This window comes from Chrysemys picta, chromosome 17 (genome assembly GCF_011386835.1).
Source record: "Chrysemys picta bellii isolate R12L10 chromosome 17, ASM1138683v2, whole genome shotgun sequence".
Classification (NCBI taxonomy): Eukaryota; Metazoa; Chordata; order Testudines; family Emydidae; genus Chrysemys; species Chrysemys picta.
The window spans coordinates 2,301,895-2,367,274 of record NC_088807.1 but is presented as its reverse complement, the minus strand read 5'-3'; the positions used below and the strand labels follow the sequence as shown (position 1 = coordinate 2,367,274).

Sequence of the window (65,380 nt, the reverse complement as noted above, 5' to 3'; positions counted from 1 at the left end):
CCTTAGGCTTCCATGAAGAGAAGGTCTTATAACAGTCCACATATAGATTCAGATATCCTTAGGTTTCTATGCAGAGAAACCCCTATAGAGGTCGCTCTAAAGAGCCTTAGATTCTCATGCAGAGGGAGGGAGGGACCCTTAAAGAGAGAAAGACACACATCTGAATACCTTTATTCCCTAGATAGATACATATAATTTGTATTTATGTGCAGGGGCATATATGGTTATGCAGATAACCTATATGAAACATATCTATATAGTGTGTGTGTGAGTGCCAGAAAGTGCCAAAGAGAGCAGGGAGGTGGGAGGGTTGGGACAAAAGGACTTCAGTGAATGGATTGTACTGCCTGATCACTTGTCAGTTTGTTGGATGTTTCCCCACTTTTTAAAATCTCCTTCTTACAATTTTTTTCAGGTCGGTAACCATGAAAATCTGGGGCCGATGCTTTGCAAATGGATAGGGTAGGACAGGATAGATTCTATTCAAGTTCCATGCTAGGGTTGCTCCTTTCCAAATAATATTCTGGGGTTACTCCTTTGCAAATGGAGACCTAAATATTTTTTTGCTTGAATTTATTCCAATGCCATCACTTCTATTACAAATATGTTAGGAAATTGAGAGAACTGTGCATCTCAATCCTCTGGTATGGCAAAGCTTTACGAGGCCAGACGCACTCCATGCCCACAGAGTTGCAAGTCACATGCTCATGTGAACGGCACTCCCCTAGGTCTAAAGCACTGGGCAGATTTATTTGCAGACCAGAAGAGCTCAGGGAAGCTCAAAAGTTTCTCTCTTTCATGAATAGAGGGTGAGCCGATAAAAGATTACCTCACCTATATGTCTCTCTCCTATCCTGGGACCAATAACACTGCAAACAACTGATTTATTTGCAAAGATTCATGTTAATGTTTCCAGTGTGTCAGGTGTTGTTTTGGTTTTGGTTTTGCTTATTTTAATGTCCTCTGCCATTCTTCAGCTGTACAGATTTCTCTGTGGCAGTGAAGACCCCATTTGCATGACTGAGTGCAGACATTCAGTCCCTCTGTTTAGCACTGTAGAGGTCAGAGAAACCTTGCCTTGGGAATACTGTAGTTAGGTAGGTCATCGTTTCTGACAAGGGGAAGAGTATAAAAGAAAAACAGTTATTAAAAAAATGTACTGACAGAAATCTACAATGAATATATGTTACTGTACAATGTCTGTGTGAATCTATTATGTACAAATGAATGCCGAATGAATCATTTAAGAATACATACTATTCATAAGCACTGTACAGCTGTAGAAAACAGAAACTGAGGATTCCTTTAATTCTTCACTTTCAGGCCTCAGCTGTTGTACTAAGTGTGTTGCCCAGCATTCCAGCCCAGAGGTGGCTGCATTCCAGCGATAAGTACTAATGATCATTATTATTTATTATTTGTATTAGGGTAGCACCGAAAGGTTTCAAAGGAGATCAGGTCCCCATGGTGCTAAGTGTTGTACAGACACAAAGTAAGAATCAGTCCCTGCCCCCAAAATTTATAATCCAAAGGCAGCTCTTATCTAGCACGCTTCTTCAGTAGATCTCAATGCACTTTACAAAGGAGTTTGGTATCGTTATCCCCATTTTACATATGGGATCCCTGAGGCTCAGAGAGGTGAAGTGACTTGCCCAAGGCCACCCAGCAACCAGCTGCAGAACCATGAACAGACTCCCAGTCTCCTGAGGGAAGAGCCCATACTCTAACCATTAGGCCACATTGGTTACCCCATTACTATAAGAAAGTCTTACAGACTTATTTTGCAGATGGGCAACTGAGGTCTAGAGAAATTAAGTGCAAAGTCACACAGTGCGTGTGTAGCAGAACCAGCTACTGAACCTAGATCTGAGTCCCAAGCCAGTGCCTTTCCCACAAGACCATCCATCTTCTTTGGGCTACAAGCAGATTGTATGTTGCTAGGCTGAACTCGTAAAGTAATTCAAAATCCTTTGGCCACTGGAGCTGTATGCAGAAAACGCATATTCTGATATTATGAGACCATATCTCCATCAACAACAATGCTGACTTCTGCTTAAAAAACATCATTCTTGATGTATATCATGAATATACAATGCACACTTTGCTCTGGTAGTATGTACCACCTGGACCCTTCTGATGGGATTGTAGCCTTTTTTTATGCATTGCTGCAGGAAAGATTATCCCTAAATATCCTGCAGAGAGCTTGGCACTATCAGTTCTCCCTGTCACTGTGAGTTGAGTTCACGTGGCAATTCCCAGGATTGGGCCTTCATTCGATATACTCTTTGACTGACATAATAGGTTGGACCCCGTGCCTGCAACTGGATTGACGGCATGAGAGCCTAAGGAATCATTGCACTTGAGGAGATTCGCCATGGATTTTGATGAGGCTTTGCGTGGTTTCAATGATCCTGCCTCCCAGTCCTGAGCCTTGCACAGTGGACCACAGCTATCACTTTTACTAAATAAAGGGGGGAAGGGATAGCTCAGTGGTTTGAGCATTGGCCTGCTAAACCTAGGGTTGTGAGTTCAATTCTTGAGGGGGCCACCTAGGGATCTGGGGCAAAATCAGTACTTAGTCCTGCTAGTGAAGGCAGGAGGTTGGACTCAATGACCTTTCAGGGTCCCTTTCAGTTCTATGAGATAAGTATATCTCCATATATATTGAGGGATATTTAATTAAAGCAACATGTCCTGTATTAATTAGTTAAAGCCAAATTCTGGGTTTCACAAACTCACAGATTTTTAAGGTAAGAAGGGACCTGTAGATCATCTAATCAGACCTCCCAAATAATACAGGCCATAGAATTTTATCCAGTTACTCCTGGATTGAGCCCCAAAATAAGTATTTGGCTAAAGCATCTCTTCCAGAAAGTCATCCAGTCTTGATGGGAAGACTTTACGAGATGGAGGTTACTTATCTGTAACAGGAGATTCTTTGAGATGTGTGGTCTCTATCTATAGTCCACATGAGGGTATGCATGCACTCCATGAGACAGATTTCTAATAATTAGTGTCCATTGGTCTGCGCCTGCACAGTTGTCCTCCTCATGCTCCAAACCGAAGGCATAAATGGTAGTGCGGACCGACACCTCTCCAACAAGGATGCAGTTGGAATAGACGTCTGTAATACTGCTATACCAACAGCTGAATCTGCAGAGGAGGCCTGGACTAATGCATAATGTTTCGTGAATGTATGGACGGAGCTCCAGGTAGCTGCCCTACAAACGTTTAATATGGGTATCTCTTGAAGGGATGCTCTTGAGGATGGTTGTACTTTAGTGGGGTGGGCTCCGACCCGGGGGAGGAATTGGAATATGTGCCAACTGATAACAAAGAATGATGCAGCCAGAAATCTACTTAGAGAGTTACTGCGCAGATAATGGTTGTCCTCGCAATTGCTTCACTATAGCGACAAATCACCTTGGTGATGTTCTAATCAATTTTGTTCTTTGCAGGTAAAATGCCGAAGCCCATCTGATATCAAGAAAGTGAAGTCTCCTCTCCTCTTTGGAATATGAGGTTTTGGAAAGAATACTGGTAAGTGAATAAGTTGATTCCTATAAAACTCAGAAATTACCTTGGGGGTGAATTTCGGATGTAGCTGAAGGGAAACCTTCTCCTTATGAAAAATCGTATATGGCAGGTCAGCCATGAGGGCTCCTAGGTCACTCACCCATCTGGCTGATGTGATGGCAACTAGGGAAGGCGATCTTCATGGAGAGGCGGGACACTGAATACATGGCCAACGGTTAAAGACTGGTCTGGTAAGTATTAATAGTACTAAGATGAGGTTCCATTTTGATGTAGGTTTCAGCATCACTGGGAAGGTCCTAACGAGACCTTTCAGGAATCCAGCGGTTGTTGGGTTAGTAAGAATGGAGTAGTCTTCTACCAGATTTCTGCTAGACGGACCCACAGTGAACGAACGGAAAGCCCTGATGTCTTCAGGGACAAGAGATTGTCTAAAATAGCAGGGATTCCTGTTAATGATTCCTTGACCTTAGTAGCTCTGGCCTTGGCTCCTGAGTTCATGCTCCAAGGGCTCTGTATGGGGGGAGGTCGGGGTGGGGGTGCTTGTCTCCCTGGCTGGGATCCAGCTGAGATCTCATGGCCTTTTCCAGAAGGTATTTCTTCAGTCGGAGCTCGTCCCTTGCAGGTTTGGGGGGTGGGAAGTGTCCGATGCTGTACTTAGCAGAGATGTGACCTCTCCAAGGCAACAGAGGCAGTGCTGGTGTCCATCTCTCCTGGAGAAGAAGGAGGGGCAGGAGATACAGTTCTTATACCCCAGGACTTGGGCATAGTCTTCGTCAGCGGGCAAAACTAAGCTATACTAACCATGCTATGATGCTAAAACTCTAACAACACTAAGAATATTAAAAACTATGTACAATTATATTTACAGGTTCAGAAGAAGAAGACGCAGAGGTAGTTATAGGCACAGGATTCCAACTCAGACCATGTGGTGTTGAGAAGGAACTGTAGAGGCGCTGATCCCCTAGTGACCTTAGTTCAGAGCACAAGGAGGGCAACTGCACAGGTGTGCACCAATGGACACTACTTGCTAGAAATCAGGGGCATGGTGTGCATGTGTACCCACATGTCGAATATACATAGGGACCAGCATTTGAAGAAGAATCACCACTCCCTTTGGGATTTTTTTCCAATGGCTAATTATCCACACTTAACATTTGTTTCTTATTAATTGGGTATCCAAGGGCAGAATTCATCCCTTGATGTTGAAATAGTTAATGATTAATTGGATTATTTTGCACAGTCCTTTGAAGATGCAGAGGTATTATTATAAATGTGAACCGTAAGTCCCCCCTGCCTCCCCCGTTTGTACACAAGCATAAGTTTGTATGCAGCATCTGTGCTCTGACGTGCCTGCAGCTTCGTTGGCACCCAAGAATACATCCATTTAAGTTCAGCTCACTTTTCATCCCAGTGTGAACTTTTGAGAGGAGCCCTAAATGAATTACTTCCAGATGAAAGGTTAGCTATCCCATTTCACTGCACAGAGCTCAGAGACTGCAAACAACCCACCAGCCTGTATTATGCCCATGGTAACAAAGCAGTGAGTATACACTGTCATATGCCTGCTTGTTTCTTCATTTGTCTAAGCCTTGCTTCAGTCTATGCACGATGTATATTTTTCTGTGCTGGACATAATATCGGTTTTAAAGCAGGGGCGATAAAATAGAGATTCTTATCGCAAATTAACCTTGAAATTATTTTCCAGGCAGAGCTTCTTTGACTACAGCCTCTGCATATGACCAGCTGGAGGTTTTTAAATGTGACGTCACCACTTCGGTTATTTCCACGGTCATCTTTAACAATACAAGGCAACTCTCGATGGCATTGTGCAGCCCTTTTCATGCAAACGGCATGTCCTCCCCTCCTCGGACGGTTTTGCAGAGTTAAATGATGCAGCTGCAGTAATAAATAGCAGCAGAGAGCAGGAAGAAATGAGGAGGCATTAGCAAATGAGATAAGCCTGGGTTGGACTTTAAAAAGACATGCTGAAACAGGTGCAAACCATGCCGAGACGGCAATTTTGGCTTGAAAATAGGTCTTGCTCTCTTTTCTTCTTGCTGTCAAAGATGACCTAGCTTAGGTTTTTATATAGCATCTATCACCATGGTATCTAATGATGTCATGAGATCTCGTGATTGTAAAATAACAAATAGGTATTCCGAGCCACCCATGAAATGCTACATAATTTGACATGCAGCTTTCCTCTAAAATCTTCTGCACTATATGGAGCGCATATGGGCAAGTGTTTTAAAGGTGACACAACAGATTCCTGATTGCAAAGCTCTCCGTCCAAATGATATTTACATTGATGATTTATGATGCCTTCAAGGCTTGTTGGTCTTTGCAGGTTGTTGCCAAATGGCCCCTCCTCCTTGCATGGAGTGCTGCAGTGCAGTTGTAGATATCAGCTGCTTAAAAGATCACCTGTTTAAATAAATGGCTGCTGTAAGCATCCCTTCTGATATTGACATAGATAGAATGCTGGTTTTTAGCTTTTGAATATGACTGAAGGTGGGAGGTAAGGGGGAATTTAGAAGTCAGTATTTCCTCAGTGCTAGGAAATCAGAACAGATATCCTTTGCCATTCAAGGAAACTCCACCCATCGGATCTCTTACAGAGGTTTTCCTTTGACTGACCTATGGCTAGCCCTGCTATGCATCTGTTTATACTACTCTTCTATTTGCTTGGGTTCTTATATGGCTGCCCATCACGGCAATATCTGAGGATCTAGACAGAACAGACTGCAGTCTTGTCTTCACAGGGAAGATCAGTTCCCTCCACTGCAGGAATTACTGGGTGAAATTCCACGCCCTGTGTTATATAGTAGCTCCAACTAGATGATTGCAGTGATCTTAAAATCTACAAATACAGTGGCACAAATGTGTGGGAGTAACAACACTGACTCGCTTTGCAAAGTGCTGTGAAATTCACGGATGACAGGCATTATGTTATTGCTAGTCATTACCGGGAGGTAATATCCATAGTAGAGGAGAACCATGGCCACATTCTGACCTTGTTACATCACTGTAAATCCTATGGAACCAAGGACAGACTCTGGCCCCCTATCCAGCTGTCCGCTGTTGAATCGCCTAAGTCAGAAGTGCAGGACCACGCTCCGCGTCGTCGTTCTAATGATCATTGTCTTTCCACCCTTCAGAGCGAAATGGCAGATGTAAACCCCAAGAGGGCATCTCAGTTCTTGCAAAAATGTATTAAGCCAGAGGACAACGGAGGGGACGCACAGCCCAAAGAGGAGGTACTAGAAGAGCCGTCTCTGCCTGTTATCACTCAGTCCTACCCTCAGACAGTGCAAGGTAGGTGCATTTCCCTGGCCTCTTTTTAATAATGCATTTTGCAACAATGCCATTATGCCATTGTTATGTTATCATCTGCCTCATGTATGGCTGTAAAGAGCCAGGCCCCTGTACGGCGCTGTATAAATAATGGTCACACTTCACATGAAGGGAACATTTATAAGTAGTTTACAAATAGATGAATAGATGTTCTAACAATTGATTAACCATTTGTTAGAGTCCCACAAGTCAACAGGTTGCTCGTAATCACCTATAATGCCTTCTACTGATATGCTTATAACCATCTATAGTACATGCCACTCATGTCAGTAGATGCTTATAACATCTATTAAACGTGTGTCAACTACTTATAAATGTATCCTCTTTATATAAAGTGTGACCTAAACGATAATATTAGACCTTCCCAACTAAAACTAAAAGTTTATACTTAATTTTTCATGCTGCTTTGTAGTATGATGAGTGGACCCGAGAAAGAGGGTCAGATTTCAGGAGGGACGTAGTTCAGTGTGGCACCAAGGCGCTCAGGAATGCTGGCTGAACCAGACGGCTTTCACACCAACTCTCGACCTTCCGCACATAATACTGGTCTCCCAGCAGGTTCAATAGAGATCTCTTTCCTACAGCTCTACCATCCATGTCCCTTATTCATGTTCCTCTGCAGCCTGAGGCATGGTTTGCCTGGTGGGATCATCTGGGCATATCTCACCTAATCAATCCCCTGCCATTGCAGGGGCCTCTGGCATTGGTGGCACCTCGGTCTCTCCTGTTCTCTGCCTGAGGCACAGAGTTTAGTCTCCTGAGGACTGAAATGCTTTGGGCTAACTGAAGTAATTGGGCTCAACACAGGGGTATTTGGGTGAAATGTATAGCCTGTGATATAAAGGAGATCAGACTAGATGATCTAATGGTGCCTTCAGGCCTGAAACTCTATGAAAATCTATAAAATAATGAAACTACTGTTCTTTGCGGGGGCTGGGAGGGAACTAATGCAATTTTTTTGCATGATATTAATAGCGAATTTCTCCTTCTCACAGAGGAAATATCGATGGTGTTCAACACCTACAACATGGCAGCCAACCTCGGCCCAGCCTCCAGGAGGAAGAGGGAGAAAGGTGCAAATCACGATGGCACAAGCACCTCCCTCTATGTTGACCGCCGCAAGTCCAAGGTGTGGAACTATTACACCAAGCTGGGAGATGCCTATGTCGAGTGCAACGTGTGCAAGAAGCAGCTCTCCTTTCACAACAGCACCACCACCATGCGGGAGCACCTGGTGAGGAAGCACAGCATTCGCGACACTTTGCTCTCGCAGCTGAAGGATGACCAGGCTTCCGAGTCTGACTGCATGGCTCAGGAGAACATGATAAAGAGGTCCCGGCAGATGACACCGGAAAACCACCTGTACCATGCCGCGTCCTGCTCGGAACCAAGGACTGATGTGATTCTGGAACTGGTGCTTGAGATGATATTTCGTGACCTCCATCCTCTTTCCGTGGTGAAAGACAAGGGTTTTGGCCTCCTCATCGGGTATCTAGAGCCCAATTTTACCCTCCCATCTCCGATTCAGCTCTCCAGCATGCTGTGGCATAGATACAATGTGGTGAAGCAGCACCTGGAGCGCTATTTGCAAACAGCCCAGTCCATAGTCATCTGCGTGGAGTTCTGGGTGTCCCAGCCCAACCAGACATACTTGACAATCACGGCCAACTTCATCGACGGGGAGTGGCGCCGGGCAAGATGTATCCTGGAAACCCAGCCAGTGCATGACACTAAAGGGGAGGGCGATTTAGGAGAGAAGCTCTACAGTATCCTGACAGAGTTTGGGTTGTCGAACAAGTCCATTTTCTGCGTGATGCACGACAGCCTGCAGAACACAGTGATGAATTCGCAGCCGCTCAAGAGGGCTTATGGCTGGACCAGCCTGTGCTGTGCTGCCCACACTCTGCACCTGTGTATCAAGGCAGGGCTGGAGGTCGAGCAGGTGCAAGAGGCTCTGACTGCTGCTCGGGGCATCGTGAGCTACTTCCAACAGGATGCGAAAGCCACCTGCTCGCTGAACAGCAAGCTGGAAGCCATCAACAAGACCAAGTTGAAGCTGGTGATGGATGTGGGTTCTCGCTGGATAACTACCATTGAGATGTGCGAGAGCCTCCTGGACCTCAAATGGGCGATCATGTCCCTGCTGGAAGAACATCCCAAAGGGACGTTGGCGGTGCAGAACTTAGCTGACCACCAGTGGAAGCTCTTGCAGGACCTGGTGCCGGTCATGAGGACGATTAAGATCGCCACATCATTCTTGCGTGAGGAGCAGAACATCTCCATCTCTTCTCTGATGCCTTGCATCCACGGAATCGTCGCTGCCATTGGGCAGCAGTTAGAAGAGTCCAGCGATGTCATCAAGATGGTGGTCGGCAATATAAGGTCAGAACTGATGCAGCGCTGGAGTATATCAGAGGATGAGAAGGCGCTGGAAAGCCCTGCGATTATTGCCTCATTTCTAGACCCTCGTTTCAAGGAGATGAGGTTCCTGAGTCCCAACCTGAGGAGCGAGCTGCATAAGAGAGTCAAAAATATGCTGTCGGAGGTCTTCAACCACCAGTCCCCGCCTTCTACCCAGTTCTGGGTGCCGAACTCAGATTACAAAGCAGAGGTAGGAGAAGCAGGGGGCCAGCTGTCTGCTCATAAAGACAGAGGCCCAAATGGCCAGTCCCAGAGCATGTATGACATCCTTTTGGGAAAAGATCCAACGGAGAGCATGCCTGAAATCCATCAGCAACTGGAGAACTACATCGTGGAACCTCTCTGCAAACGCAGCACCAACCCACTGGACTGGTGGAAAACCAATGAGCACCGCTTCCCCGCTGTGGCGAGATTAGGCAGGCAGTACCTTGCCATACCAGCCACTGTTGTGCTGCCAGACCAGGCTTTTGCTGCCAACGAGAGCACCCTGGAGCATCGGAGAGCAGTCCTCACTCCTGAAAATCTGGACCAAATTCTGTTCTTGCACCAAAATTTTGATTTTTTAGAATCAATGAGAAACAGTAATGAGATGCGGGGCAGAAATCTGCATGCCCAGTATTAAAATGCAGTGGGGTGGGGCTGAGTACAGAGGTGATGTGTAACAGTGTTTAACGCTTCCCTACCTTCTCGGTGGGATTTTGGAAAGGTGTCTGCCTAACTTCATTCCCATTGAAATTATCCTTTGATGTCAATAGAAGCAGAGTTAAGCCAATGCTGAGTGTTTTCAAAATCCTCCCTACATGTACAACACTGGTTTTGTAACCACTTTGTGATAGTTTCATCCAACTCAAATACAATATAATTCCAGAGCGGAAAGAAAATGTTAAGTTCTACCAATTTGGACTTCTTAGCATCACCTCTGAATTTGGCCCTAGGGCGTGCTCGTAAAATCCTAAAGGATATACAAATTCTCATTGTAGCAACCTTTTTACAAAACAAAGGTCAAATATATTAATATATGTAAATGTTAAGACTGTTCACTGCTGCATGGATCCTACTACTACATCGTCAAAAGCTGTGAGTTTTTATGAAACAGGCCACTGTCCACTATTTTGAGATGTTATTTAAGTTGCACTGATGTTAAAAGTTTCAGTCCTCAGAGCTACTCTCCTCTTCACCAACAGGTTGGTCCTGATAACAGAGAGAAGCAGATGGAATTTGTTCACTTAGGGCAGGCCTTAACACATCATCCATTGGGTCACTAGACTGGAAGACAGATCCTGGCTGTTGCCAGTTTTCAGAGGGGGCATGGCTTGGTTGAGAGGAGAGAGAGCAGAAAACCCCCCAGAAGTTCCAGAAGGGCCAGAGCCTCAGCGGGTACGACACATCAATGGAGCTTTGCCAATTTACATCAGCTGATGACCTGGCCCATAAACTTGATTCTTCACTCACACACCAGTTTTAAAGCCATGTAACTCTATCTTCGGTGGAAATACTCCTGACTTACACTGGTCTAAGCGGCTGAAGAATTGGATCATAGTAATTTTGCATCAGTTTAATTAAAGTCGGGTTTAAACTGCTTCAAGCCCCTGCGTGGACACTCTTAATTGAGTTTAAACTGGTTTATATCAATTTAACTTGCGTTGGTAAATTTACAGGCACAAGCTAAATCAATACAACCAGTTTTAAATCAGCGCAAGGGTATCCACAGGGTTTGCACCTGTTTAACTAAACTGGTTTTTAACCTTTTTTTAGTTAAACCAGTGACACTTCTGTGTGTAGACAAGGCTTGGGTGAGTGACAGGCTTCAAAGTGAAGAGCACCTTGAGATGAATGGAGGCAAGCCATGCCAATGCACTGTTCGAGGCCTTCTGTTTGCACGCTCAGAAGACAGCTGGTCATATTTTAAAGGTTTCCCTTGCAGTTGTAAGGCTAGAAAGCTTTCTTTCATTGTAGCAGGGTGGTCACCCTGCTCCTGACCTGAAGGGCTTAAAACAGCCCATGGAGAAGGCTGTAGCGGGGGAAAAGCTAGGCTGATTGGGGGAATAGCCGCAGCTGGGGCCACGCCCCAATCAGGCCACAGCTGGCCCTATAAGAGGGCTGAGGGCCAGCGAGTGAAATACAAACACTCTCTCAAGGACCTGGCTGCCTGGGAAGCTGAGGCGGGTACTTAGGGTGCAGCAGTGCTGGGGAAGGGCAGACGGAGCTGGGGAGCTCCAGCCTAGCAAAGCCCCAGGCTGCCGGCCGAGTTAAGGGCCCACAAGGGTACTAGGGCTGCAGAGGAGCGGCCCAGAGATAGGCAGAGGCAGCAGGTCCAACCCCCCTTTGCCGATGATGGTTTACAGACTGCAATCCACCCCAGTGAGCGGTGGCTAGATGGTGACTGGCAGTAGCCACTGAGGCAAGGTGGGGATAGGGGGTTGGGGGTCCCCCTAGGCAGACTGTGGGTTGCTGCAGTGGGCAGAACCCCAACAAAGAGCACTGGGCTCCAGGAGGGACACGGGGGCCAGCGGCAGGCGAGACATCAGCTGGCAGAGGGCGCTCCGGAGCTGGAAAAGAGCTAATTTCCTGGACAACCAGCAGGAGGTGCTGCGCTGGTGAGTCTTTGCCCCGCCACATTCATCTTTAACCTTTTTAAAAAAAATAACACCTTAAATTCTGCAGAAGCTAATGGGCAAACTTCCAGGGAAACTGTCCTACTTGCCAGGGGTGAGTCTGTTTGTCAAGCCCTTGACCTGAACATTGCTGCTTTAGTAAGAGGCTCTACAAGAGCATTTTGACTAGTGTGAGGAAGGATTTCATCATCCAGCCTCGCAAAACAGCCACCAACCCAACAACAAAATCTGTTTTCCAGTTCTCACATAATGATGGGGGGGGGAACCCAAGTTATATTTGACTTGCTGTCCAAGCAAAAGAAATCCAATAACAATTCAACTTTGCAGTTTTGCAAGACTGTATTGCTTCTGCAAACAAAGGGATAGACAAAACCGGTGCAATAATTTACGACCCGCTATGGTGCTTTAAAATATTCTGGGATATTAACAGTGTGACTGCTAGACAGCTGATAAGATTTATGACAGATCAAACAGACGGTTAGTTCCGTTGCCGGATCTTTTGCTGCTCTCATCACTGTAGTATCTGAGTGTCTTCCAGTGATAAAATAAACAAGGGACTGACATGTCATGATGTGTGGCTCTCATTCCATTACTCTCCCCTGGGGGAAAACTGCATGTGACTAAAAATAAAAGGAAGAAAGGCTGATGTGCTATATGTTATTATTTGTGATGGCCGGGTTGAAGAAGTGAGGTTTGCATTTGAATCTGAAAGTGGTGAGGTCTGAAGTAGCTCTGAATTCCTGTGGAGGCAAATTCCACAGCTTTGGATGAGCCCTGAGAACGTTCTGTCTCCTGCACAAATTAGCTTCATCGTTCCAATAGACAATTCCAGGGTTCCGAAGGAGCAGAGTGGTCAGCTGTATTGACCTTTTCTTCCATTTTAATAGCCTAAGCTGATAAAAAAAATTCCTTGGTATCACAGCCGATATGAAGATAACGAGTAAAAAACAAAATTCTGCTACGATTGGCTCTGTTGTGCAATTAAGAAAAACCCAGCTCCATAACTTGCAGTTTCCAATTAACTAATATGTTCAGTTTACCCTGGGGAATGTAAGACCTACAAATTTGTTATTCCCACAGAGGCTATTGGCTGCATGAAGCCCGTTTGTTTTAATTTAGCATTCGCTCTGCCTGAGAGAAGCCAGGCTTTTTATTAAACTCCAAACGGTGTTAGTTTGTCCTTTACCCAGCCTCAGCTCCCTGGGCCTGTGACAAGTCTGTAAGGCACTGTAAGATCCAAGCAGCTATCGTAATGATAATGACTTCCCTGTATATTTCACCCGCCAATGACTGTATGAAGCTGCCACAGCATATATTTAGGTACACAGATTCACAGACTCCAAGGCCAGAAAGGACCATTGTGATCATCTGGTCTGGCCTCCTGCATAACACAGGCCATAGAACTTCCCCAAAACAATTCCCAGAGCAGATCTTTTATAAAAACATCCCATCTTGATTTAAAAGTCATCAGTGATGGAGAATCCACCATGACCCCTTGGTAAGTTGTTCCACTGGTTAATTACTCTGACTGTTAAACATTTACACCTTATTTCCAGTCTGAGTTGTCTCGCTTTAACTAGCAGCCTCTGGATCGTGTTACGCCTTTCTCTGCTAGATTGAAGAGCCCATTATTAATTATTTGTTCCTCACCTAGGTACTCAGAGATTGTAATCCAGTCATCCCTTAACATTCTCTTTGTTAAGTTAAATAAGACTGATTCTTTCAAGTCTAATGTCCGTGTAGCATGCCCTGTTCTGCGCCACCAACATGGTATAACTAGTTTTGAAATAACCATTAAAAGCAGTATAACTTTTACAACTCGAGCTCAAGAGCCCAATTTAATAAGCTATGCAGAGAGCACATACAAAATAACAATGCACAGATCATCACAGGACTACATATTAAATCTGAAATGCTGGGCATGACCATCACGTTTCGGCAAAAAAGATATAAATACAATGGCAATTTCTCATTGATTTTCCTATTTTGACCTTTTCTAACAACAGCAACTCAACCCATAAACTGATGGTAAGAAACAAGGGCTATCCACATCCAACTTTTATTTTTAAATGGAGGCAAGAGGGCTTTTTTTTTTAATTAAACTAAAGCAAAGATACAGAGCCTCTCATATTTGTACAACAGCTATTTTACAGTCATTAACAACTATATATTTTTTTCAACCATGCATAATTGTAATTTAATGCCAGGCATGCATACTTAATTGAACACACACGTCCTTTCTCTGTTAATGTAAGTAAAGAGCATTTAATGCCTTAATGTTTCTTTATAGTTAAACTTGACGCCAACAATGTTATATTGGTGCTAAACACTAAAAACATCCAAATAGGCTTTGGCATCCTACCGTATACAAACAGTTACAACTCTCCTTTCAGTACCTTCAAGTGGAGGTTTCTTTCCAGCCTCACCAGGTGCTTCTGCACTAGGAAAAACAGTGAGTGTTTTTCTGCAGTGCCAACAATGGTATAAGCTGAAGTGTGGGCTGGGCACACTGTCATGTCGGCTAACCCTGCACAGAGCTGATCAGCAACTGATCAGATGCTAAAAAACATTTACATATTTTCCAAGCTTAGACAAGACTACCACCACTGATACCCTGCGTGGTTTCCCAGTTACCATTGGAGAAGGTCAACGTCTGAGTTAGTTTCGTTCATCTTTGGCTCATTTTTTAATGTTTTATGGGCCACTTAATATTTATCAGCGGCTCCATCTGCTCCTGCACGCGGTGGCATTTCATATGAGCATTCCGACTTTTTATCTTGTCGAACACCCTACAAGTTGACAGAAAACAAGGGCCAGTTATTAGTTTTCTTAACAAGGCTAAATAAAATGGGACTCGCACACAAAAGCTTTCCCCAGGCAGCTTTGCAATTGCACCTCAATCCTGACCAAAAGCACTGCTTGCTATTCTCCTCCCACCACCAGTTCTGCCAATACACCTCAGTCCCTAGCTGTAATTCTCTCTCTTCCTTTTCAGTCCCATTCCCACATCTCCTGAACAGGACCTACAAGCCATGTTGCATTGCGGTAAAAGATGCATTTGTTTTGTAGTGAAAACAGATAGGGAAATAAACCTACAAGGAAAGGGGGATGATCACGGATGGATTGGCAACAGCCAAAGGACCTATTTCCTTTTAGTTATATGATTCTCCCACAATATCAATGGCAGCCATGGAGCTAAACTCCCTACATCTCTTTAAAAATGTAAAAAGAACAGGAGTACTTGTGGCACCTTAGAGACTAACAAATTTATGTACTCCTGTTCTTTTTACAGATACAGACTAACACGGCTGCTACTCTGAAACCTTTAAAAATGTAGGGGTTAGCCTACAGATGAAATCGGATATGAATCTACAGCTTCAGGGTTCATTAATTTAAAGGGACATAAGTAACTTTTGTAAAAAAAAAAAATCACATTTTTATCTGAAATCATTTTGCCTTTTACAGTTAGAAATAACCCCTAACATTACAACATGAAAGAGATTAGGGGGAAAAAAACATTTTCCTCTATTTTTTTACTTTGTGCAGTCAGTTTTGTAGTTTCACCTTTGCCAATTTCCCGTTTGTGTGGGTCTTTCATGATGAAATGGGGGAGAAAAAACTATTTTTTAAAAAGTTATACATGGTTGTAAAATCGCACAAATTGGCTAGCTGGCTCAGGGAGAAATGCACCATGCATTTAACTCATTTAAAAAAAAATCATTAGATTTTGAAGTAAATGGTGCTCCTTTAATTAAGAATACTTTATTTATAAATACAAACTGAATTAAGCAGACATGTAGAAATCACTGAACAATGCAAGATTAATAATAAAGCTATACCTTTCACACTCTTTACATGGAAATGCACCCTGATAGTCTGTGCCCCCAGGCTGGTCTGGAGTTCCCCTCTGACTGCAGGCTGGACTGTATGTCTTGTGTGATGCTTTTTTGTAATTCTTTGACTTTATCTTCATGTCTTGTCTAGGCAGATAACCATGCATTTTCCTTGGGCTGCATGCAATCTGCAAATTATGGAATATTTGTTAAAATAGCAGTCTTTCCCCCTCAGAAAGGTTTGCATTGTTGTGGTTGGATAGTTAAAAGGAATTGAAATCAAAGAAAATTAACTCAAAACTTTTAAAAAACTGCATGCGTGTGCTTATACACATGCGCACACACACATACATACTATGATACAGTGCCACCTCTCTCAGACCCTGAGTCAGGAAAGCACTTAAGTGCATATTAAGACCCACTGAAGTGAACAGGAAAATGTATCCATGCTTACCTGAAAATGTCCTTTCACTGAATAATCTGTTCATTCTAACAGATCCATTACAACGGGTGCTTCAACCTGCTTGCAGGTGGGAGGCAGAACCAGACCTGTCAGTCCCTGGCAGCTGGGAAATGCCCCCATCCAGCTGAAATAGCTTTCACAGCCAGGATAATGCAAATCTAGTTTCTTAAATTACAGACTATGTTAAATATACTTGGAGGAAAAAGCACAACAATTTCTCCTACTGCAAAGGATAGTAAATTCCACCTATTGACAACAAACCCAAATCACTGGACATCCATTTCCATCTCTATTCCGGACCATCTGTTGTCTCCAGGGTGGCCGGATCTGCAGACCTTATCATTTGAAGAAAGGAAATTTTCAGGTAACCATGGATAAATTTTCCGATTCTTCTTCATGCTAAGGTCCACAGATCTGTTACAACGGATTTTCATAACAGTGTGCCTCCAAGATAGGAAGCAGGATCATTCTTGAAATGTGGACATCTGCTACTAAGTACATTATATATAAATATCTCCTCCATCATCCTCTGGCACTGAGGTGTGGAGAAGACTTCTCCCAGAAGAAAGGAAATGGCACTGAGTAAGACTGGATGACCAATATGCAGAACTTGACGAATTAATGGTTGTCCAGTAGATCTCAGAACAGGAGATATGATTACTCTGTCCTGAGACTGTCCATGTCCCTAAGGATTTGACTCTAATGCTTGACTGAAGGTGGCATATTTCTTGAATTTACTTAGAGAATGAAAGTTCTAACAGTTCTGAGGACTACCGGTCTGAATGAAAGGTATGATACTAGGTCTGGTTAGAGTACGCTTCCAACTTCAAATGAAAAACTCAATCTCATTGGAGAAAGTGGCCATCATGAGGCTTACACTAATGGATAGGAAGAATAATGACACCTGCAAAAGGGTGATTCCATCTAGGTAGTGCTGTAAGGCACAGAATGAGGTTCAAAGGTTGAGCGATATCACCTTGCAGCATTGGAATAAAGTTGATGCCCTAAGGAAGCATTTAATGTTGGTATTTGTACATAACTTCCTTTTCTTCAACGTGCGGAAAACATTATACTACAGAGATTTGACCTTTTTCTTGGGCACTCTTGCGCATCTACAAGAAAGCCCTCCTGGGGTAGGGCTACCCAAGGCTGTGTTTCACTGGTTTAACATGGTAAACTGTGGACTTTCCAACAATCAGTAGACTAAGTTCAATTTGTTGACTTCTCTTTTGGAGTCCATGAGCACAATAATCACTTCATCCAGCTATTCATTTTAAACCATGCCTAGAGGGATCAACCCACGCCTACGGCCAGGTCATTTCCGCTCTGATCTGCCCTGTGGCATTCCGCGAAGGTGACAGGAGGAAACAATGCTGATTTCATTATTAATTTATTTCCCCTTGAGAATTTGTCCCCAGGATCCTGCTTCAGAGGAGGAAGCAAAATTGGGCTGAGAGATTGCTTTGAAAATATTTCCAGTGGGCAGTGGCTAGCGATTTCTCTGGCCTCAAAGAGGCCGAGTCTATTTGTCTCTCCTTCCCCACATGGCTTCTCAGGAAGGCACTGGCCTGCAGCTCAAGGATGGACTCCCCAGCAGCCTCTCTCTGTTGCATGGGATCCACATGGGCAAGATAGGTCTGTGTTTCTCCTGCAGGCCTCAGTCTGGGATATGAGATTGGATCCTCGGTGGACAGGAGTGAGGAAGCATTAAAGAGAAGGGCAGCAGGAGGAGGGAGCTGGGCCCAAAGGTCCCATATAGAGCTCTCTGGTGCTAGTAGCTTCTGTGCTGTGTCTGGTGCCCTCCATCTGTGACCCATGGGGAAGCGAGGGTGCAGCTGAGCTCGCCAGTCAGAGGCTTGGCTGCTGGTTCGGGCTATAGGAATTCAGAGGAACTCAGAGGTGATTTCACTTGGCACCGCACGAGCTCTCCAGAGAGATGCTCCAGAGAGATGCTTGATAAGTGGAGAAGCAAGAGACATGGACCCTTCCTCTGGCTTTTCTGGGCCTAACTCCCTTTCTGAAGCCTCCAGGGAACCAATGCCCCAGTGGGGGAAGTAGAGCTGAGACGGACAGTTTCTCCCCAAAATCCAATGCAGCCCTGGGACATGGCTGGGAATTACACAGACACATTATTAAGCCCAATTGTTGGTCTTAAAAATTTGAACTGAAGTTTGGAATTTCCCTCAGCAAAGCTGCAGCAGGGAGGCCAGGGGAGCCGCAGGCCAGAGGCGGGGGACAGAAAAAACTGGAGAGAACTTGAGGAGGTGAGCCATTGCCCTGCTGCCAGGGACTGGCAGGCTTGGTTCTGCCACCCAGTTGCAAGCAGGCTGAAGTGCTCATTGTAATGGATCTGTGGCCGTTAGCACCAAGAAGAATGGGCCTGATTCTTGTTTACATCAAAGGCTCTTTACACGGCTCTGAACTTTAAAGGGGCCATAGTGTAACTGAGAATCAGGCTCAATGGGACTTAAGCCTGTTTAAAGTTAAGCTTATGCTTAAGTGCCTTCCTGAACATCGACGGACGCAGACATGTACTTAAGGGTTTTCCTGACCTGGGGCCTAAAGTCTTGTCTACACTAATTTTTTTGCCACCGCTGCCTGTGACAGCCCAGCTCCACCAATGGTAACAATGGCAGGAGTGCTCGTGTATTCAAGGCACTGCCAGCCACCGACATTTTACGCATCATGTCATGTAAACCTGCTTTGAGCAGGGTCAGACAACAATGCCATACATGGAGCCCTGTCTATACTAGTGCTCCCACTGTTGCTAACGCCAGTAGAGCTGACCCTGTGATAGCAGCTGAGAAACTGATGTCAAAAAACCCTAGTTCAGACACCTCTAAAGTGCCCAGGCTGCCCGAGTACATCAAACCCAGAACAATGCTACCCTCCTCCTGACCTACAATTTAAAGGCCTGGTCCTGCAAGGCTTTGAGTGTCTTCTGCAAGGTTTAAAGAACACTTAATTCTCACTGAAGTCCATAGGAGGTGAAGGGGGCTCAGCATGGTGTAGGATTGGACCCTATAGCATTAAAATTTCCCGCCATTCAGTATCTCAGTGAAACCTTGTTTATCCAATGTGTCTCAGAGATATCAAAAACACTGATAAAAAAGGGGAGTGTGCAAGAGGAGCGCAACCGTGATTTGGATAAGGGAATTTTTCATTAGTTTGGTATGATTCTCACACACACACAAACACACACACCATCGGAGCCAAAAGGCATTGATGTCAAAGTGGGTCTTTGCATGGCTTCAAATGGCTCTGGATTAGGCCCACCATCCTGACCAGCTATCATGGTGATAGGTTAAGGTTAGTGGGCACAATTCTCTGCTGGTGCAAACTGGCAGAGCTCCACTGAGTTCAAAGGAACTGCGCTAATCTACACCAACAAAGAATATGACGCCAAGTCTTCTGTTGCCTGCTTCAACAGGATAAAGGAACCATTTCTGTATTTAATATTTAGAGTTTTAGGATTCCATAGGCTCCATATGACCCTTCAGATTATCATTTGCTTGGTGTGAAGATACTATAGTTTAATCATTCCCACAGAATCTCGTTTTCTGCTGCTATCTTGCTTCTAGGGCTGGTATTCATAAAGCATTGACACCAGTGCTGAAAGCATAAATTCCGTCTTACTTCCTTACTAAAGGCACAGGAACCAACTTAAAAGGAACTCTTGTTAAACAAATAGTCCTGTTAAAGACTACATTTTCCATGCACCAAGCTAACATACACACTCACACTGATGTGAATATATTTATAGCAAACATGAATTTGCCCAGTGAACTCTTTTGAACAGTGAATACCGAATAAAAAATAACTCCTGTAAATGAACTGGGAAAAAAAAAAGCACAGATCTAGTAAATGATTACAAGTTATGTGTGCTATATTAGGTGAAATTGTGTAGCCCAACTGTGTACGCACCATCGCGTAATCAGGCCTGCCAGGAGTGAGGCTGGTCCTTCACCTCCTATTACCGGGTCCTCAAGGAAGGGTGTGAGTATGTTAGGTTAAGGTACTTATAATAGAAATGTTGCCACCAGGAGTTTTGGAATTCTTTTACTGTTTTGCAGTTATAAGTTTCATTTCATTTCTTATTTTTATGTTAATGTCAATAAAGATTTTATCAGTTTGGTATTGTCCTCAGTGTACATGTTCTTGCCAATCACCCCGAGAGTCCTCTCCCGATATAGAACTCTCTGAGTTCTTGAACTCTGTAGTCTGAATTGGATAAGAACCTATAAATCTTCTGGTCGGATGCGATCAGTGGCAAGCCATAACAACTAACCCATCAAATTCAGGTCTGCAAAGTCCTCAAATGAAAAACCTGTTAAATGGCTATAGAGCTACAAAAATAATAAACATTTGGGGTCAGATTTTTAAGGATATTTAGGTACTTATTTGAATTTTCAAAAGCATCTAGGGACCTACTACCCATTGAAATTAATGGGTACAGGTGCTTTTGAAAATTAAAATAGGCACTTAAATACCTTTTAAAATCTGGCCCCTGGTGCACTGAAGCTATGTGCTCATCAAGTTTCTGCTGCAAAAATCTTTCTGATAAATCTTATTCCCCACTTGCTGCTGTGAAACAGTTCAGCGGTGCAAGGGCCCTGTGTCATGTACTTAGCAGTTGTTGTTGGGTTTTTTTTGCAGAATACTGGCACGTCAAAGATGGCACTGCCACATCAGCAACAAGTTTAATGCTGACAGCATTACTAACAAGGAGCTAGGGATTATTTTAGATGGTTAATTAGGAGCTAAGAGTAATCTTAATTTTCTTGTTTTAATTAGCAATGGTGTCATGTCAAGAGCAAATATTGTTACATAACTTCCCTGCGAGAGTAATGGGAAATGTTAGGCATGGTATAACATGCTAACTATTGAACAGGGTTTGTTTGAGATTTTTTTGCAATATTATTGGGTAGGTCTCTGCAAGTTAAACAAGGTAGCAACAAAATATTAAATAGGAAGGTGTTTCCTGGAGGGAGCTTGCTGCACACATGAACTCCACATCTCCTAAGGCAATGGAAGATCTTTAAATTAAAGAGCTGAATCTCAGACAGATTCCCCAAGCAGTCTTTTTCTACCTTTTCTTCTGTCTTTTCTACCTCATCCTTCTCTCTTCCGTGAACCTTTTTTCTATCACTTACTTTTGGTCGACTGAAGTCAAATTTTATTATTTTTTTCCAGATATAGTAATATTCAACACACTGGGACACATTCTTAGTCTGAATCTATTGGGAAAAAACAGAAGTAATCCACCATTAATATATCAGAAGTAATATAGTTATTTCTGCATAACACAATACAAAAACGGTGTCTGTGAGGGATTTTTTTCATTCCCACCAACAATGGGTGTTCAGAAATTAGGGGGGGGAGGGATAGCTCAGTGGTTTGAGCACTGACCTGCTAAACCCAGGACATGTTTGTAAAGTGCTCTGAGAGCCTTTAATACAATACAGCTGCGTAAGCAGTGGGCCCTGAGCTGGATTCTTCTCATTATAAAAGAGAGGAGGCTGCTGACACAGCATTCCCCTGGAAGGGCTCTGGGAGCAGTTTCCCACCTGGGTTGATTTGGTGACTTCCCTGGCAGGCTGAAAAAGGTGTGCGTTTGATAGGGGTTTTGGAGAAGGTTCAGAGTAAGCTTCCCAGAATGATGACTAGATGGAATGGATATTTGGTAAGTGGCTGGCTAAGTTCCTGTTTGAATAATTATTTTAATGCTGCTGGAATTTTCTTGTAATACTACTTATGCATTAGAGCAACCTGTGCCTTCTAAAGGCATCATTTTATTAGAAAGAAAGAAAGAAAGAAAGAATTAGTGTTTGAATTCTAATGCACAGAGGATTTGAAATATGAGAGACACTGTAAATTGGTTAAGCACAAAATTTGATTGTCCCTGATAAGGAATGCTTTTTAAAAATACAATAGTTAAACTCTTTATAGAAATCATATAAATCACAGACATGTAGGATGGGATGGGACCTCGCTAGGTCATCTAATCCAGTCCAATGCACTGAGGCTGGTAAGTATTATCTGGACCCTCCCTGACTGATGTTTGTGTAACCTGTTCTTAAAAACTTCAAATGACAGAGATTCCACAACCTCTCCAAGTAATTTGTTCCAGTGCTTAACTACCCTAACAGTAGGAATTTTTTCCTAATGTCTAACCTAAATCTCCTTTGCTGCCATTTAAGCCAATTACATCTTGTCATGTCCTCAGTGGATAAGGAAAACAATTGATCACCTACCTCATTACTACTTTAAGATAGTTATCAAGTCCCGCACAGTCTTCTCTTCTGCAGACTAAACAAACCCAGTTTTTTCAATCTTTCCTTGTAGGTCATGTTTTCTAGACCTTTAATCATTTTTGTTGCTCTCCTCTGGACTTCCTCTAATTTGTCCACATCATTCCTGGTATGTGCTGTTCAGAACTGGACAGAGTACTCCAGTTGAGGCCTTATCAGCATTGAGTAGAGCAGAATAATTACTTCTCGAGTCTTGTTTACAACACTCCTGCTAATACATTCCAGAATGCTGTTTGCTTTTTTTGCAACAGTATTATATTGTTGACTCTATTTAGTTTGTGATCCACTATAACCCGCAGATACTTTCCTGCAGTACTCCTTCCTAGGCAGTCATTTCCCATTTTGTATTTGTGCAATTGATTAATCCTTCCTAACTGCAGTACTTTGCATTTGTCTTTATTGAATTTCATCCTATTTATTTCAGACCATTTCTCCAGTTTGTCAAGATCATTTTGCTACTCCTATCCTCCAAAGGGCTTGCAACCCCTCCCGGCTTGGTATCATCTGCAAATTTTATAAGTGTACTCCCTGTGCCATTATCCAAATCATTTATGAAAATACTGAATAGAACCAGACCCAGGACAGATCCACAGATGTCAACTTTCCCCCTGCCCCCGCCCCAACTCCTCCCTTTCCCCGCCCCTGCTCTGCCCCCATTCCAATCCCTTCCCCAAAGTCCCCGCCCCGGCCCCACCTCTTCCCCGAGTGCGCCGCATTCCCCCTCTTCCCTCCCAGCGCTTGCCGCACGAAACAGCTGTTTCGTGGCTCAAGTGCTGGGAGCTAGGTGGGAAAAGCAGGCACATGGCGTGCTCAGGGGAGGAGGCGGAGCAGAGGCGGAAGTGAGCTGGGGCGGCAGGGCGGGGAGCTGCACCCACCAATTTTCCCCCCATGGCTGCTCCAGCCCAGGCGCCTATGGACAGATCCCTGTGCATCACGTAACGTGCAGTATGCAAGTCACGGTAACAGAATGCACATGGGAGAAGGGTGCCCTATTTCAAAGCACATCACTGCAAACACTACAGTGGTTTGCTGCAAACTGAGGGTGTAGCATTCTTGGAAGGTATCCCATGTTCCTTTGTTTTGCTGTTGAGCAGTGTGCATTCTGGGATTTTTCTCGCTGTGCATTGTGGGATGCATAGCGGAAACCAGATGAGTTCAAATTTTTCCAAAATCCCATGATTCATCTGTCTCTGCCCTGTGTTCCTTTGTGGGTGGGCTAGCATCAGTTCTGAATTGCTGTTAGCCAGAATGGACACATCAATGCTCCGCGCTGCTATCCTGGCAACCTCTAATAGGCAGAGGCTGGCTGCTTGTGTGCTCAGCAAACAAAACTGGATGAACTGGCTTTGGACTTTGTTTGCCTCAACACTGAGCAGATGATGTGGCAGCTGCAGCAGCTTCTCCAGCAGCAGGAGGGTCTTCAGTGGTGGGGAACTGGGAGGTGGATGAGAAAGAAAAGGAAGACACCTGGCAAGTGACAGAAAAGGACTGGTTCTTGGAGCAGTTTCACAGCATCTAGCGCTGTTTCTGGGCTCAGGAAACAAGCACAGATTGGTGGGAAAGGATTGTTCTGCACACCTGGGATGACCAGCAGTGACGAGAGAATTTCAGGTTGGGGAAGGCAGCCTTTTTGGAGATATGTGCTGAACTAACGATAGAGCTGCAGCGGCAGTGTACCAACATGTGATGCCCCATACTTGCGGATAAGCAGGTCACCAAGGCCATCTGGAAGCTGACCACCCCCAAATGCTACTGGTCCGCAGCTAATCAATTCAGTGTGGAGAGATCCACCATCAGGCTCATTATCATGCAGGTGTGTGATGCCATGGAAGAGGTACTATTGCACCGAGTAATAAAGCTTGGTAATGCTCAGGAGGTTATCGATGACTTTGTACATATGGGATCCCCAAACTGTAGTGGGGCAATTGATGGGATCTGTGTGCCTATTGTTTGCCCCTCACACCAGGGCTTGGTGCTGACAAACAGAAGGAGTGTCATGGAGAAATACCCCTAAGGGCTTGTTAACCACTCTGGCAGGTTTACAAACCTAAATGCCAGGTGGTTTGGAAGGGCCCACGATTCCAGGATCTTTCGGAACTCAGCTCTATTTAACTCAATGGAAAAAGGACTGTTTGCCCACAGAAACACTATGGACATTAATGGTGTGGATGTTACTCCAGTTATCTTGGGAGACTCAGCTAATCCTCTGCTTCCCTGGTTAATGAAGCCATTCACAGGCTGCTTGAACAGAAGGAAGGAACTATTTAACTACCACCACAGTAGTTACAGGATGACAGTGGAGTGTGCATTCGGCCGTCTGAAAGGGAGATGGCACTGTTTGTTGAATAGGTTGGAAGCAACAGAAAAAAGCATCCTAGAGATTACAGCAGCAAGTTGTATTTTGCACTATATTTGTGAGAAGAAGAACAGGAGGACTTGTGGCACCTTAGAGACTAACAAATTTATTAGAGCATAAGCTTTCGTGGACTATAGCCCACTTCTTCGGGTGAGAGTAAGGGAGAAAGCCTTAGTGATGGCTGGGAGGTTTAGGTGCAAAGACTTACTCAGCAGTTTGAGCAGTCAGGGAGGTATCCACTAGAAAACACAAATAGCCAGGCAATATTGTCTGGGATGCCTTTTGTTCTTATTTTAAGTCTCAGGCCTGAAATTGTGCAGCTGTATATCCAGCTGTTAACCCACGGGGGGCGGGAAAGTGTTGGAAGCTTTTCGTGCGTGCAGTGTTGTTTATGGGCAGCGGAAGTGCAACCCTGTGGCAATCCCTATTTAAACGGGTCTCTTTGCCTCCATGTGTATGTAAAAACCTAAGAATAAGTGCAAAGAATGATTTTCTATGTGAAATGAGCTGTCAACTCCTTATGAATGAAGTTTTCAAGGTTTTTATTATTTCACCTACTATGTAATAAACAGAAAATACATCTTGAAGTGAAATGGTAATGAAAAATGTTTTTAATTATGAAACAATATATTAAAACCCATTCTATTACCTAACTACAAAGAACCCTTTCTTTTAAATAGCAACAAAACAAAACAGCACAGCACAAACGGACAGGGCAAGACACAACACATGCAGCGCAGGGGCTTAAAGTCACAGGCAAGTATTTGCCTTTGCTCTAGCTCTTCTTCTTGTTCCTAGGACTTCTGGTATTGAGTGGCAAGGCTTGAAGTTACCGGGGCGATCGAGAGCTCAAAAGGGCCGGTGTCCCAGCTGGCACTGTTCTCAGATCCGTGAGCTTGCGTCTGTGAAGCGAATGGCCTATGGGAGCCCTGCTGTAGGAGTTAATGTGGTTCCCAGCAGGGGCTGCATAACATGGCTGGGTGTTGGCTTACAGTACTGCACTGCCAGCTGCCCTAAGAGTGACACGTGCTGCAGCAGGGCATTTCGGCTTTGTGTTGCCTCCAGGAGTTGCTTCTCCATCTCCCTGTCTTTTTCCATACTGGTTTTGTCCATGCCAATGAGATCCCAGGCAACTGCCATGCTGCCTTTGGCCACTGCAACCATCTCCCTGTAGAGCAGCTTGTCTGATTCTCTCTCCAGCCTCAAATGCTGCCTCCACCTCTCCGCTATTTTAAATGATGTGTGCGAATATTTCATCTTGAGTTTTCCGTTTTCTCTCCCACCGGTTAGCCAACTGCTCAGCCACTGGTAAAAGCCCTTCTCCTTGAGGGTCTGTCCAGTGCACATGCAATGGTTGTGGGAGTTAACAAATTCACAAGCAATTACTGTTCATATTCCAGTGAGGCTGTGATAGCATTTTTCTTATTTATGCATATCTGGCTTTCCCTCCCTGAAATTCTCCCATTCTCAGGAGAACCTCAGCCATGGTAAGTGGTGTGTGTAATGGCATTTTTGTCTGTGCAATATATGCTGTTTGACTGTGCCTTGGACGCCGGCCAGCAGGAGAGAGGGAGCTGAGGTTAGGAATGATGTTTCCAGTCTGGCTTTGGAGTTCTGCTGTGCCTTGGTGTTGCTTATATAGTGCTGTAAGGGAGAGTGGGTCGAATCTGGGGGTGAGCTGGATAGTAATACCCTCTACCTCCCCTTTAGGCTGTCCTGACTCTGGATGACCCGAGGCAGGTGACGAGGAGGCAGAGAATGGACTTACTCAAAAAGACAAAGGGCACACCAGTGAGATGCGCAGTCAAGTTATTCACCAAGATGGTCCCCCCAGAAGTGCTGCAGGAGCGAAAGGGAATCGCAAACTATACCAGGAATAGTGCAGCTTTTCCTCATAATCTACAAACAACAACTGAGCAATTTCTCACTCGTACATTTTGCTTTATCTCCCCTGTATGGGGAGACATGGTGAAAGAGCAGAGAAAAACTGATAGGGTTCTGCAATGATTGCCTGAAGCATTTGCTTTTACCAATCTAGCTCTATGTAAGCCTGTGAAAAGCTGTTAAGAGTTTTGCTATCCTCACAGCAAAGCTTTTTTACTGTAAGAATGTGTGTTACAAGGCATTTATACCTCAGCAGGGAATTGTACTCTTTGTAGCTTTATGGGCATGCAATGTGCATGTCTACCCCATACAAAGTGAAAACGCTAACCAACTGCGTTTCCTGTAACCACTGTCTCAATTAACTTTTGCAATTTGGACAAAAGAATGTTTTCATTATTTGATTCTGTCGTGGGAGGTGGGTGGCGTGGAGGCTGAAGCTGCACCATGCTGTCAATCACCATTTTGAGCTGGAGAATGGGGTTGGGGGGGGGGGGTTGCTGGTATGGACAGCTGAGGGATGGGCATGTACCTTCCACAGCATGGGCCTGAAAATGGTTGGTAGTCGGGGTTTCAGCATGAGATAAGAGATCAACTGCCCAGCCGGAGTCACCGCCATTTTGGTAAGGCATGTGGGGGAGGGTAGATAGCATGGGCCAATGGAGGGAGCAGGGATCTGGGACTCACATCCACCTCCAATGGCTGCAGCCATGGGGCACCCAGAACAGAAGCTGGCACAGCAGTATAGCTTAACAATACTACATTAAAACATATATATTAAATTATTAGTAATTTTTAAAAACCATACATGCAAGCTTCCCTCCATAGGATCAACCTCCTCATCCCGGTCTGGTGGCAGCAAGGCATGATTCAGGCTTGCTTTCTATCTGGCTGGCATCAGGGTGTGAGTCTTGAAGGGACCCTGGCTTTCCAGGGAGATCTCTTCACTGGCCTCCTCATGTTCATTTTCCGATGACTCTTGTTGATCTTGCCAGTCATCCTCGGAGAGGGGTGGGAGGGAGAAAGCAGGCGGCAGCATCCACAGACTGCATGAGTTGGGTGGTCATGTAGTTATGTAAAATCCTGTCCAGCGCCTCAAAAACTGGACAAGTTACATGTCCCTTGCCAGACTTTTTCCTTTATTGGGCCAACTTTTGTTGGTGAGAGAGACAAGCTTTCGAGCTGACACAAAGCTCTTCTAAGCTGGTATCTCTCACCAACAGAAGTTGTTCAATAAAAGATATTGCCTCACTCACCTTGTCTCTCTAATATCCTGGGATTAACATGGCTATAACACTGCATATAACAGATATCTTCCTGTCAACTCTCGTTTTAGCATAGGTCCTCCTGACCTGTTTGCTCTTTATCTGGTACTTTTTGTCATCACGGTCATGGCCTAGCAATGTCGACAAGATCTTTATTCTGGTGGCTGCCCATATGAGCTTCCTGCATTGATGCTTCTCCCCAGATGGCGATGAAGTGAGGTCTCAGTTCAGCTCCAAGCAACTGCTCGAGGCATGTTGTAAGGATTCTGGAGTATTATTGCAGCTACTGTGATACAGTGGAGTCGCATCATAGGTGCATTTAACTTACGCAATTTTAACTATACGCGCTCGGCAAAACAAAAACAAAAAGAGAAAAATAACAATTTAAATACTATACCTGTAGTGCGGGCGATTCCGCCCGCCATTCCACTCAATGAGCGTTTGACTATACGCGATTTTCGCCTTACGCGCTGACTTCAGAACCTAACCCCTGCGTAAGATATACTCAAATCCAGGTGCAAAAGGACAAAATCTGGCACCTTTCCAGTTTATAAACGGGAGGGAACATCTGACCCAACTGACCCCAGAGTTGGGGAGAGCACACAGGTAAACTGATAGGTCAATAATGGCCGCTTGTGTGGGATATCTGTTGGAAGACTGCCAAAGTAGTCAATATATCAGACAAACTCAAATTGCAGCAAAGTTATTTCACTTTGAAAAAGGACTTCAGAGTTCACGATAAACGCGTCCGTGTGCTATGTTGTGTGTACACAAGGATTTTCAAACCAGATTAATTTGACTTAATCCAGTTTAAATTACCTGTGTAGACAAGTCCTTAGCCTAGTCTCTTTGAACCCCTCAGACAAACAAATTTAATCTATAACTCTTTTCTTTTCATTTGCTTCTGATTCTTTTTGGGAAACATCAAAAACACTTCAGAAACATTTTAGCTTTGAGAAAGAGACTACAAATAACTCCTTTAATTAATTCTCGAAGGAGCTTTAGCAATCTGAAAAAACCCTCTGCCTAGAGGTCTTACCTTCTTCTGTATCAGGTAAAAATCTTTCTTATGTAGGCAAAAAGCCTTTTTAAACAACTGCTTCTCAATAGGTGTCCAAACATCTGAACCTAATGGTAATAAGATGCAAATTATTAGATCACATAGCATGCTTAATGGACCATCACACTTACAAAATTAAAACACTTGATTATTCATGTATACATTTTTCTCTCTCAGGGAAACTTAATTCCAAGCTACCAAAAACAGTAATCAGTACTATGTTAGAAAAGTCTGAAAAACTCAAATTACTACTGGCACAGGAAATACCACAGACTATAAAACATATGCACCATTGAAAAGAACACCACACAATAGCAAGCATCTGTCATTGCCATGTTTCAGCATACTTCTCCCATTGGGTGTCACTGCAGGGCAGTGCATGCTAAAGAGTCATGCTGTCACAAGGGAACCATGGAGCTGAACATAAAAAAACCAGTGTAAACAATATTAAAATTGACAAGGTGATCGCATTTTCTAGCACCACAGGGCAAGAATCTCTTGTTTATGGTTTTTAAAGTGCCTGTATTTTTTAAAGCAGAAAATTAAAGGCAAATCACAGTGTTATCCAATTATTGCATGTCTATTAGCATCCCAGTCCACTGGTCCCGAACTACAGGTTTTGTTTTTAATTTACCTGCATAACGATAGTCAGCAAGCGGGTGGGATGGAGCTTTCTGAGGTCCTCTAAACAGCAGCATCTCTAGGGCCTCCTGCAACAATTTAATCCACAAAGTAATCAGAGCCCTCAAAAGAGAAGCAGGGAGGTAAATTCTGCTCTCAGCTATGCTGATGTAAATCCACTGATTTTAGTGATTCATGCCAGCATCCCTGAGAGAAGAATTTGCTCATGTTGGCAATGCTAATGTAATATAATGCTCTCTAAGGGTCTGATCCAAATCCCACTGAAGTCCATGGGAGTCTTTCCACAGATTTCAATGGCTTTAGATCAGGCCTCAAGTGTTTTAAGAAAAAATACATATTGTGCAAACATCTTGTGCAGAAAAGTAGCAGCGTCCTGCCACATTAGAGTAGTTATTTGTTCTGTGCTTCAATCATTTTGTGCCACCTATGCCAGCGCATAGCAGTTACACTGCAACCATAAGACCACCCCCAGCCAGGGACACCCCAGGCTTCTGAGCCTTCTCTGCCTGGCACTAAGACAGACTACTCCCCCGCAGCAATCCCCGGCATAGAAAAAGTATCATGGGGCACACTGCAGGAAGGAGGATGTGGCCAGAGTGTTCCATAATAGCCACTGTGCCTGGGCCACAAATTAGCGCAAGCCCCAAGGCTGCTCTAACCTGTGCGTTAGGTGAACCAGTAAGCCCCGGGGGGACGCACTGCCTCCCTTCTCAGTCCTTGCAGTAGGCTCAGCGCTGGCTCAGAGATGACTTGCCCCTAAGCCAGTAGACCTTGGAGAGGTTTGCCATTGACTTCAATGGCAGCAGGACCAGATCCTGAGTGTGTTGGTTACCACAAGAGGGGGGACATGATAACGTGTCTCTTAAAATATGTAAAAAGCTGTTATAAAGAAGAGATCAAACATTCTCCATGTCCACTGACGGCAGGACAAGAAGTAACTGGCTTAGTTTACAGCTAAACAGATTTAGGTTAGATATTAGGAAAAACTTTAACTATAAAGATAGTTAAGCATCGGAACAGGTTACCAAGGGAGGTTGTTAAATTCCTGTCCTTGCAAGTTTTTAAGAACAGGTTAGATAAATACCTGCCAGGGATGGTCTAGGTATACTTAATCCTGCTTCAGCACAGGTAGATGGACTAGGTAGGTGACCTCTTGAGGTCTCTTCCAGCCCTACCTTTCTATAATTTTATGTAATCATAAACAAACAAGAGAAAATATATTGCTGCAGATCAAACAAATAATCCAGCGCTCTTCATATGGCTTCCCTCACAGATGGCATTGAGGCACTGACCAAAAAAAAGGCTTTGACGGTTTAACTTACACTGTCATACAAAGAGAGATTGTAAAGACTGGGACTGTTTACCTTGGAAAGGAGATGAATAAGAGGGGACATGATAAAAGTCTATAAAATAATAAATGGCATACAGAAGGTAGATCAAGAACTTCTGTTCTCTCTGTTTCACAACACAAGAACAAGGGGACAGTCAATTAAATTAAATAGTGGGAAATTCAAAACTGGTAAAAAAATACTTTTTCAAATATGAAATTAAACTGTGGAACTCACTGCCACAGGAAGTTGTTGAAACCAAGAATTTAACAAATTCAAAATGGAACTGGATATTTATATGGATAACAGGAATGTCCAGAGTTATAAAAAAAATTACAAAAATTTTGGAAGGGCTATTAAACCTTGTTCTTTAGGTCTTGAACCAATCTCTGACTCTTAAGAGACTAGGATGAGACCTATGTGGGAGGCAAATTATCCCACATCTTCTGATTGCAGGATTCTTACATGTTCCTCTAAAGCATCTGGTGCCGTTCACTGGCAGAGACAGTATACTGGACTATCTACCTTGGGTTTCATCCAGTCTGGTGAGTCTTAATTTTCAGAATGGGAATTGCATAACCTTTTTATTAAAATACATTTAAAACACTTTTAAAGTAACAAAATAATGTATAGCTAATTAATATACCAAAAAATGTAATCTTATGAACCAATGCCAGACAGGCTTAAGTGTAATGATAACAAATATATTGTTAATCCCTGTCAGGGATACAACTGAGCGCAATTTTAGGTTAATTTGAAAATGGCATGGCAGAGGCTCCTGGCTACTAAAACTTGTATTCTCTATGCCCTTGAACTCTAAAAATGCAAGACTTGGCTTACAGATGTTCTTGAAAATGAGGAAAACAGTAATGCTCTTTATATTTCAGTTTTACACTTGAGCAGCGCAGCTCAAACTCTGTGACACAGAAGGTCATATTGACAACTTTCCAAGCATCTGAGTTTGGCATTTAATGTGCATAGAAATGTACATACAGAGTAAAAACTAAAATCCCCCTTCTCCGAATCATAATATCTACACTTGTCTCATTGGGGGGGGAGGGATAGCTCAGTGGTTTTAGCATGGATCTGCTAAACCCAGGGTTATGAGTTCAATTTTTGAGGGGGCCACTTAGGGATCTGGGGCAAAATCAGTACTTGGTCCTGCTAGTGAAGGCAGGGGGCTGGACTCACTGACCTTTCAGGGTCCCTTCCAGCTCTATGAGATAGGTATATCTCCATATATAATCCTAGTGTTTAAGAGTCTGCAGAGCACTTAAGCTCATGTGTAAATTCATCCCTGTCCAGGAAAGCACATAAATACAATCCCATTGACTTCAACAGAGCTTAAGTACAACCTTAAAGTTAAACACATTAATATGTTTTCTTTCAATAGGTATGCGTTCCTGAATCAGACAGGAACAGAAATGACTTGTTAGTTGAACTGCAGTGAAAACCCAAAACAATATTCACTAAGCTATTACAGTAGAATAGCAAATTTGGAGGGCTGACCCTGCATCCCCTGAAGTCAATGGGAGGTTAACACTATTTCCCATGGAAACAGTGATAAATCTTTCTTGATGGCCTGTTAGATATGGAGGCACCACCAGTGGTGTTTAATAATGCTAAGATACAGAAATTCAGACAGTAACAATAGGATTTGGTAGGCTGCATTTAAGTTTAGAGACACTGGGTCAAATTCTACTCTTAGTTACAAGTGGTATAAGCCTGGACAAAATGGAATTACTTCAAAATCACACCAGTTTTAACTAAGAACAGAACTTGTCCAGTTATTACCTATGACTAAATAACTAGCTCTTACCAGAATATTGCCTTGTGCTTCATGCAGACAATGCAGGGCTAGTTCTAGATTGGTCCCTCCCCCTGGCATCACACTGGAGCAGGCCACATTTAATAGTCCTGTTACTGCAACCACAATCAAAAAGCAGAGTCAAGTTCCGTGATGGAGGTAGGAAAAGTGCATGAGAATATTACTTTAAGGAAAAAAGAACAATTGCGATACTCAAATGGGCCGCCAGTAAAACACAGAAAGAATGGCGAAATGTCTTGTCTCTGTTTTAAACATGGCTGTCTCACTGATAAACCAGTGTACTTAAGCAAAACATCTCCTCTTTCAAAGTCACTGTAGATTAATGGAGACTAATGGAGATGTTTGTGGCTATTTGTGACGAGATGCCATTGGGAGCATAACGGTTGTCTAATTTGTTTATTGCTTTAGCTCTCCCAAAACTAAGCAAATCACTTCCCTGTAATGCAACTGTGTTGAGAAGGAGGTCAAGAAAATTAACATTTTCCACAGCACAATGCAATTAATAAAGGAGAGGATTAAAAAAGAACACAAGGTTGCAATGACAGCAAAACAATTTCTAATCATAAAATCTTGGGATAGTCTTGGGATAACATTTTTAAGACACCTCTGTCCTGTGTATCCTGGTTGGTTGCGATGTCTCCCCAGGGTTTCCACACTAACGATGCTGCATGTTCATCGTTTTCTAAAAATGCTCTATCCTGGAGGTTTGGTATCTCTGCTTGAAACCGGTTTCCAATGTTAATGTGTCTAAAATAATAAAAAGTGGCGGATGAGGGAAAATGAATTGGGAACAAATATAACTCAATAATTAAGCAGATACACACAAACACACATAGAGCAATACAGCATTTCAGAGGATAAAGATGAACAAGATGCAGTGTAATAAATATGTCATTTATGCTGCGCACAAATGCCTCTGCAAACCATAGCTAGTGCACCTTATCCGTCCCCAAGTAAACAGGAAGAGACAATGGATATGTCTACAATGCCGGCAGGAGTGAGCTTCCCAGCCCAGGTTGACAGACTTGGGCTAGCAGCGTTTGTGGTAGCAGTATAAAAATTGCTGTGTAGACTGTGCTTTAAATTTGCAGCTCAATCTGGAGGGGGTTGGCTTCAGAGTCCCCTGTTCCAGCCCATTCCAAGTGTTATCTACACACCTATTTTTAGAGCGCTAGCGTGAGCCCTGCTAGCCTGATGCTGTTGACCTGGACCAGGAAGCTGTCTATACACAATAAAGGCTTGATGTACTGCTGCATTACTCCAGTTTCATGTCAATGTAACTTCATCTAAAGCAATGGCATTACACCGGTATAAAATTGGAGTAACCCAGCAGTGCATCAGGCCCTGAGCAAGTACAAAATTAAAAGTAGGTCACTAACCGTGAATTTCAGCTCTTCAGTGGCTTGTATGAAACGTAATTGATTACAACTAGGCAGGTACCCACATCACAAAAGCTACTATCAGAACAGGTGTCCTTGTTGGAAAACTCAGCATTGAGGCCAAGAAGTGAATGAGCCAAGGAGACTGAACACCTTATACCTACTGGGAGTACCTCTGCAGGCAAAGGTAAGTTGAAGCATATTGGCAGGACAGGAAAGGAAAGCCTGAACTGAGGTGCCAGCACTATCAACTGTCTGGGAAAGCCACAACTTCAGTTCTCCTGCTGCCAGTCTTGAAATTCTGAGCTGGTATTTTATATATAAGAACAAAACAGTTCAGAGCTGTAGATCATTCCCAGTGAGAGACATAGCGATAGGCTTAATATCTTACCCTTGCCTGGATCAAAGAAGGCTTAGAACAGATGTGTAGTCTCAGCTGATGGCCCCACAATGAGCATTCAGTGTAACGTGTATGGTTCAAGTATTCTGTGTGCCTAAACTGCATGTAAAACTGCCTTTACGTACAGTTCTTGCTCTTGTAAATGGCATGAAACTCTTCAATGGGTTGTCTTATTGCAGGATAATCCTGTTATAGATTATCTTGTTACTACGTATATTTAACCCACATGGTGCAATCTTGTTAACAATGCCCCCTTCTGGATATGTTATCCAGATCTTAGCTTTTCATTAGATGCCAAGCTACACAACACTGCTATATTCACTGCAAACAGAATTAGTCGTCTTTGATAAATCTTACTTCATTATTCCACAACTACTGTAGCACTGTCACTCTGTCTGTCCATGTTACGCATCCAATGACAATCAGAGAAGACTCTATCCTTCCTTAGATAATCAGAGCCCAAACAAAAGGAATGTAATACCTATATAGTCCCTGTTCACCTTTTTTATTTAACAAGAACCACAATATCACTCACACTATTAAATTCACTCCATACTAGTAAAATATTTAAAATTGCTAGCCAAGTATTTTAAGTATCACCATCTGTCACCGCTGTTGACAAAAATACAGTTCACTGAATTACAGCTGTTAAGGATGGACATTTATGTGGGTAATAAGAATACTCAGAGTTATAATAGTAAGGATTTTTTAAAAAGACAAGGGTTTCAGAAGTGCTGTAAGCTCTCCTGCTTCAGGACATAAGCCAATCTCTAACTAATGGGGAATCAGGAAAAATCTTTCCCTGGTGTCAGGTTATGCATTAACTGCACGGTTCTTACACCTTCCTCTGAAGCATCTGGAATTGGCCATTGTCAAAGAAATACTAATAGACATGTAAAGTGAGAGGCAGTGGGTGAAATTAACAATGGATAACAAGAAAGGTGGCTATGACAGATGACAGAGCAGAATATCTAAACAGCCTAAGAAAAAATTAAAAGACAGAGCAATCTTTATTTATTATGCTAGCCTCACGCATAATCCAGTCAACGTTTAATGGGGATAGCACTGGATATTTTGTTGCAACTTCATTTTGGCCAGCGTCTGACATTATCTGGCCAAAAATACTATTAATCCGGCCAATGATGCAAGACCGTGAGAGAACCAGCCAAATGACGGATTTGTGTGCGGGTGAAGGAGGAGAGAGGTGGATAATGTTATTTTAAAAGGCCTTTAAAACATTGTAGTTGCAACACCCAAGATTCTCAGTCTCCTAAAATTGTATTTTTCCCCACTATTAACATATTTCAAGTTCCTTTCTTAATGGGGAGTGTAGAAAAAAAGGGATGCATCAGATAGAATGACTTGACCAAACATTAGGAATAACACTGTTTAAATCGATGCAGTAACACTCAGTATTTATACAGTTCCTTTGCTCCAAACATTGAGTGCTTTACAACCATTTAATTAAGGATCACAACACAAATGTGAAGCAGATTTGTGTTACTATTCCTATTCGAGGATCAATAAACTGAAGCACAGAAAGAGGAAGTGACATTTAAGCATGGTAAGAACAGCATGGTATAGTGATTAAAGCATAAGAGCATACTTCCAAATGAGAATATTTTCTTTATTAGAATACTAATACTAACATAACTTATATGGCTGTTGTGAAGTTTTATTCATTCATGTTTGTAAAGCACTTTTAGATCCTCAGATGGAATGGTCTAGTGAAGTGCAAAGTAGGGCCCAATTCAGCACGGTACTTAAGAATGTGCGTAACGCTAAGCATATGAGTAGTTCCACTGAAGTCAATGGGTCTGCTCATGTGCTTAAAGTCAGGCATGTGCTGAAGTGGTGCCTGAACTTGACAGCAAATTAGTGTCCGAGTCAAGAACTGAGCCCAGCAAACTACTCCTAGATCCTTCTTTAACCCCTGAACAACACTCCATGCATTTAAAAGCACTGCTTTCCATTTCATATGTTCATGAATTCCATTCTCTCTTGCCCCTGGGATTGTGCTGCCCGCTGACAATTCAGAGTCGAAATAATAACTTTGGGTCTATGGAATTACAGAAAACCCACAGCCTCAAATGCAAATATTTTGCCTATGACTAGCTTGTACGGTGGGATCTGTCTTGCATTCAAACTTTCTCACTTCTTGCCTCAGGCCAATGGGCCAGCTAGTCCAGTTATCCCATCTTCTGCAGTAGCCAATGAAGGATACTGTAGAGGGAGGGAAATAGCTCTATTCTCATAATGATGTGTCCAGTCACTTGTTTAATGCTACAATACTGACTAATGGAGAAGCATGAAATTTTTTTATTAATTATTATTATTATGCTCCACTTACGGCTTTATGCTGATTTTGGTGTTATCTTTCACAAGAGAGAATCCAAAGTCTCCATCCATTCTGCCTAAAAAAATATAAATACATTGAAGATAAATGTACTCAGAAGACCCTTCCCCTTGGCTTACTTGTCATGCTCATCTAAAATGTCTTGGCAACTACTTTTGCCGCTATTTAATTCTTGGAATTCCCACTGACTTCAGTGGAACTATTCACATGACTATGTCTTCCAAGAACAGGCCCTCAATATGGAACATCCTCACACAATTTTTCAGTTTTTTTTTTTTGACCACTCATCACAAGCTCTCATCCCACAGACATAACAGGTCTTTATTTTGGAATCATAAACAAAATCTAAATACCATACAATATTAAACATAATATCTGGAGCCAAATTGTGGCAGGTATATTCCTCCTTTCAGAAACCAGAAGCCAATACAGGAAGGACAAGCTGGAAGATGTCTGCTCCTATTCTCCCGGGCTGTCTGTGACAGGAGTTGCAAACTCTTGGGCAGCGCTATGTACGCCCCTAACTCAGCAATGGCCCCTAAATATAACCCAACCACAGATTATACATGCTTTTAGAAGGAATAATCAGATCTTGGAGGAGGGAGAGCTGTGCACTGGGCTGCAGAGTTGGAAAATACAGGTGTACACGAATGCATATTTTACACTGTTTCGGAGTGAAGGTGTGTGTACCACTGTTATAGGATTGGTAGAATTTGGCACCAGGAATGGAAACATATATAATGACTGAACTTTGATGCCTCTATACTAGTATTTGTACATGTTGGTGTAACTGCCAAATGCTTTTAATGCTTAGACCAACACAACAGAAAAGTAGTGCAAGAAAGTTAGTGGAGCAGTTTTCATTCTTAACTTACATTGCTGGACATACAGGTCCAGATTTTCCATTGATCTTTACATTGTGTCACAGACACCAATGCAAAAGTGTGGGCCTTTCTAATTTAGTACCAATTACACCCATTTTGCATTGTAGTAAATGTCTGCACAAAGGTCAGGGCAACAGACAATCTGGGCCCATACAGCTAAAGATAGCAAACTGGATTTCTTTCTATTATTATTATTAGCTGAATGTGAACACTGTGGTTTTTATTACCTAGAATGGTACTGTACAGCTTGTTGGGACCAGCATTAGTAGAGGAAGAACAAAGAGTGCTGAAATAAAGCCCTGATCCCTCCCGTATTGGGCTGAGCATAGGAGGCGGGGTATATGGAGAGTTTTGGAATAAGTCTCTCAGGAGGTGGTCAACCATGTAGACAGGTGATCGAAGATTACTCTCATGGCATCCTCCCATCATGGCTGGCTGCATCTCAGCACACAAGGAAGGTGGAGGTGGGATAAAGAGCGATTTGGGACGAGTCTGCCTCTTCCTCTTTTTTGGGGGCAAACTTTTCCTGAGGTCCTTCTCATCCTGGCTTTCCTTTTCATTAACCTGAGGAGACATTTCATTTGGAATTTTAATTGCCACAGGAACAAGGATAACAAGTGTGAGTCTCCGGCATTTAAGATGTGTGGCTTATGACCAACATGAGGCACTTAATATCATTTAACAGAAGAGAAAGCTTGAAATTACATGGAACTCGTGTCATTTGCATGTTTGGGGTTTTTCTAGAATCTCACTTTTGTGATTCATCATTTATGGGACTAATAATTAACAGCAAACATCAAGATTTATGAGCAGAATTAAAGAAAGGACCCTCTTTTGCAGCCCTTACTCATGCAAGTAGTCCCATTTAAGTCAACGGGCACATGAGCAAGGAATGTAAATTAGAGCCCTATGTAAGAGTCCTTGTAATCGTGTAGCGTTGAGAGAGTTATCATTGTGAATCCTTCCTAAAGAGTTCAGATATATTCTAATTTGCTTTAAACCAAATAATTATCCTACACAATAATCAAATTCACCGACTAGTGCTAATAGCAAAGTAAGTCTGTGAAATGCTTTCCTAATAATTTTTCTAGGAAAGCCTATTTGCTAACTTCTTAGTTAAAATATTCACTTGCTACTGGTGACAAAGAATTACCAGAGAAGGCAATTACTAGCAAGATGCATAGAACAAATTACTTTTTTTCAAATCTAACAAATTAAATAAACTCAGTTCAATGTTGCCTTAACTGTGTAATTCCAAATATTTATTTTTTTCACAAAACCAAAAGCCGAAAACAAGGCTTACATCATAATTCAGACATTTCTCACAATCTTCAAATGTTATGCAACTCAAAGTGGTTTACTGGATTAACATATTGATATATTTCCAATTGATTAATTTCATAGGTCCAGATGAACCCCTTACGTTGAAGTGAAATCCATTGCTGTATAGAAAACCACCAGGGAAGTGCCACTTAAGTTCTATTTTAGGGGTTTATGTAGGACCTAAGTGGTGCATAGGCTTTTTGCTAACCCTCTGAGCACGGATGGATTTAACATACTGGTGAACAATTGCTCACAGAAGTTGTCCCATTAAAGTCAATGTATACCATATAGAAGAACACAAATCACAACCCACTTTGTTCCTGGTCTGTTGGTTTATAGCTGTCACAGGTACGGAGACTGGGATCACAAGAGGTGCCAATGTTACTTCTTCTAAAGGTTTCTTAATTTCTGATGGCGTGTTTCCATCTCCTATTGGCTTGAGTGACAATTTCTGAGGGTTTAAGTTTTCTGCATTGTACACCTTAACACAAAAAATTCTAATAAATAATAATAATAGGCATATCTCATAGCATCTTTCATCTGAGGATCTCAAAGTGCTTTGCAAACAACGAATTCTCACAATATCCCTCTGCATTATATCACTATTATTATCACTATTTTATATAAGGAAAAAACTAAGACCCAATGATTTGAATGACTTTCTCCAAAGTAACGCAAGTTAGTGACAGAGCCAGGAATAGAACCCATAAGTAGCATTCCCTTATTCTAACCATTATGCTCCACTCCAAACTTAGCTCTCAAACCCTAAGACCGTGCTGCCACAGTAGACGCACTTTAAAAATTCTATCTTATAAAAAGAAAGTGACCATTTTCAGCGATATTTCATGTCGATATAGTAGAAAATTTTGTGGGAAACAGCACTCTTTTGAAACATTACAATTGTTTAAGGTTGCCTACTGAACAATAACCACTTGAAGGGTGTCTGATAGCTCCAGAATTCTAGATTCTATCCTATTATTCTTAATTTTCAATACAAAGGTTAAGTTGCTTCAAGACATTTTTATCCCCATAGGCCAGGAACAGGTTTTAAGAATCCTTGTGACTTTAATTCAAACTCCCATTAACTAACAAGCATTGAGGGATTCAATTTCCCTTTACCTGCTGTTCCATTTTCCCTGGTGGTGAATGCCATTGTTCACTTTGGAAACACATATGGCTGTTTAAACCTTTCTCAGTATAGAACAGCTGACCGCAGGTCTTGCAAACGAAACCACTTGCATATCTGTTCCCATCTGCAGGAACACCACTGGTGTTATTACTAAGCGTGGAAAGCAAGGTAAAAGGATGGAAAATTAACATTATTAAGCTGAACTACTGTGTACAATTTAGTCTCTACCAATATTAGGTGCATGCTTGCATTCCCTTCTTTAGATCTCATTTTATGTCTAGCTGGAAAAGAAGTCTCTACAGTTCATTTATCAGCAAACTATGTTAACCAGAGAAAAATCCCCACTGGGACATAAATCATCCATGTTAGAAAGATAGTTTTAAACAGGAGATGTAATGAAATGCCCTCTTGAGCATTTACATGAAATTGTACCTCTGTTACCAACTATGCAGAAATGCCTTTTCCAAAAACAGAAACACAAGGCGGGGGAGGTAATACCTTTTACTGGACCAACTTCTGTTGGTGACAGCGACAAGCTTTTGAGCTTACACAGAGCTCCACACCACTTCCTCTAAAAATGATGGCCTGCATTCAAAATCCTGCAGAGCATTTTCTTAAGCCATGCATTAAACATACCATATGGAATTTCTGTAATTTTGATGTTGCCATTGGAAAACATGTGTTACATGTGTGCTGTTTTTCCTTTTGTTTTTTTCCCCTAGTGCTGATGAATGGTGGTAGATTGACAGCTCTGGAGACTCGAGTCCTCTATCCACAATACTAACAAACCAAAGGCAGTTCATGCTTTCCAACACCAACACACCTACCACCCTAACGTGGAGGGACCACCTTAGGGGTGAGAATGAGAGATGAGTTCAGACCCTATGGTCCACTCAGTCCTTGGCTCCTCTCCTGGGGCTAGAAATGGAGGATGGGGAGAGAGAGAAGGAGACTACCTTGATGGGTGGGTGATTTTTTTTTTATGTGGACACTTGCTCACTATAAACTGTGACTTTCAGTCTTTACGGACCAGGAATGGATTCTTCAGATTAATTTCTTAACGATGGAAAAATTATTGGTATATCTATCATGGTTAGTGGCACTGTAGGAAAGGCAGCTGTTTGTGCAGTTTAAATGAAGAATCATGTTAAATTAATCTATGCCATGTCTACAGAAGAATTAAATCAGTGGGCCATATTCTGCTCTCAAGCTACACCTGTGCAACTTCATTGAATTCAACTGAATTTCACTAGATTGGACTGTAAGGTTGTGACCCAGGAACCTCCTGGTGCCAACTGGCAGAGAACCCCCAGGCTGCATAGGGATGTATAGGAATCCCCTGGGTCTGATGGTATGTGATACCAAAGAGTGGTATGTGAAGTCTCTATCAACAACCACTGATTATTAGTCACTCTATAATGTATGTATGAGTAATATTTAGGAAGTTACGTATGTGTACTGGAAATTATGTTCTTAAAGCCTTGAAGTTAAAAGCAGGTCACCAGGAGGTAACCAGCCTTGGATAGATTCTGTTTGGTCAGGGGACAGGAGATGCTTCTCTCTCTTTGTTTGGTCAAATGTGTATTGTGCACCGTGTCTCTCACACGGTAAGCCTATGTGCATGTGGAGCCAGATGCTAATTAAAAGATTGCAAGGTCAACAAGAGAGGGAGGCCATAGGGAAGAACAATAAGCAGGAGGGTGTCCTGTTTATGAATAAAGATCAAAGGACTGTTTGGATGTATCTGGGATTGCAAAGAGACACAGGGGATTTCTCCACTGAGGAAGCAAGAGGACAACATGACTTGTCTCATGAACAGAAGATTACAGCCAAGACTGGCTATAATACACTGGAAGGATTTTGAGTAAGCTTTTCCTGTATATGACATGATGTCTTGTTCGTTACGTTTAAGCTCTACAAAGCATGTTATGATTTTATTTTATATGTAGCCATTCCGATCTCTGTTCTTTGTTAAATAAACTACTTCTAGTTTTTACTATAAACATATCTAAGTGCTGAGTGTTGATCAGAGTGGCGATCCTGAGCTGTAACTGGTACACTGGGGTGTCCTCTTCCTTGGGGAGTAGAGGATCTATGAATTCTGTGTGTGTTCAATGGAACACTCCGAGAGTTGCTCAGAGAGTTCGGGGTTGAAGTGTGCCTATCATTAACCTGTAAAGAGAGGATGGGGCCTGTGGAAGCCTGAAGGAGGTGCTTGTGTCGCCTGAGGCTTGTGGTGTCAGGGAGCTGAGCCCTGGCAGGCACAGACAAGGCCTCCTAATGCTAAGGGCTGGTGGTAGCAAGGTGCCGCACAGCCCTGGGTACCACAGGAAGTGTCACAAAGGCTCAGACTTAAGCACGGGGGAGCACATTGCTGCATCACCCACGGAGGAACCCCAGGAATGAACTGTGACCCAAAGTCACAGTTACTCCCCTCCTTCCCCAGGGAGAAGTAGGCTCTGACACCCCCTTTCGGGGAACAGCTAACTTCCTCATGTAATAACTGATCAGCTCCACTGGCTGGCATATGGGAAGACAGACCATGGCTTACTTGAGGAGGGACTATCAGGAGTGCAGTCCCTGCTCTCTACACCAGCACCCAAGCAATGATGCAGGTAGGTTCTAAGCAGCTGAACAGAGGGAGGGAGAAGGGTATTTACTTCCCTATGCAACCACTGAGGACCGGGGCATAAACTTGCCCTAAATAAATTACTGGTTATAAAATTATCCATCTACTTTTAAAAATCCAGCTTTGGTATTTGACTCTCTGCCCCTACAATAAATTTCAAAGGCTGACTACTCATTGTGGATGAAACTCAGCACAAGACCCGTGCTCAACTTAAGACCCGGTGAAGCCCTTCTTGCCCAGAGGTGAATCTCTTTTAATTTTATTCTAAATTTGCCTTCCATTCCTTTCATTGTGAACCCTCATTCGTTATGGTAATGTGTGCAAAGAAAAGGACTGGTCAGTTTTTATCATCTTAATAACCTTAAATACCGCACTCAAATATCCCTCTGTCATACTTAAGTTAAGTTGCTATATGGCTTTCATGCTTGTGGGTTAGAAAGTAGTTTTATGAAAGCATTGTGGCTCTAATTCAAACACCTATTAATTAGCATAATCTCAGAGCTAGCCAAAAAGAAAAGGGATATGTAAAAATCCAACCCTAAGGGAACAGACAAATACATCATTCGGACTCTTACTGCTAACACACACACTTGAAGCCAAACCTAAAAGTACAAATAAAAATCTGTGTCGCATTATTTTATTTGAAGCTCTGTCAAGACTACAGTGTACCCTGCTTACCATCCAGCTGACAAGTTTTCTTCCCTCACTGCATTAGTAAGGCTGTAGATATTTCCACCCTGAGTTAAAAAAAAAATCAAAAACAGATGTTATACTGTCCATGATTGAAACTTACAATATAGTTATTCCATCCTGAAACAAGACATGGAACTTCTGAGTTGTTTCATTTGTAAAAATAACACTTTGCAGTTATATGGTTTAGAAACTTTCTTTACAGGATCCCAAAGCCCTTTACAAACATTAATGAATTTATCCTCATAACCCTTGTGTGCATATACAAATAACACACGAGTTCCAATCAACACCACTCTTATATCATAAGTTGCATATTTCCCATTACAGGACCCTCTAAAAGAGAGAGCAATCATCAGCACAGAGAAAATAACCTCCTGCAGAAGAATGCCAGAGAGGGAGGATCCTCTCCTCCTACATTCCAATCTCAATGCTTGGTGGCCACATGCAGGGATTTGGGGAGGGAAGCAAGATGCCCCATATAGACTTCAAGGAGTTAAGAGCTTCTGAGCCCCATGCAGGTTTCCTAGTGCTGGGATTCCTCTGGCCCAGCCAGCATCTCACCCCTCCCGCAGCAATGGCAGGCCCCAGAATACAGAGAGCCTTCTGCAAGGTTCCAGGGGGAAGGTGGGGAACAGTACCACAGAGGTGGTTCAGCACCTGCCTCCACAGTATGGAATAGGGGGGGATTCCTTGCACAAAGCGTCACCTCAGTGCATAGATGACAGGTGACCAAATGGCCTGCAAAAACAACAGCAGCTCGTGCAGAACCTGGACAAAAGCATGCATATGAACTTTCCATCAGAGTAGTGCATGAGGGTGAGATGTCATCAGACTGCATGGGGCAGGAAGTGCAACTAATAATCAACACAACAAAAATGACCCTCCACAAAACCTTGGAGACGCAGAACTCCTACTTATCCACAGAACACATACAGCATGGGCAGCACTATTGCAAGCAGCTTCCCTACTCCATTCCATCAACGTGCCTCATCTCTGACCTGAACGGACTATCTTTAAGGCTGAGAAGTTCATTATGTATAACTATTTAGCCCCTGATTTCTTTGCTGATGCAAGCAGCTAGGCACTAATTACTCCCAATTGAGAAAGTGATTTGTGCTATATGGACATCTGTCCATTATTGTACTGACTCATGTCATACAGCTCCCTGAACAGTCTGATGCTAGCAATGTTTTATTACTGACCAGAGCCCAAGTTGAACCAAGAACGTAGGTGAAAGGCTTTACTAAGCATCCCGTGAGACTTCATCTTGTTAAATCATTTTTACACCTCTGACACTGGATTAATTAGTTAATGTTTCTAATGCACTCTGAAATATGTAAAGGGCCATGTAAATGCTAAAGATTATTTTTGGTGAGTCTAAAGCTGTCAACACTAACAAAAAAACACTTAAAAGAACACAGGGAAACAATTAAGTCCAATAGCTAAGGCTCAGTACCTAAAGTTAGGAACCCTAGGTTCTACTCCAGACTGGAAATTAACTTAATACAGTATATAACATCTCTGTGCCCCAGTTTAACAAACTATAAAACAGAGGTAATGTTAACCCCCTTCATGAACCGGTACAAAGTATTTTCAGATCTCAGGTTAAAAGCACAGCTAACTGCCCCATACTTTTAATCCTAATAAAAGAAAAAACGTAATTGATGTGCTGTTGAAAAGAATGTTGGTCCCACTTTACCACACCTTTCAAGATGAAGTTTAATACAGCAACACTGGCAAATAAAGTATAAGAAATAAGGATCCTGTCAGACTACCAAGTGTGAAGGATGTCAGACTAAGCTTTACTGTTTTTGATTTATGAAAAGCAAAGAAATATTTCAGTGCAACCCAGGGGAGCACTGAAAGATATCTTCACTGATTAGTGACTAAGCCTAATACATAATTCACTAGAAGAACTGAATGAATTATGAGCATTTCTCCCACATGTTAAAATAATGTAGTAATATGATCCTGACAAAGACATCAAGATCAATAGTAACTGTGAAACTATTTATTTATCCCGTGGAATACTAAATATTTTCAATGCTGGGGATTTTTTTTTTTTTTTTAGTCTGAAACAAAGTTTTATTCTTCAACTACATTAACACTTGCTTTCGGATGAGCTGATTAAAATCCCATCACAATCCAGAATCAGATTCCAACTCGATTCCTCTTGGCAACAAGTTATTAGCATAGTCTACTAGCACAGCCCTGTTAAAATGTGTGAGTATTTCCACTACAAACTGCAGCCTTCTGTACAAATTTGGTACACGAGGTCTTTGTTTTAAAATAATTTCCCCTATATATTTACATTACACCCTAATTTTCATAAAGACTAGCTTATATGGTGATTTTGTTTTGTTTTGAACCACAAGGGTTATAATAGTGGTTTCACTTCTCAGCTAAAAAATGACGCCTTGTGTCACTGCTCCAATAATGTGTCAGGACTTCTCAAAGGTTGGTAAATATCATTATCCTCGTTTTAAAGATGGAGAATCTGAGACACAGAGGGCCAAATTTACGAAGTTATTTAGATACTTAAAGATGCAAAAGCACCCATATGAGTTAGACACATAGATCCCAGTGACTTTCAATAGGAAAAGCCAGGATTTCTGACTCCTAATTCCCTGCTCTAAGCATTAAAATGCCATCTCTGTTTTCTATTTATTTATTTAAAAATGAAAAGGTTTTATTTTATTCCTTAAAAAATAAAAGAAGATTTGAACATACCTGAATCCTATTAAAAATGGTTAGTTTGTGTTTCTTTTCAGTCACAGGACTGGGTGAAGTACCAGGTAATGAAAAGGAAGCCATGGCCACTTGACTTGGAGAAGCTGTGCAAGATAGGTCAAACTTTAGCTTCTCTTTTCGGACACTGGGCAAGCGGCGAGGTCTACCACTGCTGGAATGTAGTTTGCCACCTGTTCCTTTGCAATACCCTTCATTTTTCTCTTTGTCGCTATATACAGAAGCGTTATTTTCCCGCTGATGTGATTTCCCATAAGTAGAGTTTCCCAGGGCTTTATCACATACTGCAGTCTGGGGTTGGGTTGGGTTATCAATATCTTTGAATCCCACACAGCCTTTCAAGGGTCTAGTCTGCTTGGTAGAGTAAACAGAGTCTGAATTTATGAGAGGGTCAGACAGGGACTGAGAAGACTGCAAAGCAACTGCTGCTTGATGCCTTTCTATTTGGCCTTGTTCCTCACTAACAGATGACACATCCTTCTGATACTGGGTCAAAGTCTTTTGCATATACACGGGAGACCCTTCATGTTCTGTGTGCTCTAGACGAGAGTGAATCACGTCAGCCTGCTGCTGCTGTTGCAATACATTTTGGAGTGGTTTTTCTACAGTCTGTTTCACCTCAGAAGTTGCTTTCTGTGATGGAGCCACCACCTGGGTGTGGGACAAAATGTGCTGAGATTTGGTGAACATTTGGAGCAGGTGCTGCTGCACTTGCATATGCTCCTGGTTCACTGAGGATTCCATGAAAAGCTGCCTGAAGTGTGGGTTAGCGTCGTTCTGTAACACACTATGCTTCTGAATGTTCTGCCAGTGACAGGAATCAATGTCACATTCTTGTCTTTTTGTTGGCCTAAAGGTTTCCTCAAAACTGCTGAGCTTTGTTTCACCTGAGATTTCCCCTTGGGTCTTCAAAAGTGCGAATGAGAGAGCATCTGGACACTCATACATCTGTGCAAACGAGTCGAACGCGTGAGAAGGTCCAGGAAACCCACCTGAAATATTCTGAGCTGCACCAGATGGATTGTGATTAATATAAACACTATTCCCTTTGCTTTTAGTACAAACTGGCATGTTTCTGATCCACTGAAAATTACTGCTTGACTGATGGGAGGAGTTTGCAGAAATTTTCTGACCTCTGAATAAAGGAAAACAAGGTAAAGTGCTTTTTGGCCAATACTCCAAACCTGTAGTCTCTAAAGGAAACTGTGATTCTGAAAGCGGGGATGTATCAGTCAAACTGGTAACTGTGTTTTCTCCTGGTGTGATCACAGATAAATTACCAGGATTTATTATGGCATACACATTGGAAGAGGTGGCATTCTTTTGGCCAGGATAATGCTCCTTCACCATCTTGTCACCTGTAGCTTCGAATAGTGCAGTCATGGTAGATGGGATGCAAGAAACCTGATCAGCTGCAGAGGAGCAAGGCTGCAGTGAACCTTTCAAGTCCCTTGCAGACGATGCTGGAGTTGATGGAAGCTTCTGATTTACAATGCTGCTAACAATACATTTCAGTAGGTCTCTGTTGGGCAGGACAGGATTTGGAGATTTGGATTCAGAGTGAACAGCCAGCCTCTCCATTCTCAAACTACCTTGTCCTCTTGGGACAAATGCATCATGAGAAGGTGATGAGACCTTACAGGCATCGTCATCACAGGTGCCCTCCTTCAAGATAGACAAGCCGTGTTGCATTTCATAATGTCGAAGCAATGACCGATGGTCACAGTAACTCTTATTGCAACCCTGTTCTATACATATAAATGGTTTTGTTTTCTGGTGTGTTAGCATGTGTCCACTCCTGAGGTAAAAAGACAAAAGGCAGAAGAGAAGACTCATAGTATAATGACTAGCAGAAATTAAATCATTTCTTTTCTGAGCTATTTCAGTTCTCACTTCTACGGTTTTATTAAATCCTGAAGGTCAAATTCTGCACTGACGTATCCAGTGCAACTCCTACAGAACTCAAAGGGGTTTGATAGAGTGTAAAACAAAGCACGATTAGGGCTCTCTGAAGCAGGAGGGGTCCACACAGCTGCAGACTGACTGCTTTTTTTTTCACTCTAGGAAGAAGGATTACATCACTCCCACCCTTCATCACCTGCAGTGGCTGCCTATCACTGAATCCAATTCAAAACTGACCTTCTAGTTCTCAAAACTCCCAAGAAAGATGTTTTTTAACTGCCAGCACTGAGAAATTCATCCTGTCCCCTGTGAGTCAAACTAGGTTCTTTTGCATTCTCACAAGTTACAGAAGTACAGCAGACAAAATAATGTCCTTAAATAACACCATTGCAACCCCATTCTCTTCTGACTATGCCCTGAATTACACCTGTGCAAACCCACCAAAGGATAATAGGTGCAAAGGTTTCATTGAAGGCATAACCTAAAGACAATGAAGACAGACCAAAATGAGGATGTAATTTGGCCAACAGAGCTTCTTTAAATGCATGAAATGGAAAAAATCCTGGTTGTCTGTCAATCTCACTGAGCTGGGGGGGGGGGGAGGAGCTTGCAATCAGAAAAATCATCTTGTAAGCAAAGCAAATTTGATACAGAAACCAGTGGGAAACAATGAATATGGAACACCACAATGCCCTTTCTGTGGAGACACTTTTAGGGCAGAACAACACTTTCAAAGGACACATATTAATCCAAAATATGTATGTATAGTAATATGGACTGAAACCTCCAGCCTGTTCCCTGGGACTGGCATTTGCACTAGTCCGATGTCCAGCACTGCTACATCAAGAAACCAGAATAGACCACTGAAGGTCCAATACTTCAAGAACCACTGGAGATCAGAACAAATGCTATATATACCATTTGAAACATGGAATCCCAGTTATTAATGGTGTGAAAAATTAATCTTTAACTGCAGTTCACAACATATTGGCTTCTAAAACCACACAAGAATTGGCTGTCCAGTACAAGTACTTTCAACACCAGTAAGCTTTTCCCTGGACCACTGATCAGAAAGAAAAATGAAAGGTTCTTAGTTGTTATTGCGCAATACAAGCTTACCAAGTCTTCTGTAGCTAAACTATGTCTTACATGATCATGTGAGGCTCTTTCTGCACCAATATGCTCTGGAAATTCTAGAACTAACTTGCTTCTGCTACTGATATAGTTTTGCAATGTAATTTGATGGGGTTTGCTGGCCCGACAAATGCCCACGCCAAAGTACCAAGTAGTGTAACTGTGCATCTAAACCAAACTGAAACAGGAAAATGAAGTACTACTGAAGTGGATTCTATCTACATTGTTTTAAACATAAACTGAACATAGTTTTATGCCTTTATATTAGTAAACGCCAACATACAGGTGGTCCTGCCGTTTAAAAGCCTTGCTGCAGATTTTACAGATGTATTTCCGTTCCTGGCTGTGAGTCAGGTTATGTTTGCTAAGAGAGCTGGCACTGCTGAACACCTTCCCACAGAGACTGCAATCCAGGACCGGGTTTTGAGGAGAGCTGTGCTGATGCTTCCCTTTCCTGGCACTACCAGAACTGGACTTGCCTTCTTGTTCAACTTCTTTAGGTGCTGCTGGGACAGGAAGTCCCAATTCTAAATAAAGGGTGAAAGTTATACTCATTAGGTAACACACAGTGTCTTTTAAATTACCCCAATAATGTAAGGTTTCGTAGATTTCTCTTTTTAATTCCCCTACATTTTTTGTTCGGAGCCTAGTTACAGGGTAGGGTAACTAGTGCAAGCATGATGCACCACAGTTTTGTGTCTTACAACGTAGCCTGTGATCTGCAACACTGCTGATATTCCGGGCCTCTGTCCTCACACAGCTCTGACAATGCACTTCAGTTGTGGCTTGCTATTTCAGTCCTGAATCTCTTGAGCAGTGTCAACTGAGCTGAATTCTGCCATAATGCTTTCCCTCTTTTGGACAAAAATGGACACAGGAGACTCCTCCGAATTATTTTGCACTTGTGACCTAATCAATATTTAAACCAAGGTCACCAGAGATGACTGACTAGTTAATAAATCCATTGAGCCATTAAGCTTACATTGTTTTCATAAATCTAAGATTCATTACCTATGAACCAGAATGAGAAAGGAGAGAGGTAGATATACTACAAATTTTATCAGTTGGCCCAATCAGTTAAATAAAAGATGCACCAAATTTTATCAAAAAATTTCTATCATTCTCTTATTTGAGTGCTCCCAGTTGTGTCTTTTTGGTTTTTTCTGTCTTCATAGTTCCTTGAACTTTTGCATGATCACTGATCTGCATTAGCAGTGATGGTACCCTGTTCTTTCAATAACAATATTTTACTAAGGACATTCTCCTTATAACTTCTAATTGCCTTTCAATAACAGTATTTTACTAAGGACATTCTCCTTATAACTTCTAATTGCAAATTTTGGAGAAAGCCCATTCTGCTAAATCCATTTCCCAGAGAATCTGAAATGCAAGAATTAAACAGAATGTCTCTTCTATGCTTCAGGGGAAGCTAGTAATGTAGATGTTAGCAGCATATTTAACAAATCTGTTATTTTAATGTTTTTAAATTTTCTATTTGCAGTTTGAGATCAAGTTGCAAAGACTTTGAACAGAGAGTGTCTTCCTAGCCACGGTACAATTTTAAGGAAACAGAGTCGTAGGGGAAATATTCCTATCCTATTGAATATTACAATAATTATTAGTAACTATTTTCTATAGAGCTATAAATGCGCATGACAATTTACAAGACAAATAAAGACGACTGGCAAAATTTTCAAAAGCACCTAAGTGACTTAGAAGCCTAAGTCTCTGCCCCAAAGAGATTATCACTAGGTCTACTGTAGCTTCTAAATTAACTACTAAAAAATTCTGGCTACACTGAACTGTAAAATTATAACCAAAGGAGATTCCAATGTACTCACCACACAAAGAAGGCTGTGAGCCAAAGTCAGACTCATCAAGGAGTTTAACAAAATCACAGTCCTTCACAGAATACAAAGACAGTGCATCTAAATTGTCCTCCAATGTGTCATTAGCCATATCTGCAGCTGAAAGGCTAGGATCCATATCTAGGCTGCTTAGGCCAGTATACATTATGTCTCTTGTATCTGGACACAGCTTAAGGTTGAGAGTGTCACTACAGTTCAGCCCTTGACTCTCTGAAAATCCAGGAATATGCATCTCTGATTGGATGAAGTTTTCATCACTGAGGTGGTACTGGTCCATGTTTACCCACCTTTAATGTTTGGTCAGGGAATATGCTTTGGTTTCTGATAAACTAGGGCAAGACTCAGAGCTTGAAAACTGCATTAGTGTATAGCAAGATTCCTAAACAAAAGGTAACAGGCAAAAGTTAGATAACAGAGATGAACAGATAATACATTTTAAAATGAAAGCAATACCAGTATTGACACATTAGCCCATATATAAACCAATCCTTATTAGATAGGACTCAAAATAAATACTTCTGGTTTATATTTTAGATGAAAATATGTGTTTAAATTAAAAGTGCTTTCAAACAACTGGAACTTTGTATGTGTGGTTAAATCCATTTTGCTGTTTAAGCTACATTGATCATCATGAACAGATTGGGCAGAATTCATATTTTTAAAATATAATTTTGAGGGATAATATTGATGTTTATTTTTAAGCATTTTTAAATTTTTTATCAATTTTAATTTTCACAGTTGCACTAAATTATGGGTTTTAAGCACTGTTTTCTATTTTTAGCTATTTAATTTTTCATAGTTGCAGGAAAATATGGAGGGTTAAGACAATAACTATTTAATGACAGTGTATGTTGTGATTCAAAAAGTTACAGTTTTACACTTGTTAAAACACAAACTGTCAATATCACATATCAAAACGTACAAAATAAATATCCTTAAATCAAACTCTAATATGCTCTCAAGCAGCAATTTTATTACTTTTTCTATGCATAAATTTCAATGATTATCAATGGCAATATTTTTCATAGATTTGCATATGTATGGTGAAATTGACATTTGCCAATAAAAATCTAATCCTTCCAAGCCTAGTCATGAACAACTCAATTAATTTAAGCCTGGTTTGCCTTAAACTTGATTGATGAGAAATTTGATCTTGATAATATTATTTTAGGAAATGCAACCTGCAGAGAAGATATTCAAACCAAGTAGGCACACTGTATATGAAAAAAATTCATACACAATTGCACACAGCTAAATGCCAATCAGTGTATGTACCGGAACTAGTCCATAATTAAAATATGCCTGAATTATCTGTGAAACCTGAAGTTCCTTATAACCATCCAGTGCTGCTGCAAACATGAAAAATGTTCCCATTTATTCACTACATCATTCCAAAAAAATCACTGAATCTCATGTATTTCAATGGGGTCAAAAGATGTCCCACAAAAACATCCCTGTTTATAAGTTTGTAACTTATGGTGCTATATGCCTAGAAAAAAGTAGGTCCAGGTTACAGGACCTGCAGAGAGGTGAATTTCATCCAGTCTGCACCATCTCTCTCTCGAACAGGACATATACATCTCAGAAGCACCACAAAAAGAATACTTTAGTGTTGTATATCTGAGAATAAAGAATTTCCTCATACTACTCCTACCAAGGGCAACAATATTTTCAAGGAACAGGTTCAAATTTTACAGGAGATGGAATAGTAAAAATGACACCTGAATGTTTTGTTATAAATTCTTTTTAGCTGTATGTACAGCATTGTATATGTTGGGTATCCTTCCTTTGTTCCCCACTCTCATGTCTTGAATAACAAGAAAATATTTAAATCATGCCCCACACCCAATTTTTAAGAAATATTTTCCTTTTAAAGTCAAATGCATTAAATTTCTTTTTCTTAAAAATAAGTTCTTCACCCTCTAAATAGAAACTTTCAAGTGCTTTTCTTTCTTTGTTTTAAGAGACAAAGAAGGCTGGAAAACTGATTTTAATGTTTTTGTAATAATTTAATAAAGCTGCTAAAATTACATCTAACACTTCCATAGTGGGTCTGCTGCTCAAGCAAAGCTCTCATTTAAATCATTGGGAAATTTTGCCAAAGTAAGGATGGCAAGAACAGGGCCAAAGAGTTAAGAAAAAAATAAAGACAATTCTTAATTTTGTTGAACCAGGGGCACCCAAATTTGCAGAACTGGGGGTAAAATTAACTTCTATTTCTATTTGTAGAGTGCTCCTCATCATAGCATTTAATGCCCAGTCCTGCAAAATTTGTGCTTAACTTTATGCATATTGGTCCCACTGATTTCAATGAGACGACTCACATGAATAAAGTTAAGCATATGCATAAGTCTTTACAAGATCAGGGGCTAAATTTGCCAGGAGCAAAAGCACGATAGCTAATTTACAGATAAAGGGCCCAGACATGAACACATTTATATTGGCAAAGCTACTCATGTGAATTTGGGCTCAACCACATCAGTTTTTTAAACTACCAATAAACACACATAGCTCTAATAATCTGCTGACACTCGAATCTATTTTGTTAGATTAAAAGCCTGTTGCTTGCATTAACCAGCAATCAAAACCTGAAGCTGATTGATTTTGTCTTCACACTGCTACAGCTAGAAGGCAGCTGTGGACTGCATTTTAGAACTCTTCGGTCCACAGGTCGCATTTTTAGGATTGTGAGCTCCTGGGTCAAAAGAATTGAGAGAATTTCAGTTATACATAGTATTTTTTAAATTCATCCTTTTAAAAAAAATTGGGGTGGTAAGGAAAAAAAATCCAGAACGTCATTTATAATGGGGGGGGGGAGAATAAATACTTTTTAACATGTTGTCTCTGAGGGCTGAAGACTAATAAATACATTATAATTGCAGAGCTGTTTGGAATTTTTGTTGTGGGGGTCTGAACTGCATATTAATAAGGAGGCAGAGCATATTATAACCAGGGGGTTGTAACTAGGCAATCGAAGCAGCATGATAATGGGAGAACAGGGTATTCGGGACAGAGAAACATGACAGAGAAGCTGAGGTAACTATGTTTATGCTGTCAAGAAGGAAGATCCTGAGTTTATCCTAGGGCATGTCCTCATTCTCATATGAAGAATAAGAGGGATCGTGGCAGCTCCCTTAGTCTGAATTGAGGTGAGGGAAGCTAAGTATTAACTACCATTGAACTGAACTAGTTGAACAAACTCAACTGAAGAAAATATTCTCTCTGCACCCGAAAAGGCTACTGCAGTTAAAAGCTGGTTTAGCATGTCAGCAAACTCTGGTTCTAGGTGCCTCCTTAGCAATTTCCACCAATTCCGTGGTGTGACTTTCAACTTCAACAGCAAACATGTACTGCTTGAATTTGTTTTAATTTAGTTTAAATTATTTTAATAGATTATAGTATATTTATGCCTTAATACAGGCTGACAATTTCAAATTTAATTTTCAATAGGTTTCTTTTAAAAAGAAAAATGCATTTAATTTAAATAAAAAAAAGCTGATTTCAATGTCAAAAGAATCAAAACATTTTAAATCAATTTTTATCCACTCTGACCCCTGGGCCTATCCAATAGAGGGTAGAACTCTGGCACTGGTGGGGATGAAGTGGGGGGTGATCCACCCCCTGGCAGGGATGGGGGGTTGCTTTCTACCTCTGGGCCAAGGTGGAGGGGGGAGAATGCTCTTGCCCCTGGTGGGAATGGGGAAGACTGCTGTCCATGGTAGCAAGGGGGGACGTTCCTGCTTGGGTAGGGATGGGGGGGCTGCTCTTGCCCTGGTGGAGACTGGTAGTACTCCTGGGGAGACTGCTCCTGGCTCTGGTGGTAGGACTCTGGAGATTCCTTCCCCTGGTGGGGACAAGGCTGCTGCTCAAATTGGGAAGTGGGGGGGGGGCTCCTAGCTCTAATGGGGATGCTGCTCCTGCCCCTCGTGGGCTGGGTACCCACCCATGATAGAGGGGTGTCCCTGCACCTGGAGGGGATGGGTGGGCAGCTCCCTGCCCATGATAGGGGGAGGAAGGGCAGGACATCCCTGCACCTAGGGAGGACATCCCTGCACCCGTGATGGGCCCAGCCTGTGGTGGGGATGAGGGGTCATGGTGGTCCCTGCCCTGAATGGGAGGGTCACTGCCTCTGGTGGGGATGGCGGGGGGCTCCCTGTCTGTAATGGGAGTGGGGTGTCCTTGCCCCTGGAGGGATGGGCATGGGGTCCTTGCCTGTGATGGGGAAGGGGGGTCCCTGCTCCTGGGGGTTAGGGGACAATGCGTTCCCTCCCCTGGAGTGGATGAGTGGGGTTGGGCGGGGGTCCCTGCTCCCGGCGGGGGGGTCCCTGCCCCCGGCGGGATGGGCAGGGGTCCCTGCTCCCGGCGGGGGGGTCCCTGCCCCTGGGGGGATGGTCGGGGGTCGCTGTCGGGGGGGGGGTCCCTGCCCCTGGGGGGATGGGCGGGGGTCGCTGTCAGGGGGGGGGTCCCTGCCCCTGGGGGGATGGGCGGGGGTCACTGTCAGTGATGGGGGGTCGCTGCCCCTGGGGGGATGGGCGGGGGTCACTGTCAGTGATGGGGGGTCCCTGCCCCTGGGGGGATGGGCGGGGGTCGCTGTCGGGGGGGGGGTCCCTGCCCCGGGGGGGATGGGCGGGGGCCGCTGTCGGGGGGGGTCCCTGCCCCTGGGGGGATGGGCGGGGGCCGCTGTCGGGGGGGGGTCGCTGCCCCTGGGGGGATGGGCGGGGGTCGCTGTCGGGGGGGGTCCCTGCCCCGGGGGGATGGGCGGGGGTCGCTGTCGGGGGGGGGTCCCTGCCCCGGTTGGGATGGGCGGGGGTCGCTGTCGGGGGGGGTCCCTGCCCCTGGGGGGATGGGCGGGGGTCGCTGTCGGGGGGGGGTCCCTGCCCCTGGGGGGATGGGCGGGGGTCGCTGTCGGGGGGGGGGTCCCTGCCCTGGGGGGGAATGGGCGGGGGTCGCTGTCGGGGGGGGGGTCCCTGCCCCGGGGGGAATGGGCGGGGGCCGCTGTCGGGGGGGGGTCCCTGCCCCTGGGGGGATGGGCGGGGGTCGCTGTCGGGCGGGGGTCACTGTCGGGGGGGGATGGGCGGGGGTCGCTGTCGGGGGGGGTCCCTGCCCCTGGGGGGATGGGCGGGGGCCGCTGTCGGGGGGGGGTCCCTGCCCCTGGGGGGATGGGCGGGGGTCGCTGTCGGGCGGGGGTCACTGTCGGGGGGGGATGGGCGGGGGTCGCTGTCGGGGGGGGGGTCGCTGCCCCGGGGGGGATGGGCGGGGGCCGCTGTCGGGGGGGGGGGTCCCTGCCCCGGGGGGGATGGGCGGGGGTCGCTGTCAGCGAGGGGGGGGGTCCCTGCCCCGGGGGGGATGGGCGGGGGTCCCTGCTCCCGGCGGGGGGTCCCTGCCCCTGGGGGGATGGGCGGGGGCCGCTGTCGGGGGGGGGGTCCCTGCCCCGGGGGGGATGGGCGGGGGTCGCTGTCAGCGAGGGGGGGTTCCTGCCCCTGGGGGGATGGGCGGGGGTCGCTGTCGGGGGGGGGGGTCCCTGCCCCTGGGGGGATGGGCGGGGGTCCCTGCTCCCGGCGGGGGGTCCCTGCCCCGGGGGGGATGGGCGGGGGTCGCTGTCGGGGGGGGGTCCCTGCCCCGGGGGGGATGGGCGGGGGCCGCTGTCGGGGGGGGGGTCGCTGCCCCGGGGGGGATGGGCGGGGGCCGCTGTCGGGGGGGGGGTCCCTGCCCCGGGGGGGATGGGCGGGGGCCGCAGTCCCTGGGCCCAGCCGTGTCTCCGAGTCCGGGGCCGCCGGCTGAGGGGGGAGCGGGCACCGCCCCACAGGAGGCAGCAACTTTACCCGTCGCCTCGCGCCCCTTCCCGCCCGCGCTGCCCCGGCCCCGGCACGCGGCGCCCCGCCCCGCCCCGCCCCGCGCCGAGAGGGGAGGGGGTGTGAGGGGGAGCGGCTCCGCCTCGGTCACGTGGTGCTGGGACCGCCTGGGCGGGAAAAGGGGCCGAAGGGCGGCGCCATTTTGTGAGAGGGAGACAGGAGGGGAGGTGTGAGGGGACCAGGAGGGGGTCTATGGGGATGGGCAGGGGGGGTTGAGAGGAGGGGGAAGAGAGGAGTGCAGGGATAGGGACGTGTATATGAGAAAAGGGAGGGGAGGGGAAGGGCTTGAGGGGAGGGAGGATAGGAAGGGGTACATGGGGGAGGGGTTGGGGAGAGGGCATATGGGAAAAGGGTGGGGAGAGGAGCTGTGATGGGATAGGGGAGGGAGAGAAGTCAGGAGGGGAGGTGTGAGGGGCTAGGGAGAAGTGAAGTGGGAGATATGGAGGGGGAGGGGATAGGGAAGCTTGAGGAGGGGGATGGGGAGAGGGAGAAGTGGAGTGGGGGTAATGGAGGGGAGGGATGGGGGAGGGATAGGGAGCAGAGGAAGGCTGGAGGATGTATGGAAAGGTGGGAGGATATGAGGGGACGGGCATACAGGTAGAGGATGTGTGAGGGGAATATGGAGAGAGGAAGAGGTTAAAGGGAAGGTGTGTGATGAATATAGGGTGGAGGAGTTGTGAAGGGGAGCTTAGGGGGGAGACGTAATGGAAGGTGGAGGTGGACGAGTGAGAGGAAGTGTTTGGGGAGTGAGAAGTGTGAGGGAGGAGTATGGACTTGTTGGGGGAAGGGGTTTGCTATATAATGAGACCATGGGAAAAGAAGTGTGACGAAGGAAGGGATTGGTTAGAGGAGGGGATGGAAGTATGAGAGGGCTGTAGGGGGAAGTGTAAGGAGAGAGAATAGGTTTATGAGAAGGAGGGAGGGGGAAAGTGTAACAGTGCAATTGGGAGAAGGTGTGAGAGAGGAGAGAGTTGTGGAGAAAAAGTCGATGAGACGGTGCTGTGACTGTTTCCCCCACTCCATCCCCCCTTTCCCCAAAAGGTGGCTGAACTTCTTGCTGAGGCAACAGCACATCACGAACCAGAAAAAAAGAAAACTGTGATGAACTTACCCCTGCTTGAAATCGGGGTAAAGTGCACCAATTCTAATATTGGTTTATGGAGGTTTATTCTGTCTATGGTAGGAGTTTGCTCTGGTGCAACTACGCTCATGGCTGAAAAGGAGGCAAATCACTAGTGTAGACAAGGCTATAGAGGAGAAGCCTCCTCTTTTGTCAGCATGGATGCCAATATCCCATTGTGGTGTTATAGGGTGATATGTTGCAGGAGGTGACAAGAGAGAATTGTACCATGCCTCACATGATTGCCAACAATTGTGGTTAACTGACACAGTAATGAAACTGGGCCTGATTCAGGACTACCCTGCTCCTTGTGTAGTTATGAACAGTAGTGCAACATGTAAGTAAAATGCCATAAGATCAAAATGGTAGTGTTTTACTCCCCCTTTCAATAGGTGTACATAGCTACACAGAGTGCAAGGGAGTGAGGAACCAAGCCTAATGTCTTTATTCATGATCATGGTTATTAGTCTTGGTGTGCTAACAAAATTCAAATTTGGGTGCTACAATTCTATCTAGTAAAACCCTTTTTGACAGTTTAATTTGAAAAAACAGCTGGTGTGTTCCATCCCAAAGGGGCTGCATTTCAGTGGTGGGTGAGGTGAAATCTGTGCATACTGTTCAGTGAGCTAAAACTGATATTAAGTTGGTACTCGGTATTACATGTTTGACAAGTGGTCAAAACTTTGGTTTTATATTTCAACAGCTTCACACTGTAAATTTCTCTAATGTACTTTGGTTTTCAGCTTAAAACAACAACATCACCAAGAGAGATGTGAACTTCCACCATTTACCTTAATACAGTATCGTGTTTAATTTATTTAAATTCAAATTTAAATGCTAATTGTCAAATAAAGAACAATGTTAACTGTTTCAGCACTTGAACAGGGACATCAAGTTAATGCACTTAATATAACAGGACCTATTATATTCTACTATTTCTATAGATATGAAAACACATTCCATGTCAATAAAGCTGCAAGATTAGAACAAGGAAATAATCAAATATTCTTTTGATTATATAATTGTGACATTTGATACTATCCATCGCAATTAAATAAAGTATTCTCATCTTAATAGTTTTGGGACTGCCATGATGAGGTTGGCAGGTCTATGTGGCATTTTTATATAAAGCCCATTTTGCACTGATGTAAATGACTACACGGGGTGCAGGGTTGTCCTGAATTAGGCTCAGTTTCATTACTGTGTCAGTTAACCACAATTGTTGGCAATCATATTCAGACATGGTATAATTCTGTCAAGTAGGTTTGGCTGAGAGTGACTCCCTGAACTTGAGAATGCATGGGGAGGCCCCAGGCTTCCTATCTCCACCTCAGGTAATCAAGCTCTAAGCCTTAAAAAGTTGCTAGACACATTTCAGAAGAAAACAGATGGCAGCTTACTCTAGAAGCTGGACATGGAGTTTGGGAAATATAAGACATGCCCTGTGTATGTTTTTGTGTTTTTAATTGTTTGATTCAGAGTTTAAAGCCTATTAATCTGAACAAAGGGAATGTGTCCAGAGATTTTGTTAACCTGTTTTTTTACTGTTTGTACCAGAAAACCTGCAAATAAACCTGCAACCCAAAAAAACTCCAATTTCTTTTGAGCCATGTGGATCATACGAAACCACATACGTTAATCTCAATAGTTAAATTTTATATGTTCAGGATGGAGAATATCTAACTTTTTTAAATTACCGTTTAAATGTTTTTTACTGTCAAATTAGAAATCATAGGGCAAATGTATTCCTAGTGCGACTCCAAATCAAGCATGAATTCGGACCTGTATATATTTAAAATGTTCTTTTTTTCTGATATCACCACTGAGATGATTAAAACTGAAGAGATTTTAAATGGCTTGTTTACTTGTCATTATTATGTTGTTGGTTTTCTTTTGGCACTTCATTTGGATTGGAACAAAGTAAACTAAATCAGTTACATTCTAGTGGCTGGTTCTCATTTTTTAGCAAAATGCTGTCATATTTGATTTGCATATTTTACAGAAAAATGTTTCCAAAAGAAAGACATTTTAATGTACATTTTTGTGTATGTGTGTGTGTATATATATTTCTACCTAATAAGTAGAAATGTCTTCATCTATATTCACATGTGTATATGAAAACGTTTACTAATTAGCTTTTGTAAAACTTTTAAAAGCAAAATTTAAACTTTGTGTTTAAACTTTTAGGAGGAAGAGTGAGTACTGGCTATATAAACAAAATGAGTCAGGGTCCTGTGTTTTCCTGGCAACTCTGCCACTGAGTCACTGGGTGGCCTTGGATGAGTTACTTAATTGTTCTTTGCCTCAGTTTGTCCTTTTGTAAAATGACTGTTCCACTGACCTACCTCATCGGGGAGTTGCGAGGCTTAATGAACTAATGTTTGTATAATCATTAGAAATCCTCAGGTCTAGCAAAGGGAAAATATTATTATTTATAAGTATTCTTTAATTAATACCATTCAATTCCTTCCCAAATTTACTTATTTTTACTATTATTCTAAAGAACTGATGCAATTTTAATTCTGATGGAATAGCTTTCTGTCCCAGAATGTCTTCTAAGGCCATAATTGCTCCCCCTCTATCCATGAAAAAGCTCTATTGCTAATATTATAGTCCAGGTCATGCCGAGAGAAGAGTCATCTGGAGTCACCTGAATCTCAGTAAAATAACTCAGAAGAGAAAAGAAAAGGAAAAAGATCACAGAATTGAAAGTATGTCGCCTACAATGCTTTTAAAACTGCAGTGACCCAGTACCCGCCTACTGTTATTAGTCTATTGGTTAAAGCAGGAACAATTTATGATTAGATAATTTGTATTTATAATGAAATGCTCAATCTTCATGTGAGAGCCTCTCGTATGTGAGTAGCCCTATTAAAATAGGACTGAAGATGTATTAGAGGTGTCCAGCAGTGTCAATTGTCATTTTAAACTTTGTTATTTTAAAAAAGCACAAACAAAAATGCTCTTCTGGGACATTAATCCACATGTTGTATGAAAAGTCTCACTTTGGAGTAAATTTTCATGTCCCTCTTATAAATTATAAAGCTCTGAAGATGCAAGGTTTATAAAACTCCTGGCTGATTTTTTACTGTTTTATTAGCAGTACAGTGTGTGTATATATATAATAATGTAACCCATTTTACAGAGAGTTAAACTGAGGTACAGATGACCTGTTTCATCATTACACTGCACCTTGTATAGTCATTTACACCAGTGGAAAGTGGGTATAAAATGCTTCTGTAGCATTTTTGACTCACTTTGCACTGGTGGTAAATGACTGCCCAAGGTACACAGCAATGCCGAGTTGGGCCCAGAAAGATTTACTGATTTGTGTGCTCTACAGTGGGACAGTGACATTTTAATTTATTGTTTAAAAGGCCAGATCTTCAGCTGTGAAATTGGTGCAACTCCATTAATAACAGTAGGGGTGTGAGTATTTGCTTTATTTGAAGATCTGGCTTGAGGTTTAAAAAGCTGTTTGAGATTTTTATTTGATGGGAGGTGGTATGGCCTAGTGATTAGAGCCACTAGACTGTGACTCTGGAGACATAGGTTCTATTTCTGGCTCTGCCATGGGTCTGCTTTGTGAACATGGGCATGTGACTTCATCTCCCTATGCCACAGTTTCTCCATGTGTAAAAAATGGGCATAATGATGCTGAGCTGAAAAAGAGCTCCTTATTGGGTTGCCAACTTTCTGATTGCAGAAAACCAAACACCGTGTCATGTCCCTTCCCCAAGACCCCACCCCTTCTCCGAGGCCATGCCCCCACTCACTCCATCCCCCTTTCTTCCCTGGCTTGCTCTCCCCCACCCTTGCTTGCTCACTCACTCACTCATTTTCACTGGGCTGGAGCAGGGTGTTGGGGTGCGGGCTCTGGGGTGGGTCTGGGGATGAGGGGTTTGGGGTGCAGGAGAGGGCTCTGGGCGAAGGGATGGGACTGTGGGTTTCGGAGTGTGGGAGGGGGCTCCTGCTGGGGCAGGGGGTTGGGGTGTGGGAGGGAGTATGGTCTCTGGGCTGGGGGTGCGGGCCAGAACTGAGGGGTTCGTGGTGCGGGAGGGGGCTCCGCGCTGGGGCAAGGGGTTGGGGCACGGGAGGGAGTTTGGGATGCGGGCTTCGGGCAGTGCTTATCTCAGGTGGCTCCCGGGAAGTGGCCGGCATGTCTCTCCAGCTCCTAGGCACAGGAGTCCAGCCAGTGGAAGCTGCGGAGCTAGCATTTGGGGCGGTGCCTGCGCCACGAGCATGGGCAGCGCGTGGAGCCCCCATTACTGCTCTTGCACCTAAGAGCCAGAGGGACATGCAGGCTGCTTCCGGGAGCCGCGCAGAGTCGGCCACTGCGGCCCACCGGACATTCCAGTTGAAAACCGGATGCTTGGCAACCCTAGCGCCATGTGGCTCGAAAGCCTGTCTCTCTCACCAACAGAAGTTGATCCAATAACAGATATTACCTCACCCACCTTGTCTCTCTTTTTTAAAGCACTTTGAGATCTAATGATGAAAAGCATTAGGTATTATTTTCACTGAAAGGTGCTTCAGAATTACAAAATATTATTTTAACTTGTCCCCTTCTCTAGTTTTGAACAGTGGATTTGTTGGCCAAATTCTCTGCTGGGGTGAGTGCGTGACACTGCCCTGAAGTCAGTGGAGCTGCTCTAGTAATTCAGAATGGCAGGACCTAGCTGTGGGGAAACCTTCTGTCACTCTAGTAAGTTTTTTGTTTTGTTTTGGGGTTTTTGTGTTTGTTTTTTAAGTGTACCGAAGAGAAGGGGAAATGACTGTAAAGTTAGGGAAATGTAATACAATTTAAAAATCTGTCTTTCTTTCAAAAAATCAGTATCACCTTCTTCTTCACATTTGGAAATGTGCCCTGTGCATGAAGAGCTTGGTTGATGGTAACATCCTTTCAAGAAGGAAGTTGGTTTGAGCCATCTTGCCCCATGCCTAAGCCTAATTAGCAATTATTGTGGCTTCTTACCAGGATTTCTGGACAAGATAGACTTAATTATACCTATTAAACTTTTCAGGTTGGGGTGGAAAAGCTCAAGGGAAAAATATTGTTCATGTGTGAATAAGGATTCATTTAATTACTTAAAATTTACTCTATAACAGTTCTGATTATGCAGAATGGAATGTAGGTATGAAGAGGGAACAACAACATCCTTCATCTTCATTTCCTTTCACACACATTTTATTCAAACTATTTTGTGTTCAAAATTCCTGTACAAATTTGACAATAGAAGCTATATTATGGCCCTGTGTGCTTCATTAAAAGTTACATTCCTGATTAGGTTAACTTTCAGCAGTTTGGCAGGCTGATCGCAAGGCCATTTACAGCCAGGAAATAGAGATGATGCTGAGACTGCAGGCGGCTACTTCGCTGCAAACCCCCTTCTCTCTCCTCCCTCTGTTAAACTGTCACTGCACTCAGTTTGCACTGCACTTTTATACTGTAATGCACCAAAATAAACCCTTCCATAGTCCCACCCAGGTATAAACAAAATGTATATCTAATTCAAATTCAGCCAATCAAAGGGTATAAACAAAGCAGAAAGCCCTGCCTCTTGATTATTAATTACTCACACTGGTCAATCACATTTAACCTGTCTAATCAGGATTCAGGGTGATGCATGTAGCCCTTCCCATTCCTTTCTGAGCTGCTCCACTTTTGACCAATCAGGAAAGGTCTTTCTCTCTCTGGCAGAACCAGTTTTTAATTGGTATGCTGAGGACCCTTGCTTGAGCTGTACTTTGTGCTGCCTGAACACAGAGCCAGTTTGAGATTGTGCTTGAATTTACAGTAATACTGGTAGCATTCAGTCTATAAACTCCAAGTATGTAGATTGCTTAAATGTGTGTGCTCTCAATGTATGTAGCTATGCCTAAGATCAGTCATAAGATTTTGCTGGCTATTTTGGCTTTCATGGCCAGTTATAAAAAAACCCAAAATATTGTGGAACATGTAATATAATGAAACGAAAGACATTTTATTTTTTATCTCAGCATTAATTAAGGACCTGATCCTGCAAACATTTACTACCTAGTACAGTGCTTACTCTTAGTGGGAAGTCTTTGCAGAATTTGGCCCTAAAACTGTAAGTAATTTTGACAGTTTTGTTGTTGTTGTTGTTAAATATAACTTTTTGTTTTATATCAAACTCGGTATGTTCACTTGGTATTAAAATGTTAAAGAGGACATATTTAAAAAAAAAAATCCTTCCTTTCCCTAGTGAAACTATGCTTGTAATTTCTTTTCAGAGTAATTGACTCCCCTCAGGAAGACTGGTGATATTACAGTGCTTCCTCAGTTAAACTTTTTAGCTAGTGAGACCATTACTAGAAGGGGATGGGGAAGGATTATTTTCAGTACCTAATTTTCCCATTAGCCTGCTGAATGTAACTGGTCCTTTCTCAATATGTGAGAACCTAAGAGTATGTTGTTAGTTTTCCCCTAATTTCTCAAAATACTAAAAATCATGTTTTCAATAATTTTGATTATGAAGTACAATTATAACAAAAATTGTCATTTAAAACAACAGACTTCTGTGGCAACTACAAATGGCTATGAGAAGTAGTTTTATATAAGTTTTTTTTTAAATCAACTGCTATGAACTGCTGGGCAATCTAAGATCACAGTAGCTAGTGCTGCTTGCCTCCAAGGAAACCTTTCTCTATAGTTAGAAAGAAGTACATCCATCCCTTTGTAACCACCTGTGAAGTAACAAAGGCCATAATCTCACAAACAGTGATGCACATGCTTAATATTAAACACAAGTTAAGGAAATGAATGTTTCCAGAGCTGGATCTGATGTGATATACCAGGAAGACACAGTATGAATATAATTAATAATTGGTAATTAGTACATACCATGGGTAAAATCCTGGCCCCATTGAAACTTCTACTGACTTCAGTGGGGCCATGATTTCATTCCCGATCTCTTCTCAATCAAGATTTTGTTCAGTGGGAATTAGCTGATGAAATTTAACTTATAAAAGTATGATTAATAATTACCCAAGTCCAGAAAACGTATTTTAGGGGAGGAAAGCAGCAGCCATTAAATATTAATGGTGT

The 65,380-nt window shown here is 43.2% G+C and overlaps 3 protein-coding genes across 15 annotated transcripts in view; 2 read left to right on the top strand and 1 right to left on the bottom strand.

Moving 5' to 3' along the window:
* Positions 1 to 4,924: 4,924 nt before the first annotated feature.
* On the top strand, positions 4,925 to 12,495 carry LOC101935338 (E3 SUMO-protein ligase ZBED1-like). Of its 3 annotated transcripts, XM_065571863.1 has the most exons (4): positions 5,013 to 5,077; positions 5,243 to 5,531; positions 6,696 to 6,852; positions 7,887 to 12,495. In XM_065571863.1, exons 2-4 carry the CDS (start codon positions 5,520 to 5,522, stop codon positions 9,932 to 9,934), a joined length of 2,217 nt encoding a protein of 738 aa, XP_065427935.1. In that variant the 5' UTR covers positions 5,013 to 5,077; positions 5,243 to 5,519; the 3' UTR covers positions 9,935 to 12,495. The 3 variants fall into 3 exon arrangements, with proteins under 3 accessions (XP_042717024.1, XP_065427936.1, XP_065427935.1); XM_042861090.2 differs by lacking the exon at positions 5,243 to 5,531 and having other exon boundaries at positions 4,925 to 5,077; XM_065571864.1 differs by lacking the exon at positions 5,243 to 5,531 and having other exon boundaries at positions 5,000 to 5,066.
* A 1,238-nt stretch (positions 12,496 to 13,733) lies between these two features.
* ZNF541 (zinc finger protein 541) lies at positions 13,734 to 57,269 on the bottom strand. 5 transcript variants are annotated; one of them, XM_024111552.3, is made up of 16 exons: positions 57,162 to 57,269; positions 51,313 to 51,718; positions 49,755 to 49,998; positions 46,418 to 48,233; positions 43,673 to 43,731; positions 40,356 to 40,515; positions 39,550 to 39,717; positions 38,141 to 38,477; positions 37,024 to 37,087; positions 33,499 to 33,641; positions 32,886 to 32,989; positions 29,731 to 29,806; positions 29,076 to 29,164; positions 21,377 to 21,460; positions 15,767 to 15,948; positions 13,734 to 14,716 (listed from the first exon to the last, which is right to left on the bottom strand). In XM_024111552.3, the coding sequence occupies exons 2-16, from the start codon at positions 51,614 to 51,616 to the stop codon at positions 14,614 to 14,616; spliced, it is 3,933 nt and encodes a 1,310-aa protein (XP_023967320.2). In that variant the 5' UTR covers positions 51,617 to 51,718; positions 57,162 to 57,269; the 3' UTR covers positions 13,734 to 14,613. The 5 variants fall into 5 exon arrangements, with proteins under 5 accessions (XP_023967320.2, XP_065427933.1, XP_065427931.1 ...); XM_065571861.1 differs by having other exon boundaries at positions 51,627 to 51,718; XM_065571859.1 differs by lacking the exon at positions 57,162 to 57,269 and adding an exon at positions 53,928 to 54,035.
* A 6,741-nt stretch (positions 57,270 to 64,010) lies between these two features.
* BICRA (BRD4 interacting chromatin remodeling complex associated protein) overlaps positions 64,011 to 65,380 on the top strand; it is a 128,798-nt gene continuing 127,428 nt past the window's right edge. For 2 of the 7 annotated variants that reach the window (XM_042861086.2, XM_042861084.2), the window contains exon 1: positions 64,022 to 64,142. The gene's annotated coding sequence lies outside the window, so the exon portion shown is untranslated. Of the gene's footprint in view, positions 64,404 to 65,380 lie in introns of all 7 variants that reach the window. The other 5 variants (XM_065571856.1, XM_042861089.2, XM_065571855.1 and 2 more) reach the window with 4 other exon arrangements.

Excerpts from the sequence above, each read along its gene's own strand:
- ZNF541 (XM_024111552.3), bottom strand. The coding sequence starts at position 51,616 with ATGGACCAGTACCACCTCAGTGATGAAAACTTCATCCAATCAGAGATG. Across the intron at positions 49,999-51,312 it reads CTCACAGCCTTCTTTGTGTG|AATTGGGACTTCCTGTCCCA; the intron begins GTGAGTACATTG and ends CCCTTTATTTAG. Across the intron at positions 32,990-33,498 it reads CCAGGATACACAGGACAGAG|TAACAGGACTATTAAATGTG; the intron begins GTGTCTTAAAAA and ends TTGTGGTTGCAG.
- LOC101935338 (XM_065571863.1), top strand. Across the intron at positions 6,853-7,886 it reads CTACCCTCAGACAGTGCAAG|AGGAAATATCGATGGTGTTC; the intron begins GTAGGTGCATTT and ends TCCTTCTCACAG.